The sequence below is a fragment of the Cetorhinus maximus genome, chromosome 15 (assembly GCF_964194155.1).
Source record: "Cetorhinus maximus chromosome 15, sCetMax3.hap1.1, whole genome shotgun sequence".
Classification (NCBI taxonomy): Eukaryota; Metazoa; Chordata; class Chondrichthyes; order Lamniformes; family Cetorhinidae; genus Cetorhinus; species Cetorhinus maximus.
Genome location: NC_135893.1, coordinates 17,720,487 through 17,784,588, shown reverse-complemented (window position 1 = coordinate 17,784,588; position 64,102 = coordinate 17,720,487). Strand labels below are relative to the sequence as shown.

Here is a 64,102-nt window from a genome sequence, read left to right as displayed (position 1 = left end):
AAAAAAAACCACTATCAGGTATATGATATGTTAGACTGTTCATAAAACAGATTCAATTCTCCCAGAATCAATCCAAAATGATTCTTAAATCCCAAGAGTTCACTTCCAATCTTTTCCTTTCCCAGCCTAATAACATCTAAGCCCAGAACTGTCCTTCATGGTGAAAGTATTACTGGTGATTCATCAAGCTAGGTGAATCTTCCACCCTCATTTTACATCCTCATGAATTTGGCCTTTCCAATCCAAGTGCAAGCTTCTACCCACATTGTGGCATGGTGAACCATAGCCAAACAGCCATTCTTCAGTAATAGTCATCAACCTATTCAACTGTGAAGGACATCACAGCTGAGCCCTACATCTACATATGGGCATTCCCAGGAGATAATAATCAGGGACTGGAAACTGAACCAGGGATGCTGATGTCACCATCAACAACAACAATAACTTGCATTTATATGGCTATTTTTTATTCTTTCATGGGATGTGAGCATTGCTGGTCAGGCTAGCATTTGCTGCCCATCTCTGATTGCCCTTGAGCCTTGAGAAGGTAATGGTGAGCCATCTTCTTCAGCTGCTGCAGTCCATCTGGTGTAGGCACACCCACAGTGCTGTTGGTGGGTAGGGGATGGGGGGTAAGGTGTGGCCACAGTGACAGAATGGTGATATAGTTCCAACTCAGGATGGTGTGTGGCTTGGAGGGGAGTTTAATGTAGTAAATATCTCAAGGCTCTTCCCAGACATGTTACTGAACAAAATTTGACAGTGAAATATCAGGACAGGTGAACAAAACTTTGTCATTTAAGGATGGTCTTAGAGGAGTAGAGAAAGGTAGTGAGACAGAGATGTTAAAGGAGGGAATTCCAGAGCTTAGGACGTTGGTAGCTGAAGGCATGGTCGCCAATGGTGGAGCGATTAAAACCAAAGAAGAGCAAGAGGCCAGAGGTGGAGAATCACAGAGATCTCAGGGGGTTGTGGGGCTGAAGGAGGTTACAAAGATAAGGAAAAGCAAGGCCATTGAAATCGCAGGATGAGAAATTTAAAATCAAGTTGTTGCTGGACTGGGAGCCAATGTAGGTCGGCGAACACAGGGGCGATGGGTGAATGGGACTCAGTGTGAGTTAAAATATGTTAGCACATTTTCAGATGAGCTCAAGTTTATGGAGGGCGGAGGAGGCATTAGAAGAGGATGGTTTGGGCAACTGTGTCCAAAGGTTGAAGAGAGGCCGAGAAGGATGAGGAGGGATAATTTACCATGGTCACAGTGCCGTGTGGGGCCAGAAACATAATTAAAGAGGTTTAAACATGGAGTTGCAGGAAAGGTGGGCACAGGTTTGGGACAATTTGGTCAGTTGGATTATCCTGTCTGATGCCCAAGCAAGGGGAGGGAACTTGGAACTGGGAAGCCTTCCTAGTCAACATAAAACTCAGCTACTCACTAACCTGCCCATTGAATCTGACTGCAACTTCAGAGGCAAAAGCACTAGGTGGTGCTGTTCACTTCCATTGAACACAATGTTAGACGTTTAAAAGATTTGACACCTCTTAACACAAGTTTATTAACATAGCCTTCCACAGAAGCAGAAACCCGGAGAAAGCAACTTTTCTCAGGGCCATGTGTCCTGTTTGCTTTTTGTGTGCTTGGAGGCTTTGGATAGGATTGTACCTAACTCTAAAATAAAAGCAAAACACTGCAAACGCTGGAAATCTGAAACAAAAACAGAAAATGCCAGAATAACTCAGCATCTGTGGAGAGAAAAAAAGCGGAATTAATGTTTCGAGTCCTTATGACTCTTCATTGGAGCAGAGTTAGAGTTCCTAACTCTATCGCCTCATTGGTGAAGAAATCCTTAATCATGGAGTTTAATGAGGATGTGAATTAAACCTTTGTTATTGGCTATTGAAGCTGCACAGCAGACACCAAGCAACCCCTGCTCCACCTCCCAACCCTACCCTTTCTCTTCACATGTGCTACTACACCTCCTGGTAACAGCCACTGCATCATTTTTCAATGATCCTATTATATAGTTCCAGATTCTTCCCAGCGAGTCCACACATTGTGAGATTTCCTCTTCTCCCTGGCTGACCTCACATCTTCTACTCTCTGTAAATTTAAACTCATCCAAAAACCTGCTGCAGGTACCCTAACTCGCACCAAATCCCCTTCACCCATCACCCCTGTGCGTGCTGACCTACACTGGCTCAAATGTAAAATTCTCATCTTCGTTATCAAATTCTTCCATTGCCCTGCCCCTCTCTATCTCTGCAGCCTCCCCAGGACCCACAAACCTCCGAGATCACTGCAATCCTCCAATTCTGGCTGCTGGTCCATCCCACACTTCTTTTCCACCATAGGCAGCTGTGCCTCAAATTCTGGAATTCCCTCTAACCTTTCCTCCTCCTTTAAGATACTCCTTAAAACTTTGACTCAGCACCTGTCTTAAGATCCCCTTGTGTAACTTGGTGTCACATTTTGTTTAGTCCTGTAGGATATTTTAGCACATTCACAGAATCACAGTGCAGAAGAAGCCCTTCGGCCCATCGAGTCTGCACCAACACGTGAGAAACACCTGACCTACCTACATAATCCCATATACCAGCACTTGGCCCATAGCCTTGAATGTTTTGACGTGCCAAGTGCTCATCCAGGTACTTTTTAAAGGATGTGAGGCAACCCACCTCCACCACCCTCCCAGGCAGTGCACTCCAGACCGTCACCACCCTCTGGGTAAAAATGTTTTTCCTCACATCCCCCCTAAATCTCCTGCCCCTCACCTTGAATTTATGCCCCCTTGTGACTGACCCTTCAACTAAGGTGAACAGCTGCTCCCTATCTGCCCTGTCCATGCCCCTCATAATCTTGTACACCTCGATCAGGTCGCCCCTCAGTCTTCTCTGCTCCAACGAAAACAACCCAAGTCTATCCAGCCTCTCTTCATAACTTAAATGTTTCATTCCAGGCAACATCCTGGTGAATCTCCTCTGCACCCCCTCCAGTGCAATCACATCCTTCCTATAATGTGGCGACCAGGACTGCACACAGCAATCCAGCTGTGGCTTCACCAAGGTTCTATACAACTCCAACATGACCTCCCTGCTTTTGTAATCTATGCCTCGATTGATAAAGGCAAGTGACCCATATGCCTTTTTCACCACCCCACTAACATGCCCCTCTGCCTTCAGAAATCTATGGACACACACATCAAGGTCCCTTTGTTCCTCAGAACTTCCTAGTGCCATGCCGTTCATTGAATACTTCCTTGTAAAATTGCTCCTTCCAAAGTGTATCACCTCACACTTTTCAGGGTTAAATTCCATCTGCCACTTATCTGCCCATTTGACCATCCTGTCCATATCTTCCTGTAGCCCAAGACACTCAACCTCACTATTAACCACCCGACCAATCTTTGTGTCATCCACAAACTTATTAATCCTACCCCCCACACAGTCATCTGTGTTGTTTATATAAATGACAAATAATAGGGAACCCAGCACAGATCCCTGTGGTACGCCACTGGACACTGGCTTCCAGTAACTAAAGTATCCTTCTGTCATCACCCTCTGTCTCCTACAACTAAACCAATTTTGAATCCACCTTATCAAATTACCCTGTATCCCATGTGCATTTGCCTTCTTTATAAGTCTCCCATGAGGGACCTTGTCAAAGGCTTTGCTGAAATACATATAAACTACATCAACTACACTACCCTCATCTACACACCTGGTCACCTCCTCAAAAAATTCAATCAAATTTGTTAGACATGACCTCCCTCTGACAAAGCCATGCTGACTATCCCTGATCAAACCTTGCCTCTCCAAGTGGAGATAGATTCTCTCCTTCAGAATTTTCTCCAATAGTTTCCCTACCATTGACGTGAGACTCATTGGCCTGTAGTTCCCTGGCTTATCTCTACAACCCTTCTTAAATAGCGGAACCACATTAGTTGTTCTCCAATCCTCTGGCACTTCCCCCGTGGCCAAAGAGGAATTAAAAATTTGGGTCAGAGACCCTGCGATCTCCTCCCTTGCCACCCTCAGCAGTCTGGGACACAAGTCATCTGGACCTGGAGATCTGTCCACTTTTAAGCCACCCAACACCTCCAACACCTTGTCACTCCTTATATCAATTTGCTTAAGAATCTCACAGTCTCTCTCCCTGAGTTCGATAGTTTCATCCTCATTCTCTTGGGTGAAGATGGATGTGAAGTATTCATTCAACACTCTAGCGATGTCCTCTGGCTCCACTCATAGATTGCCCCCTTGGTCCCTTATGGGACCTACTCTTATCCGCTCCCCATTGATATACTTATAGAATATCTTGGGATTTTCCCTACTTTTACCAGCCAGAGCTTTCTCATATCCCCTCTTTGCTCTCCTAATTGCTTTCTTAAGCTCCACCCTGCACTTTCTGTACTCCACTAATGCCTCCGCTGATTTGCTTCCCTTGTATCCTCTAAAAGCCTCTCTTTTCCTTCTCGTTGTAACCTGAATATCTCTGGTCATCCATGGTTCTCTGGGCTTGTTACTCCTTCCTATCACCCTAGAGGGAACATGTTGAGCCTGAACCCTCCCCATTTCCTTTTTGAACACCCCCCACTGTTCCTCTGTAGATTTCCCCACAAGTAGCTGTTCCCAGTCTACCTTGGCCAGGTCCTGCCTTACTTTACTAAAATCCGCTCTCCCCCAGTCCAAAACATTTTTTGCAACTTGTCGATTTCTTTGTCCATAACAAGGTTAAACTGTACCATGTTGTGGTCGCTATCACTAAAATGCTCCCCCACCACCACCTCAGCCACCTGTCCGGCTTCATTCCCCAGAATTAGGTCCAGCAATGCGCCGTCCTTTGTTGGACCCTCTACATATTGACCTAAAAAGTTCTTCTGTACACATTTCAAGATATCCACTCCATCCAAGTCCTTAACACTCTGTCTATCCCAATTAATGTTGGGAAAGTTGAAATCACCTAATATAATTACCCTATTATTGTTTTTACACACCTCCACAAATTGTGCACATATTTGCTCCTCAATTTCCCACTGACTATCTGGGGGTCTATAATAAACACCTAATAATGTGACTACCCCTTTGTTATTCCTAAGCTCTACCCACAAAGCTTCATTCGATGCCCCCTCCAAGATATCATCTCTCCTTACTGAAGTAACTGACTCCTTAACTAATAATGCAACGCCTCCTCCTCTTTTACCCCCTCCCATCTCGCCTGAAGATTCTATATCCCGGAATGTTGAGCTGCCAATCCTGCCCCTCCCTCAGCCATGTCTCAGTGATGGCTGCTATATCATTAATGATGCTGCGTTAATTGCAAGTCGGTGCTGTTGTTGAGCATTCAGCAGGTTAAAAGAGAGCTTTGTGTCTGTTTAGCAGTCTGACTTTGTAAGTGCAGCAGTGTGGCCAGGGCAGGTCTCAGATGTGTAGCTGTTTGTGTGAAGCTAACACTCAAACTCTCTGTGTGCACACACGCTGGGCTTGGTTCCCTCCCATTACCCATGTGCAGATGTGTGCACAGGATTTTGAATGCGGTTTGGCAGCAACTGCTTTCCGTATTCCCAAAGACAACAGCTGCTGGAATCAGAGGTGGAGCATTGACAGAGAGAAGGAGAGAGATAGAGGGAGGAACAGAGAGAAATAGAGGGAGAGAAATAGAGGGAGAGATAAAGGGAGGAACAGAGAGAAATAGAAAGATAGAAACAGAGAGGGAGGAACGGAGAGAGATAGAGAGAGAGGGAGGAACAGAGAGAAATAGAGAGATAGAAACAGAGAGGGAGGAAGAGAGAGAGAGAAATAGAGGGAGGGAGAGAGAGATAGAGAGAGGAACAGAGAGGGAGAGAGAGAAATAGAGGGAGGACCAGGGAGAGAGTGAAACAGACAGAAGAACAGGAGAGAGTGGGAAAGAGAGCAACAGCTGGGAGAGAGAGAAAGTGAGAAAGAAGCAAAAGAGAGGGGGAGTTAGATATAAAGAGGGAGTGAGATAAAGGAGAGAGTGCGGGAGGAGCGACTGAGGTAGAGAGTGAAGTAAAAAAGAGTTAGTGAAAGAAAGAGAATTAACAGAGGGAGGGAAGGAGTGAATGAAAAGAGAGAGGTGGAGATGTTGATCTAAAGGGAGCGGGGACCCATCCCGGAGAGGCTCAGTCCCGAGGTTTGTGGAAGATACAGGGGGAGTTCGGAAAGTTTCTGGAGAAATAGTTCCAGAGATTTAACAGCGAGAGACACCGGGAGAGAGGGAGGGAGAGAGACACCGGGAGAGGAGAGAGAGAGGGAGAGAGACACCGGGAGAGGAGAGAGGGAGAGAGAGACACCGGGAGAGGAGAGAGGGAGAGAGAGACACCGGGAGAGGAGAGAGGGAGAGAGAGACACCGGGAGAGGAGAGAGGGAGAGAGAGACACCGGGAGAGGAGAGAGGGAGAGAGAGACACCGGGAGAGGAGAGAGAGAGAGAGAGAGACACCGGGAGAGGAGAGAGAGAGAGAGAGACACCGGGAGAGGAGAGAGAGAGAGAGAGACACCGGGAGGGGAGAGAGAGACACCGGGAGAGGAGAGAGGGAGAGAGACACCGGGAGAGGAGAGAGGGAGAGAGACACCGGGAGAGGAGAGAGGGAGAGAGAGACACCGGGAGGGGAGGGAGAGAGAGACACCGGGAGGGGAGGGAGAGAGAGACACCGGGAGAGAGAGACCGGGAGAGGAGAGAGGGAGAGAGAGACCGGGAGACACCGGGAGAGAGAGACCGGGAGACACCGGGAGAGAGAGACCGGGAGAGGAGAGAGGGAGTGAGACACCGGGAGACACCGGGAGAGAGAGACCGGGAGAGGAGAGAGGGAGTGAGACACCGGGAGAGACCGGGAGAGGAGAGAGGGAGTGAGACACCGGGAGACACCGGGAGAGAGAGACCGGGAGAGGAGAGAGGGAGTGAGACACCGGGAGACACCGGGAGAGAGAGACCGGGAGAGGAGAGAGGGAGTGAGACACCGGGAGAGGAGAGAGAACCAGCCGCCGCCACCGGTAAAGACCGAGTGAGATCCGGACTCGACCCGAGAGTCATCAAAAAAACCAACCAAATCATCACTGACCGGGGGAGTTAGCGGGGGTTTGGGTTCGGGTTCGGGTGTTGGGTTTGGGGGGGTTTGGGTTCGGGTTCGGGTGTTGGGTTTGGGGGGGGGTTGGGTTCGGGTTCGGGTGTTGGGTTTGGGGGGGGTTTGGGTTCGGGTTCGGGTGTTGGGTTTGCGGGGGTTTGGATCGGGTGTTGGGTTTGGGGGGTTTGGGTTTGGGTCGGGTGTTGGGTTTGGGGGGGTTTGGATCGGGTGTTGGGTTTGGGGGGGTTTGGGTTCGGGTTCGGGTGTTGGGTTTGGGGGGGTTTGGGTTTGGGTCGGGTGTTGGGTTTGGGGGGGTTTGGATCGGGTGTTGGGTTTGGGGGGGTTTGGGTTTGGGTCGGGTGTTGGGTTTGGGGGGGTTTGGATCGGGTGTTGGGTTTGGGGGGGTTTGGGTTTGGGTCGGGTGTTGGGTTTGCGGGGGTTTGGATCGGGTGTTGGGTTTGGGGGGGTTTGGGTTCGGGTGTTGGGTTTGCGGGGGTTTGGGTTCGGGTGTTGGGTTTGGGGGGGTTTGGGTTTGGGTCGGGTGTTGGGTTTGGGGGGGTTTGGGTCGGGTGTTGGGTTTGGGGGGTTTGGGTTTGGGTCGGGTGTTGGGTTTGGGGGGGTTTGGGTTTGGGTCGGGTGTTGGGTTTGGGGGGGTTTGGATCGGGTGTTGGGTTTGGGGGGTTTGGGTTTGGGTCGGGTGTTGGGTTTGCGGGGGTTTGGGTTCGGGTGTTGGGTTTGGGGGGGTTTGGGTTCGGGTTCGGGTGTTGGGTTTGGGGGGGTTTGGGTTCGGGTTCGGGTGTTGGGTTTGGGGGGGTTTGGGTTTGGGTCGGGTGTTGGGTTTGGGGGGGTTTGGGTTTGGGTCGGGTGTTGGGTTTGGGGGGTTTGGGTTTGGGTCGGGTGTTGGGTTTGGGGGGGTTTGGGTCGGGTGTTGGGTTTGGGGGGTTTGGGTTTGGGTCGGGTGTTGGGTTTGGGGGGGTTTGGGTTTGGGTCGGGTGTTGGGTTTGGGGGGGTTTGGATCGGGTGTTGGGTTTGGGGGGGTTTGGGTTTGGGTCGGGTGTTGGGTTTGCGGGGGTTTGGGTTCGGGTGTTGGGTTTGGGGGGGTTTGGGTTCGGGTTCGGGTGTTGGGTTTGGGGGGGTTTGGGTTCGGGTTCGGGTGTTGGGTTTGGGGGGGTTTGGGTTTGGGTCGGGTGTTGGGTTTGGGGGGGTTTGGATCGGGTGTTGGGTTTAGGGGGGTTTGGGTTCGGGTTCGGGTGTTGGGTTTGGGGGGGTTTGGGTTTGGGTCGGGTGTTGGGTTTGGCGGGGTTTGGATCGGGTGTTGGGTTTGGGGGGGTTTGGGTCGGGTGTTGGGTTTGCGGGGGTTTGGATCGGGTGTTGGGTTTGGGGGGGTTTGGGTTCGGGTGTTGGGTTTGCGGGGGTTTGGGTTCGGGTGTTGGGTTTGGGGGGGTTTGGGTTTGGGTTGGGTGTTGGGTTTGGGGGGGTTTGGGTCGGGTGTTGGGTTTGGGGGGTTTGGGTTTGGGTCGGGTGTTGGGTTTGGGGGGGTTTGGGTTTGGGTCGGGTGTTGGGTTTGGGGGGGTTTGGATCGGGTGTTGGGTTTGGGGGGGTTTGGGTTTGGGTCGGGTGTTGGGTTTGCGGGGGTTTGGGTTCGGGTGTTGGGTTTGGGGGGGTTTGGGTTTGGGTTCGGGTGTTGGGTTTGGGGGGGTTTGGGTTCGGGTGTTGGGTTTGGGGGGGTTTGGGTTTGGGTCGGGTGTTGGGTTTGGGGGGGTTTGGGTCGGGTGTTGGGTTTGGGGAGGTTTGGGTTTGGGTCGGGTGTTGGGGGGGTTTGGATCGGGTGTTGGGTTTGGGGGGGTTTGGGTTTGGGTCGGGTGTTGGGTTTGGGGGGGTTTGGATCGGGTGTTGGGTTTGGGGGGGTTTGGGTTTGGGTCGGGTGTTGGGTTTGGGGGGGTTTGGATCGGGTGTTGGGTTTGGGGGGGTTTGGGTCGGGTGTTGGGTTTGGGGGGGTTTGGGTTTGGGTCGGGTGTTGGGTTTGGGGGGGTTTGGATCGGGTGTTGGGTTTGGGGGGGTTTGGGTTTGGGTCGGGTGTTGGGTTTGGGGGGGTTTGGGTTTGGGTCGGGTGTTGGGTTTGGGGGGGTTTGGATCGGGTGTTGGGTTTGGGGGGGTTTGGGTTCAGGTCGGGGGTTGGGTTTGGGGGGGTTTGGGTTTGGGTCGGGTGTTGGGGGGGTTTGGGTCGGGTGTTGGGTTTGGGGGGGTTTGGGTTTGGGTCGGGTGTTGGGTTTGGGGGGGTTTGGGTCGGGTGTTGGGTTTGGGGGGGTTTGGATCGGGTGTTGGGTTTGGGGGGGTTTGGGTTTGGGTCGGGTGTTGGGTTTGGGGGGGTTTGGATCAGGTGTTGGGTTTGAGGGGGTTTGGGTTTGGGTCGGGTGTTGGGTTTGGGGGGGTTTGGATCGGGTGTTGGGTTTGAGGGGGTTTGGGTTTGGGTCGGGTGTTGGGTTTGGGGGGGTTTGGATCGGGTGTTGGGTTTGGGGGGGTTTGGGTTCGGGTCGGGTGTTGGGGGGGGTTTGGATCGGGTGTTGGGTTTGAGGGGGTTTGGGTTTGGGTGTTGGGTTTGGGGGGGTTTGGATCGGGTGTTGGGTTTGGGGGGGTTTGGGTTTGGGTGTTTGGTTTGGGGGGGTTTGGATCGGGTGTTGGGTTTGGGGGGGTTTGGGTTTGGGTCGGGTGTTGGGTGGGTTTGGATCGAGTGTTGGGTTTGGGGGGGTTTGGGTTTGGGTCGGGTGTTGGATTTGGGGGGGTTTGGATCGGGTGTTGGGTTTGGGGGGTTTGGGTTTGGGTCGGGTGTTGGGTTTGGGGGGGTTTGGGTCGGGTGTTGGGGGGGTTTGGATCGGGTGTTGGGTTTGGGAGGGTTTGGGTTTGGGTCGGGTGTTGGGTTTGGGGGGGGTTTGGGTCGGGTGTTGGGTTTGGGGGGTTTGGGTTTGGGTCGGGTGTTGGGTTTGGGGGGGTTTGGATCGGGTGTTGGGTTTGGGGGGTTTGGGTTTGGGTCGGGTGTTGGGTTTGGGGGGGTTCGGTTCGGGTGTTGGGTTTGGGGGGGTTTGGGTCGGGTGTTGGGTTTGCGGGGGTTTGGGTCGGGTGTTGGGTTTGGGGGGGGTTTGGGTTTGGGTCGGGTGTTGGGGGGGTTTGGATCGGGTGTTGGGTTTGGGTTTGGGTCGGGTGTTGGGTTTGGGGGGGTTTGGATCGGGTGTATAGTTTGGGGGGGTTTGGGTTTGGGTCGGGTGTTGGGTTTGGGGGGGTTTGGATCGGGTGTTGGGTTTGGGGGGGTTTGGGTTTGGGTCGGGTGTTGGGTTTGGGGGGGGTTTGGGTCGGGTGTTGGGTTTGGGGGGTTTGGGTTTGGGTCGGGTGTTGGGTTTGGGGGGGTTTGGATCGGGTGTTGGGTTTGGGGGGTTTGGGTTTGGGTCGGGTGTTGGGTTTGGGGGGGTTCGGTTCGGGTGTTGGGTTTGGGGGGGTTTGGGTCGGGTGTTGGGTTTGCGGGGGTTTGGGTCGGGTGTTGGGTTTGGGGGGGGTTTGGGTTTGGGTCGGGTGTTGGGGGGGTTTGGATCGGGTGTTGGGTTTGGGTTTGGGTCGGGTGTTGGGTTTGGGGGGGTTTGGGTCGGGTGTTGGGTTTGCGGGGGTTTGGGTCGGGTGTTGGGTTTGGGGGGGTTTGGGTTTGGGTCGGGTGTTGGGGGGGTTTGGATCGGGTGTTGGGTTTGGGTTTGGGTCGGGTGTTGGGTTTGGGGGGGTTTGGATCAGGTGTTGGGTTTGGGGGGGTTTGGGTTTGGGTCGGGTGTTGGGTTTGGGGGGGTTCGGTTCGGGTGTTGGGTTTGGGGGGGTTTGGGTTTGGGTCGGGTGTTGGGTTTGGGGGGGTTTGGATCAGGTGTTGGGTTTGAGGGGGTTTGGGTTTGGGTCGGGTGTTGGGTTTGGGGGGGTTTGGATCGGGTGTTGGGTTTGGGTTTGGGTCGGGTGTTGGGTTTGGGGGGGTTTGGATCGGGTGTTGGGTTTGGGGGGGTTTGGGTTTGGGTCGGGTGTTGGGTTTGGGGGGGTTTGGATCGGGTGTTGGGTTTGGGGGGGTTTGGGTTTGGGTCGGGTGTTGGGTTTGGGGGGGTTCGGTTCGGGTGTTGGGTTTGGGGGTTTTGGGTTTGGGTCGGGTGTTGGGTTTGGGGGGGTTTGGTGCAGGTGTTGGGTTTGAGGGGGTTTGGGTTTGGGTCGGGTGTTGGGTTTGGGGGGGTTTGGATCGGGTGTTGGGTTTGGGTTTGGGTCGGGTGTTGGGTTTGGGGGGGTTTGGATCGGGTGTATAGTTTGGGGGGGTTTGGGTTTGGGTCGGGTGTTGGGTTTGGGGGGGTTTGGATCGGGTGTTGGGTTTGGGGGGGTTTGGGTTTGGGTCGGGTGTTGGGTTTGGGGGGGGTTTGGGTCGGGTGTTGGGTTTGGGGGGTTTGGGTTTGGGTCGGGTGTTGGGTTTGGGGGGGTTTGGATCGGGTGTTGGGTTTGGGGGGTTTGGGTTTGGGTCGGGTGTTGGGTTTGGGGGGGTTCGGTTCGGGTGTTGGGTTTGGGGGGGTTTGGGTCGGGTGTTGGGTTTGCGGGGGTTTGGGTCGGGTGTTGGGTTTGGGGGGGGTTTGGGTTTGGGTCGGGTGTTGGGGGGGTTTGGATCGGGTGTTGGGTTTGGGTTTGGGTCGGGTGTTGGGTTTGGGGGGGTTTGGGTCGGGTGTTGGGTTTGCGGGGGTTTGGGTCGGGTGTTGGGTTTGGGGGGGTTTGGGTTTGGGTCGGGTGTTGGGGGGGTTTGGATCGGGTGTTGGGTTTGGGTTTGGGTCGGGTGTTGGGTTTGGGGGGGTTTGGATCAGGTGTTGGGTTTGGGGGGGTTTGGGTTTGGGTCGGGTGTTGGGTTTGGGGGGGTTCGGTTCGGGTGTTGGGTTTGGGGGGGTTTGGGTTTGGGTCGGGTGTTGGGTTTGGGGGGGTTTGGATCAGGTGTTGGGTTTGAGGGGGTTTGGGTTTGGGTCGGGTGTTGGGTTTGGGGGGGTTTGGATCGGGTGTTGGGTTTGGGTTTGGGTCGGGTGTTGGGTTTGGGGGGGTTTGGATCGGGTGTTGGGTTTGGGGGGGTTTGGGTTTGGGTCGGGTGTTGGGTTTGGGGGGGTTTGGATCGGGTGTTGGGTTTGGGGGGGTTTGGGTTTGGGTCGGGTGTTGGGTTTGGGGGGGTTCGGTTCGGGTGTTGGGTTTGGGGGTTTTGGGTTTGGGTCGGGTGTTGGGTTTGGGGGGGTTTGGTGCAGGTGTTGGGTTTGAGGGGGTTTGGGTTTGGGTCGGGTGTTGGGTTTGGGGGGGTTTGGATCGGGTGTTGGGTTTGGGTTTGGGTCGGGTGTTGGGTTTGGGGGGGTTTGGATCGGGTGTTGGGTTTGGGGGGGATTTGGGTTTGGGTCGGGTGTTGGGTTTGGGGGGGTTTGGATCAGGTGTTGGGTTTGAGGGGGTTTGGGTTTGGGTCGGGTGTTGGGTTTGGGGGGGTTTGGATCGGGTGTTGGGTTTGAGGGGGTTTGGGTTTGGGTCGGGTGTTGGGTTTGGGGGGGTTTGGATCGGGTGTTGGGTTTGGGGGGGTTTGGGTTCGGGTTGGGTGTTGGGGGGGGTTTGGATCGGGTGTTGGGTTTGGGGGGGTTTGGGTTTGGGTTTGGGTGTTGGGTTTTGGGGGGTTTGGATCGGGTGTTGGGTTTGGGGGGGTTTGGGTTTGGGTGTTGGGTTTGGTGGGGTTTGGATCGGGTGTTGGGTTTGGGGGGGTTTGGGTTTGGGTCGGGTGTTGGGGGGGTTTGGATCGGGTGTTGGGTTTGGGGGGGTTTGGGTTTGGGTCGGGTGTTGGGTTTGGGGGGGTTTGGGTCGGGTGTTGGGTTTGGGGGGGTTTGGGTCGGGTGTTGGGTTTGGGGGGTTTGGGTTTGGGTCAGGTGTTGGGTTTGGGGGGGTTTGGATCGGGTGTTGGGTTTGGGGGGTTTGGGTTTGGGTCGGGTGTTGGGTTTGGGGGGGTTCGATTCGGGTGTTGGGTTTGGGGGGGTTTGGGTCGGGTGTTGGGTTTGCGGGGGTTTGGGTCGGGTGTTGGGTTTGGGGGGGTTTGGATTTGGGTCGGGTGTTGGGGGGGTTTGGATCGGGTGTTGGGTTTGGGTTTGGGTCGGGTGTTGGGTTTGGGGGGGTTTGGGTTCGGGTCGGGTGTTGGGGGGGGTTTGGATCGGGTGTTGGGTTTGAGGGGGTTTGGGTTTGGGTTTGGGTGTTGGGTTTGGGGGGGTTTGGATCGGGTGTTGGGTTTGGGGGGGTTTGGGTTCGGGTCGGGTGTTGGGGGGGGTTTGGATCGGGTGTTGGGTTTGAGGGGGTTTGGGTTTGGGTTTGGGTGTTGGGTTTGGGGGGGTTTGGATCGGGTGTTGGGTTTGGGGGGGTTTGGGTTTGGGTGTTGGGTTTGGGGGGGTTTGGATCGGGTGTTGGGTTTGGGGGGGTTTGGGTTTGGGTGTTGAGTTTGGTGGGGTTTGGATCGGGTGTTGGGTTTGGGGTGGTTTGGGTTTGGGTCGGGTGTTGGGGGGGTTTGGATCGGGTGTTGGGTTTGGGGGGGTTTGGGTTTGGGTCGGGTGTTGGGTTTGGGGGGGTTTGGGTCGGGTGTTGGGTTTGGGGGGTTTGGTTTTGGGTCGGGTGTTGGGTTTGGGGGGGTTTGGATCGGGTGTTGGGTTTGGGGGGTTTGGGTTTGGGTCGGGTGTTGGGTTTGGGGGGGTTTGGGTTTGGGTCGGGTGTTGGGGGGGTTTGGATCGGGTGTTGGGTTTGGGAGGGTTTGGGTCGGGTGTTGGGTTTGGGGGGGTTTGGGTCGGGTGTTGGGTTTGGGGGGTTTGGGTTTGGGTCGGGTGTTGGGTTTGGGGGGGTTTGGATCGGGTGTTGGGTTTGGGGGGTTTGGGTTTGGGTCGGGTGTTGGGTTTGGGGGGGTTCGGTTCGGGTGTTGGGTTTGGGGGGGTTTGGGTCGGGTGTTGGGTTTGCGGGGGTTTGGGTCGGGTGTTGGGTTTGGGGGGGGTTTGGGTTTGGGTCGGGTGTTGGGGGGGTTTGGATCGGGTGTTGGGTTTGGGTTTGGGTCGGGTGTTGGGTTTGGGGGGGTTTGGATCGGGTGTATAGTTTGGGGGGGTTTGGGTTTGGGTCGGGTGTTGGGTTTGGGGGGGTTTGGATCGGGTGTTGGGTTTGGGGGGGTTTGGGTTTGGGTCGGGTGTTGGGTTTGGGGGTGTTCGGTTCGGGTGTTGGGTTTGGGGGGGTTTGGGTCGGGTGTTGGGTTTGGGGGGGTTTGGGTTTGGGTCGGGTGTTGGAGGGGTTTGGATAGGGTGTTGGGTTTGGGAGGGTTTGGGTTTGGGTCGGGTGTTGGGTTTGGGGGGGTTTGGATCGGGTGTTGGGTTTGGGGGGTTTGGGTTTGGGTCGGGTGTTGGGTTTGGGGGGGGTTCAGGTCGGGTGTTGGGTTTGGAGGGGTTTGGATCGGGTGTTGGGTTTGGGGGGGTTTGGGTTTGGGTCGGGTGTTGGGGGGGTTTGGATCGGGTGTTGGGTTTGGGGGGGTTTGGGTTTGGGTCGGGTGTTGGGTTTGGGGGGGTTTGGATCGGGTGTTGGGTTTGAGGGGGTTTGGGTTTGGGTCGGGTGTTGGGGGAGTTTGGATCGGGTGTTGGGTTTGGGGGGGTTTGGGTTTGGGTCGGGTGTTGGGTTTGGGGGGGTTTGGATCGGGTGTTGGGTTTGGGGCGGTTTGGGTGTTGGGTTGGGGGGGTTTGGATCGGGTGTTGGGTTTGGGGGGGTTTGGGTTTGGGTCGGGTGTTGAGATTGGGGCCGTTCGGGTCGGGTGTTGGGTTTGGGGGAGTTTGGGTTTGGGTCGGGTGTTGGGTTTGGGTCGGGTGTTGAATTTGGGGGGTTTTGGGTTTGGGTCGGGTGTTGAGTTTGGGGTGTTTGGGGTTTGGGTCGGGTGTTGAGTTTGGGGTGTTTGGGGTTTGGGTCGGGTGTTGAGTTTGGGGGGTTATGGGTTAGTGTCGGGTGTTGAGTTTGGGGGGTTTTGGGTTTGGGTCGGGGGTTTGGGTTTGGGTCGGGGGTTTGGGTTTGGGTCGGGCGTTGGGTTTGGATCGGGCGTTGGGTTTGGATCGGGCGTTGGGTTTGGATCGGGCGTTTGGGTTTGGATCGGGACTTGAGTTGGGGGACGGGACGGCGCTAGTCAGGTGAGCTGAATTTGTATTTATCATTGACATCCCAGGTACAGTTGGAATGTAAAATGAGGGTCTCGATTCAGCCTGGCCTTTTACCTGGTGTGTCTTCAGGTTGATAATATGCTATGACAGATGGAGCTTTACTAAGAGGCTCAGAAATTCTACCATCATGCTTCATCCTTTCTGGTGATTCTTTTCCTCTAGGCTCTGAACATCCTCTCCACTGAGGAGTCCCACATCAGCTGGGAGAGCAGCATTGTGCCTTCTCCTCACCTGGACCCTTCTCCCTGCCTCTGGTGATGTGAGATTTTCTGGAGCATATTTTCACAAGGGCCCAGCTGCTCTCAGTACCTCACCCAAGTTGTCATTCCTACAGTATGAGCTTAGACTGCAACTATCAGCAAGCTCCACATACTGTCCTCAACACACATCTTCACTGTACTGAGATGAAAGTTTGTTTACGACATCTCCTGCTCTAATATTCTTTTCCACACCTCAGATCTGTGGACCTCCTCCCCTCCTGGACCTAAGTTTTCCATTCCTTCCTGGCTTTTAACCTTGTCACCTGACCAGTGTGTGATTTAACTCTCTCCCCTTTACAGCTCTTTCTCATCTTTGCTTTGTCCTGCACAGCCTTTGAATTTCCCTCGGGCTTTCTCAATTTATTTATTTTTAAAGTTTATCTTTTAAAATCTGCTAGTGAGCTGCAAAACCTTTCGTTTAAACACTTTGTACAATATATAAAGTATTTTTGTATGTGTTTATTTTAAACAGCTTAATTATTTGGATGATCCCAAACCAAGTTCAAAGGTCAATCCCAAACTGGCAATGACTGAAATCGCGATTGATCAGTCCAACCTACCTCGGGTGCAGGAAGGTGAGAGAGAGATGAACTTTTCTATATTGTGTTTTACATATTCCAAATTTGTTTGTTTACATGTGTACATAATATAATTGTAGCTCTTTCAATTGGATTTTTTTGCTCCGTGCATCAATAACTTGCATTTTTATAGCACCTTTCGCATAGTCAAATACACCAAAGTACTTTACGAAACCATAAATCAGACAAAAATTGGCACCCAGCCAGAGCAGGAGATTTTAGGAGGTGATCAAAAGCTTAGCAAAGAAGGGCCTTCAAGGAGATGAGGTCTAGGAAAGGAATTCCAGAATGTAGGACGTTGATGACATTGAGGTAACGTAGATAGTCAGATCGGGGAGGATTGACAACTGGTAAATCACCACAGGAGAGTTCAATGCAAAAAATGTAACACCCGTGTGCAACAAACATTGGGGTTATCAGAACTAACCAAAGAATTATGTGTATGATAAACTAGGGCCATATCCTGAAGGTGGCCAAGCTTCCCTCGCCTCTTGCGAAGAATTAAGTGTAACCTTATCGAATTAATAACCCATCATCCAATTAAAGGGTAAAGGGCAACACTGCTGAATAATCTTGAATTCAAGGGTTGCTTATAGTCCTTATCTACCCTTAATTAGCACATTCCTTTAGATAATATCACCACCTTCAACGCCTCTTTGTCCTTTTGTCTGTGACATCTTTTGGTTATCTCCACCTATCACTGGCCCTCTATCCAGCTCTCTTGTCCCAACCCCCCCACCTTAAACCAGCTTATATGTCACCCCTTTTCTATTTTTCCTTCTGTTGAAGAGTCATGCGGACTCGAAACGTTAACTGTGCTCCCTTCCACAGATGCTGCCAGACCTGCTGAGTTTTTCCAGGTATTTTTGTTTTTGTTTTTGCTTATAGTCCTGTTGGTTCCCCTATTTCTCAGTCAAGGATTGTAGCCAACTGTACAAACCAAACCAGAGACATTGATGGAACAATGTAGAGAGTTTGTTACTCTGTATCTAACCCCGTGCTGTACCTGTCCTGGGAGTGTTTGATGGGGACAGTGTAGAGAGTTTGTTACTCTGTATCTAACCCCATACTGTACCTGTCCTGGGAGTGTTTAATGGGGACAGTGTAGAGGGAGCCTTACTCTGTATCTAACCCCGTGCTGTACCTGCCCTGGGAGTGTTTGATGGGGACAGTGTAGAGAGTTTGTTACTCTGTATCTAACCCCATACTGTACCTGTCCTGGGAGTGTTTAATGGGGACAGTGTAGAGGGAGCCTTACTCTGTATCTAACCCCGTGCTGTACCTGCCCTGGGAGTGTTTGATGGGGACAGTGTAGAGAGTTTGTTACTCTGTATCTAACCCCATACTGTACCTGTCCTGGGAGTGTTTAATGGGGACAGTGTAGAGGGAGCTTTACTCTGTATCTAACCCCGTGCTGTACGTGCGCTGGGAGTGTTTGATGGGGACAGTGTAGAGGGAGATTTACTCTGTATCTAACCCCATGCTGTACCTGTTCTGGGAGTGTTTGATGGGGACAGTGTAGAGGGAGATTTACTCTGTATCCAACCCCGTGCTGTACCTGTCCTGGGAGTGTTTGATGGGGACAGTGTAGAGGGAGTTTTACTCTGTATCTAACCCCGTGCTGTACCTGTCCTGGGAGTGTTTGATGGGGACAGTGTAGAGGGAGCCTTACTCTGTATCTAACCCTGTGCTGTACCTGCCCTGGGAGTGTTTGATGGGGACAGTGTAGAGGGAGCTTTACTCTGTATCTAACCCTGTGCTGTACCTGCCCTGGGAGTGTTTGATGGGGACAGTGTAGAGGGAGCTTTACTCTGTATCTAACCCCGTGTTGTACCTGTCCTGGGAGTGTTCAGTGCAATTGGTTTCAGTAGTTGTCAAATTTGGAGTAAATTGAGCCAATGCTGGTGAAGATCTGGAGCAGTTGACCTGTTGTTTCTGGACGTTGTATTCCCACCAAAAACTTCCTGAGGAAGAAACCGGTCTTCAGTGCGAATAAAATATGTAATATATTTATTTTCAGTTGGAGTGTGGGGTCCAGAATAAACAGGTCCTGAGCTGCCTCCAACACCAGCCCTTTGTGCCCTGTTCCCAGAACCCGGACTGTTTATTCCACAGCAGACAGTAGATGTAAACATCAATAAACTATCGGCAAATGTTCTTCCACAGCATCAATTTTATTGATAATGTCAAAAATCTACAGTCGCCCTCAACCCTTCGTACGACCATCTGTTAACTGGATTGGAAGGAGAGGCTGATACAAGAACTCCTTCTCAAACGAAGCAGGGAGGTAGCCAGTGGGATGGGAATCCTTGACAGTCCTTGTGAATGTATCCCTGGGGTCAGCTGTTCCAATTTGCAAATGAAGCAGGCAGTTTTGTTTTTATGTCAGCACTCACTACTTTGAACTCTGGTCTCCTTGTAACTCTCTCCCCCCTTCCTTTGAAGATGATGCATTCAGTCACCTTGCCCCTCTCCCCTAAACACCTCCCCCATCCTAACCCCACAATCCCCTGGACCCCCTCCCTCTGCCTTTGCTATCCTTCTCCCCCAGCCCCCACCCTCTGACCCACCTCCCCTCACCTCTCCTAAAGTGCCTCTGTCCTGTTACTTCTTTGCTCTTCCTTTAAAATCTATCTGACTAGAAATGCAGCACCACACCTTGCCATTGTAGATAAAGTCGAGGGAAACTTTATCCACTGTTGGGTGACCGCAGGAGGGGGAATGACCTTTGAAATTAGAATTAGGCCATTCAGGGTTTAAAAACAAAAAGCTAAAAGCTACTGCGGATGCTGGAAATCCAAAACAAAATAAAAACAGAATTACCTGGAAAAACTCAGCAAGTCTGGCAGCATCGGCGGAGAAGAAATCAGTCAACGTTTCGAGCCCTCATGGCCCTTCAGCAGAACAAACACTTCTTCACACAAAGAGAAATGGAAATCTGGAAATTTCTCCAGCAAAATCTTGTCGAGGCTGAAGAGGGTCAGTTGAAAGTTTCAAAACTGAGATTGATAGACTTTTATTAGAATGCAAGAAAAGGAGCAGGAGTAGACCAGACGGTCCCTTGAGCCTGCTCTGTGTGGCTGAGCTTCTGTCTCAACTCCACATTCCTGCCTGTTGTTATGATTATTTTATGTATATGGGATGTAGGCGTCACTGGTTAGGCCAGCATTTATTGCCCATCCCTAATTGACCTTGAGAAGGTGGCGGTGAGCTGCCTTCTTGAACCGCTGCAGTCCATGTGGTGTAGGTACACCCACAGTGCTGTTAAGACTCTTTCCATTGCTCCAGGCTGTCCTCTATGAAATATCTGGGGGTACAACATTACATTAAAGGTGGTTTAGAATCATCGAATGATACAGCAGAGAAGGAGGCCATTTGGCCCATCATGCCTAAGCCAACTCTGATTGTTCTCACGTCTCTGCTCTTTTCCCCATAGCCCTGCAACATTTTTTCCCCTTCAAGCATTTATCCAATTTCAATTTGAAAGCTACAATTAAATTTATTTCCACCAACTCTAATAAATTCATGTTATTTATGGGGAGGTTTAAGGGGGTATAAAGCACACCATTCTGATCGACACGTGGGCTGTTCAGTTTCGCTAGTGTGTGCAGCTGCTGGGAGGGGACATGATGCAGGCATTGCTTTTTAATTGATTTAATTCTATATCCTTCCCTGCCTTGGCACATGCAGCCGAGTGGGTGGCGACTCATCTTGTTCCCAGGTTGCTGCTGGTCACCCCGATTGCTGACCCCCGGCACCTCCCTCAATGTGACTGAGGTGGGAAGTAGGCACAGAGGAAGCTGGGACCTCTCCCTGCTCCCACTGAATTAAGCCCATTCGATCCCCCATTTTAAAATGGCCAAAGGAGTTGGTGTTCAGCTGTTTGGTTCTCCTCTTCCTCGGTATCAGCATGCTTGGGTTTCCACCTGAGTGATGTTAAGTAACCCAGAAAACAAGTTCAAACCCCAGCATGGCGGTTTGAGAATATGAACCTGTGTTTTAAAGATATTGGGAGACTAAAAGTGACCCGTCAGACTGTAGGTAAACACTCAACTGGTTCACTGGTGTCCTTTAGAGAAAGAGACCTGCTGTCCTTACCCAGTTTGCATCCAACTGTGACTCCAGTTCCACACCCATATGTTTGGCTGTCAACTGCCCTCTGAAGTGGCCCTAGTGAGGCACTTGGTTGTATCAAACTTTCTCAGGACAACTGGGGATGGACGGTTAATGCCGGTGATGCCCAAATCATGCGAATGAATAAAATTTTTAAATATTGCTGGTTTCCAGCTTGGGGTCTGTTTTAATATCCTGATATGCCTCTTGTGGTGGACTGGTTACTGATCTTAGGCTGGAGCTGTAATATTCCAAATCATTTCCTGTTTACTCCTGTTCCAAAGCCAACATGTTTGTACCCAAAGTTTTCCCACAGCTGTGTACTCTCAGTGTCCAGCGACATGTTGCCTTCCAGTATCCACTACCCTGAAGTCAGACTAAATGGAAAGGCTGTTCTTTGCCTGTTAGTTCAGGCCCCAGAAACATTCGCATGTGAAAAATGTTTGGTGAGGGAGCTGAGCCTTGGTTTTTTTTTGTTTTTCTTTCTATCCTGACTGAATGAAAGCTCAGCATGGGGGATTTTGCACAGCTCCCATCCTCCTTAAACCTTAGTCAGGGCAGTTCCATCTGTCCTGCTGACGTGCTGGTCTCATTGGGGAAAGGCCTCAACATGCCCTTAACCTCCCCTGCTGTGAGGGGGACTACCCCCAGCTTCTGCAGTCCGACCACATAATCAAAGTACCTCGAGCCTGGTTACCCATTCTAGCAAACAAAAACCGAAAATGCTGGAAAAACTCAGCAGGCCTGGCAGCATCTGTGGAGAGAGAAAGACGGAGTTAACGTTTTGAGTCCGTATGACCCTTCAGTCTGCAGCAGAGTCATACGGACTCGAAACATTAACTCGGTCGTTCCCTCCACAGATGCTGCCAGACCTGCTGAGCTTTTCCAGCATTTTCTGTTTTTGATTCAGGTTTCCAGCATCTGCAGTATTTGGCTTTCACCATTTCTAGTAAGTCTCCTCTGCGCCCTCTCTAAGGCCCTGACATCTTTCCGGAAATGTGCTCTCCAGAATTGGACACAATACTGCAGCTGAGGACTAACTAGTGATTTGTAAAGGTTGACACTAACTTCTTTGCTTGTGCTCTTGATAAACACCATGGTCTAAATTGCTCTTCCATCTGTATCCCCCCTTTGATTTTTTAGCCTCAGCTGTAACCCTCCTCGGACCCATTGATTTAATATGTGTATACGAGGCTCTAAATTTTCAGCTTGGGGCTGCCTCGGGATGCAGGATTAACAAGAAGTGTTGGGAGAGAAAGGGAGATGTTTAAGTAACTGGTGATTCCCTGGAGCCCTAAAGCTGGGGACAGTCCACTTTTTAAAAACGGCAGTGAATACAGTGTAAAATTGGGGAAACCCCTCATGCCCACGGTTCTCTGTTTCACTTGAGTTAGAGTTTACTCATTGGAATTTTATTAATAAGTTTTCCCGTTAATGTTAAACCCGCTGCTGTCACAAGTCTGCCCCCACCTCCATTTTACAGGGACCATTTGTAGCTCTGTCTATAGCCCCATCTGTGAGGCATTAACATCTGAATGAGTTGCTGCGCTCACTCTTGACATTCCCTGCTCGGGGATCTGTTCCCAGAGTATCTCTATATCAGATGGGGCTGGGGAGGGAGGGTTGTTGCTGTTTGCAGAGGGAGGGACTGCTCCCGTCTGTTCGTTTCACAGCTGAAAGATACCTCGGCAGTGTCACTTTGACCGTTTTCTTTAGGCTGAGATGCATTCTTAAAGTCTTCCAAAGAAGACGCAAAAGGAAGTCTGAAGATTAGGTGGGAGTTTGTGGGGTGTTTGTACATTATCACTATAATTCTCAATTCTGCTGCAAACCAGACATCTACCAGCTGTCTGCTGTGTGCATGGTGTGTGTGTGTATAAGAATTTTGGGCTCGCTGTGTGGGTTGGTCATTTTGATGGGGTGATTCCCATTTCGGTTAGCTAGTTTGAACATAAAGTATTCCAGCTGAGGTTAGATAGAGAAAGGTAGGTTCATATCTCTACAGCACCTGTCAGAACTGCAGGATATCCCAAAGCCCTTCAGAGGCAAAGTAAAGCTTCCCCAATACTGCCTCAACCTCGGACACGTACATTGTACCTCACTATTGTCATATTGTTCCATTTCCTAACAGTCCTCCTCGGCGCTCTCTGTCACATTGTCAAATTGGGGACAGTTTTGTCCTAGAGACATGAACCCAACACCACCCCCTTTCCACCAAAAACAACAACAACTTGCATTTTTATAACTCCTTTAACATAGTAAATATTCCCGAGGGCCGTCAAACAAAATTCAACACCAAACCATATAGGGGGAATTTGGGGCAAGTGACCAAAAACTTGGTCAAAATGGTGGTTCTCAAGGAGAGTCTTAAAAGGGGACAGGGAGGGAGATGGGAAGCTTTAGAGAGGGAATTCAATAGCCTGGGGCCCAGGTAGCTGAAGCGTAATCAGGGGTGCTCGAGGTCACAATTGGAGGAGTGCAGAGTTCTCGAGGATTGTAGGACTGGAGGAGGTTACAGAGACGGGGAGGGACGAGTCCATAGCGGGATTTGAAAATGAGGATGAGACACCACGGGGTTTGAACTATCCCAAAGCCCCTAGTTACTCCACATTTTTCCAAAATCCTTCTCAAACCCTGCTTTGACATTGCCTTCAATCATCGCCCCTAAACTCTTCTCCCACTGTTGTTTGGTATCCTGTTGCTTTCATCTCTGAAGTGCCTTGGGATGTTTTAAACGTTAAATCTACCTCATTAATGTCAATACATAAGTACTAGAATACTACTGGTCACTACTCTTTGAGCTCTTTCAAGTGCATCTCCTTTTGATGAAGGTTGTCCAAAATTGTATGCGATATTGCATTTGACCTCACCAGTGAGGTTTATGCAGCAACATTAATAACCTGCTTTGATGTATAATTGGATTGTCTAGTACTTGACTCAGTCTGTTACTGACAGTTTCACATTGTCTGGACGCTGCATTTGAACTGTACAGTGCTCTGGCCTCTTGTACCTTAAGCACTGTGTCCAGGTCCGCTCCCCAAGTCATGGAGTTTTAAGAAAAAAGCATCAAGCTTGGGCTGTTCAACCTTGAAAGGCAGCAGCCTATTTGAGATGGTAAACATGATGGAAGAGGTAAACCGAGAACACTGAGCAGGGGCCTGGGGGTCAACCTGTGGTAAAAGACTCCTGTCAAAGCTTTTGTTTCCCGAGTGATCGATTCAGTGAATGAACGGTAGGGGGTGGAGTACTTTTTAAGTGAGTCCTGCAATTGGGTGAGTGGGCACTGGAATTCTCTGGATGAACGAGTTGGCAAGGGCCAAATCCATTCTCTCTCTAGCTTCAGATCCTGTGATTGGTCAACAAGTCCTTTTTCATTATTTGTCTCCCTAAATGCATTTGCATTTAATTGTGTCCGGGATTCTCCCACTTACTGTTCCCTTTTGTGTGGTGATGATGGGACAGGCCATGCAGACATCTGGTCATTTGAGGGCACTGAGAATGGTTTGATTTGAAACTCCCCAACCAACAGCACAGGATTCAAATTCCAGGCTTCCAAACATCGATTCCTCCCAGATCAAATACACGCTGAGGCTTAAGCCCTTTGGACCAGTGAGGTAGACCATGGACTGTCCATCGTGACAATCTTGCACTTCACTCTCAGGATGTGGATGTTGCTCGCAAGGCCAGCATTTATTCTCCATCCCCATCAGCCTTTTTTAAGGAGGAAGTGGTGGGGCTTTTTTTGTTGTTTGAAGTGGTTTGATACTGCTGAGTGACTGGCTAGGCCACTTCAGAGGGCAGTTAAGTGTCAACTACATTGATGTGGGTCTGGGGTCACGTTGGCCCAGACAAGGTAAGGACGGGCGGCTCCCTTCCCATGAGTGAACCTGTCCAGTTTTTAATCAGAATTCAAATTCTCAACCTGTCGTGGTGGGAATTGGACTTGTATTCTCTTGATCACTAGTCCAGTAGCAGAACCTCTACACACCGTAACCACATCTTTCTGACTGGGATTGCTAACTTACTGCTCCATTATAAATAGTTTGCAGCCGTGTGCTCTCACTCAGCAGGGACCAGGTCGATAACTGTCTAAATCTCATTTTCCTTAGCGTCCAATAACCATCAGGGAAATGAGGCTTTCACCCCTGCAGTCAGGGCTACATTATCCCAGGTTCCTTGGACAATTCTTAACCCTTATGCCCCAGCCCCCCTGTCCCAGGACATCATCTCCTCTTCCTCTTGACCAAAGTTATTGGACCTTTTCCAGTGTGTCCCACTCTGAGCCTGTACATGTTGCCCAAAGAGAGAAGCTAGAACTGACTGGCTAAATACACAGCACAGTTCCTTTCAGTTCACCGTGGGACTCCAGATTATGTGAGGAATTATTCAAAGTACAGGGTAGTTTAGCAAAGTTGCCTACAATGTCTGTGCATTAAACAACATTGACTGCTATAATAAATGGATGTTTTGAGTGCTGGAGGGAGTGGGTGGTGTCAGAGTGGGAGGTGGTGGTGGGGTTACAGGGTCATTGGAACGGGAGGTGCTGGGGGTGGGGGAAGAATCGAGTGGGAGCTACTGAGGCTGACCAAGAGTCTGATTGGGGCGGGGGGGAGGGTGCTGGAGGGGTGGAGACCCTATGAAAAGGGCAGGGTGAGGGGTGCTGATGGGAGGATGGAGCAGGAGCTTCTGTGGGTGCTGGGGAGTTGGCAATGGGAACTGGAGGTGTTGGGGTGGGAGGGCAGAGCAAGGAATGCTAGAGGATGTTGGAACAGAAGGTGCTGGGTTGTGGGGCATGCAGACTGGGGTGTGGGTAGGGTAGTTCCTGCTGGGGGCGGTAGAGCAGAAGGTGGCAGGAGCAGAGCTAGAGGCTGCTGTGCACATATTACTCTAGTTTTGAAGGTCTATCCTACATTTCTTTGCTCCCTGAAGATGCTGACTCGTTCTATAAAAACCAGTTCTGTGCCTGACAGCCAAGAACCACCATGTTCGTCCCTGATCTTTCCAGCAGGGACACTAAATGAAGATGTGAAAATCCAGCTGCTGAAACGTCCACTGTAGCTGAGATCAGTTAGCTCTAGATATTCTGGGCCCTTTGCCTGCTTGCTGGATGTGTACAGAATTGCAAATTTATATTCTTTTAAATAAAACCTGTTTCTTCCACTACCCTGTTTAAAAATGTAGTTAAATCTGCACCCAGCCACCAGCTCCCTCTGTCCTCACTCATACCTATAAAAACTGACCGATTTCCAAACTTTCCATCCACCCCATTTCCCTTGGCAGAGATCACCAACTCCTGAATCTCTCCATCTGGCTGGGTGCCTTTATTTCCCTCTGTTCTTTACCCATCTTTTCCGATGTGGATGTACCGTACGGTTTACACGCGGCAATTATTGCACTGCTGCGTTCCTGGAGAAAGTAATTTTGACATTGTGGTTGTCTGAAATGTATTTTCAGTGACGGGCAGTAATCTGCTGGGGGAGAACAGTTCAAATATTGCAATGGGGCTTTTTCTTCCCTCAGCCCCCACCCCCAACCACCGAGTCTGCCCCACACACCCCAGCATCGGCACCTTCCCCACCCCCCCTCCACTTCTCTTCCACTGTCCCTTACCACCCCCTCCCCCGCACACACCGTGTCCGCTCCCCCCTCCCCCACACACACCATGTCCGCTCCCCCCTCCCCCGCACACTGTGTCCACTCCCCCCCTCCCCCCTCCCCCACACTGTGTCCACTCCCCCCTCCCCCGCACACACCGTGTCCGCTCCCCCCTCCCCCGCACACACCGTGTCCGCTCCCCCCTCCCCCGCACACACCGTGTCCGCTCCCCTCTCCCCCGCACACACCGTGTCCGCTCCCCCCTCCCCCGCACACACCGTGTCCGCTCCCCCCTCCCCCGCACACACCGTGTCCGCTCCCCCCTCCCCCGCACACACCGTGTCCGCTCCCCCCTCCCCCGCACACACCGTGTCCGCTCCCCCGCACACACCGTGTCCGCTCCCCCGCACACACCGTGTCCGCTCCCCCGCACACACCGTGTCCGCTCCCCCGCACACACCGTGTCCGCTCCCCCGCACACACCGTGTCCGCTCCCCCGCACACACCGTGTCCGCTCCCCCGCACACACCGTGTCCGCTCCCCCGCACACACCGTGTCCGCTCCCCCGCACACACCGTGTCCGCTCCCCCGCACACACCGTGTCCGCTCCCCCGCACACACCGTGTCCGCTCCCCCGCACACACCGTGTCCGCTCCCCCGCACACACCGTGTCCGCTCCCCCGCACACACCGTGTCCGCTCCCCCGCACACACCGTGTCCGCTCCCCCGCACACACCGTGTCCGCTCCCCCGCACACACCGTGTCCGCTCCCCCGCACACACCGTGTCCGCTCCCCCGCACACACCGTGTCCGCTCCCCCGCACACACCGTGTCCGCTCCCCCGCACACACCGTGTCCGCTCCCCCGCACACACCGTGTCCGCTCCCCCGCACACACCGTGTCCGCTCCCCCGCACACACCGTGTCCGCTCCCCCGCACACACCGTGTCCGCTCCCCCGCACACACCGTGTCCGCTCCCCCGCACACACCGTGTCCGCTCCCCCGCACACACCGTGTCCGCTCCCCCGCACACACCGTGTCCGCTCCCCCGCACACACCGTGTCCGCTCCCCCGCACACACCGTGTCCGCTCCCCCGCACACACCGTGTCCGCTCCCCCGCACACACCGTGTCCGCTCCCCCGCACACACCGTGTCCGCTCCCCCGCACACACCGTGTCCGCTCCCCCGCACACACCGTGTCCGCTCCCCCGCACACACCGTGTCCGCTCCCCCGCACACACCGTGTCCGCTCCCCCGCACACACCGTGTCCGCTCCCCCGCACACACCGTGTCCGCTCCCCCGCACACACCGTGTCCGCTCCCCCGCACACACCGTGTCCGCTCCCCCGCACACACCGTGTCCGCTCCCCCGCACACACCGTGTCCGCTCCCCCGCACACACCGTGTCCGCTCCCCCGCACACACCGTGTCCGCTCCCCCGCACACACCGTGTCCGCTCCCCCGCACACACCGTGTCCGCTCCCCCGCACACACCGTGTCCGCTCCCCCGCACACACCGTGTCCGCTCCCCCGCACACACCGTGTCCGCTCCCCCGCACACACCGTGTCCGCTCCCCCGCACACACCGTGTCCGCTCCCCCGCACACACCGTGTCCGCTCCCCCGCACACACCGTGTCCGCTCCCCCGCACACACCGTGTCCGCTCCCCCGCACACACCGTGTCCGCTCCCCCGCACACACCGTGTCCGCTCCCCCGCACACACCGTGTCCGCTCCCCCGCACACACCGTGTCCCCTCCCCCCTCCCCCGCACACACCGTGTCCCCTCCCCCCTCCCCCGCACACACCGTGTCCCCTCCCCCTCCCCCGCACACACCGTGTCCGCTCCCCACTCCCCCGCACACCGTGTCCCCTCCCCCCTCCCCCGCACACCGTGTCCCCTCCCCCCTCCCCCGCACACCGTGTCCCCTCCCCCCTCCCCCGCACACCGTGTCCCCTCCCCCCTCCCCCGCACACACCGTGTCCCCTCCCCCCTCCCCCGCACACACCGTGTCCCCTCCCCCCTCCCCCGCACACACCGTGTCCCCTCCCCCCTCCCCCGCACACACCGTGTCCCCTCCCCCCTCCCCCGCACACACCGTGTCCCCTCCCCCCTCCCCCGCACACCGTGTCCCCTCCCCCCTCCCCCGCACACCGTGTCCGCTCCTCTCTTCCATCTTTGGTTCAACATTTTCCTCACAGTTTCCTCACATGACCTCCCGTCTCGAGCTGATCCGCCCCTCACTCCTGCAGTTAAACTTCCTCCGATTGCTCAGCTGGTATATAAAACCATTAACAACATTCCTCTTTCTCCCAACTGCCCTATTCCTGGCTCCACCATGTCCCCGCAGCCCCCCAGCCCCCACACTGTTCCTTTTGCTGGGGCCTCCCCTGGTTCTCCGCGGCCCAGTGTTGATGTGTGACCATCGCAGCCTGGCTCGGCTCGCCCCTCACCCCGGGGGCCACTCCCAATTCCCATCATTGGTCAGCGATCAGGAACCCGGCCTACTCACTTTGATCGTGGGTGGAAAGGAAGTTCCCCGTGCCCCCCCACCTCCACCCCACCATTTAGACCTGAACGCTGCCCTTGGTGCAGCCAACAGACTGTGGGGAAAACCCTGGGCCTTTCATTCCTGCGAGGCCTCCACTGTGCCTGTGTCTCAGAAGCCGCTCCGGCCTCACGTGCACAATTTCCTGGGCTTGGAGCCAGGATTCCATTGTCGGAGAAGCTCTTGACATCTCCGTGGTAACTTGTACAATCCCCCCAGCTGTTTCCTTGACCTGTGGGATGGTTGGAGGGCGGGGGGGGTTGGGGGGTGGGGGAGGAGGGTGTGTGGGGCTCCGTGCTATACAATCCCACTTGTCCGAATGACAGAAGTAGTTTTCTTAAAGTAATGACCTTTAGCCTCGCGCTCGCAGCGGCTGCCTCTTGTTTGGCAGTTGCCAAGGGCGTAGGCAGCCTCACAAGGAATTTCCTCCTGGTTTATCTTACAGCTATCTTGAAATGTGTTGCCGGTGATTTGCTAATGACCTCAGTCCTCAGTGGATTAAGACAATGCGTCACTGAGCTTTTGACACCACAGGATCAAGAGGAGGCCATTCAGCCTCTCAAGCCTGTTCCACCATCCAGTTAGATGATGGCTCCATCTGTCTGACTCGTTCCCCTATAAAACCCTTTGCCTAACAAAAATCTCTCAATCTCTGTTTTGAACTGTTCAGTTGACCCCCCTCCAGCCGAGGCCTCGGGTTGATACCCCACTCTCCGCATGGTGAGCTGTCACGGTGGGGGTTGGGGGGCTGTGGGGGGCAGCTGCAAGGGTTGGTGGGCTCAACGCCCAATGGGGGATCAATCCCAGGCCATGTGCGTGTCAGCGAAACTGAGAAAAGACTTGCATTTTTATAGCGCCTTTCACAACTTCCAGACGTCCCAAGCACTTTGCAGCCAGCGGAGTTTACTTTTGAAGTGTGGTCACTGTTGTAACGAGGAAGGAGCAGCAGTCTGTTTGCGCACAGCAAGATCCCACAGACGGCGCTGTGATAATGATCAGATAATGTTTGAGGAGTGCTGAATATTGGACTGTTCCCCCTGCTGTTTTACATCCACCTGAGGAGGCTGACAGGGCCTCAGTTCAACATCCCACCCGAACAGACGGCATGTCCGACAGTGCAGCACTCCCTCAGCGCTGCACTGGGAATCTCTGCTAGGATTGCGGGTTCCTTCTGGGGTATTTATTGTTTGAACCTGCTGAGCGATGGGGCCTCGAGGATGGTTTGGCTGAGCATTGCTCACCATGTTTGCTGCTGTCACATCGGTTGCCAGCTGTTTGATGCCTAGACAATTACAGCTGAAAGGAGCTCTTAACTTACCACAGCCACACTGAAAGGCTGTCAGGCCTCAGCTGCCGGGACCTCTGGGTTCTACAAGCCCGGCAAAGGGTAAAAGAGGTGCGGAGAGGGTCCCGGGTTCAGCCTCTGATCTGCGCTGAGCTATCGCACCCCGGCTGAGGCAGTGGTTGGTGTGTTTTAGTGGGGCCTCAGTGGTGTCTGAGCTGGGTGGGGAACAGAGACCAAGCCTGCTGCTGTCTCCATTAACACACAGGTTATTGGTGAAGTGAGATCGGAAACAAAACGAGAGGGAGCTGAGCCTTGGATGGTTCTGCTCCCTGTTAAACTTACGCCGAGTTAATCCTCAACAGCTTTACGCAGCCCACTGCCCTCCCGCGTTTTTTAATGGTGCCAAACATGTGGGAGAGGTGAGGCACATACCCACCTTAGGGCAAAACTTAACTAGACTTCTCCTTCTAAGGCAAGAAATAAAATTAATACCGCCCACCCCTCATACCCACAACACCCTCCCTGACATGCACAATTGCTCTGTAACTTATCTTCTGACCTAACATTTTGCTCTTTTAAAAGTAAATCCTTTACTTTCACGTTTTAGTGGTTAAGGTGTTATTGGTACACGGGGAAAGGGAAAACCAGCTCAGGGTCAGATTTTCACAGGGCCAGGAAGACTCTGTGGACCTTTAAAAATGGCGGCCAGAAGCCGGATGCAGAAATCCCGTTCCCCTTCCTGACGCCCAGTTTTTGCCGGTAGGGGGAAGGGGGCGGGGTGTGGGTCACACAGGAGGCAAACCAGAACACAGCAGGGCTGTTTTGAACTTTGTGCTGAATTCAGGCAGACCCCATTTTGGCGTTTGCGAGGGCTTAATCCACACTGTGGGAGTCTCAATGATAGAGTAGATATAAACACTCCCTTGAAAGGTGATAAGGTCTGTATAACCAGAAACTGAACTGGACTAGCCATATAAATACTGTAGCTACAAGAGCAGGTCAGAGGCTAGGAATCCTGCGATGAGTAACTCGCCTCCTGACTCCCCAAAGCCTGTCCACTATCTACAAGGCACAAGTCAGGAATGTGATGGAATACTCCCCACTTGCCTGGATGAGCGCAGCTCCTACAACACTGAAGAAGCTGGACACCATCCAGGACAAAGCGGTCTGCTTGATTGGCATCACATCCACAAACATTCACTCCCTCCACCACCGACGCACAGTAGCAGCAGTGTGTACCATCTACAAGATGCAGTGCAGGAATTCACCAAGGCTCCTTAGACAGCACCTTCCAAACCCACACCCAATACCACCTAGAAGGACAAGGGCAGCAGATAGATGGGAACACCACCACCTGGAAGTTCCCCTCCAAGTCACTCACCATCCTGACTTGGAAATATATCAGCCATTCCTTCAGTGTCGCTGAGTCAAAATCCTGGAACTCCCTCCCTAACAGCACTGTGGGTGTACCTACACCACATGGACTGCAGCGGTTCAAGAAGGCAGCTCACCACCAACTAGGCAACTAGGGATGACCAATAAATGCGGGCCCAGACAGCGACACCCACATCCCGTGAATGAATAAAGAAAACTTGCCTGCCCGCTTTGCCACTTACGCTCTGCTTCTGGTGTCAGTGGGCCCAGCTCCATCCTATACCCACCATCCCCAACCCCAGAGGGGAAAGATCGTGCGTTTTGGGGCACTTTTTAACCGAGGTGGGTGCAGCGAGTCAGGAAATTCTCTGACTCCGGCTACTCACCTGTAGCAAAAATCCAGCCCTCAGGTGCCAGCTTTAAAACTGCCAACTAGTGTAGGGACAAAGGAATTAGATTCCTGAGGCATTGGGACCGATTCTGGGGAAGATGGGATCTGTACAAGCTGGACGGGTTGCACCCCAGCAGGACCGGGACCAATATCCTCACAAGGGGTGTTTGGTAGCACTGTGGGGGAGGATTTAAACTAGACTGGCAGGGGGGGTGGGAACCTGAACAGGGAGACACAGGAGAGGGAAACACAGTTAGGAATGAAAGACCGAGAAGTAGAAAGCAAAAGTGGAAGGTAGAGGAAACGAGGGCTAGCAGCAAATAGGGCCATAGTATAAAAAATGATGTGTAAAAAGACAAGTCTAAAGGCACTGTATCTGAATGCACAGAGCATTCACAATAAGGCAGACGCATTAACAACACAAATAGGTGTAAACAGGTGTAATATGATTACAGAGGCTGCATGGTGACCAAGGTAGGGAACTGAATATCCGAGGGTATTCGATATTTAGGATGGACAGGCGAGAAGGATAAAAGCAAAAAACTGCGGATGCTGGAAATCCAAAACAAAAACAAAAAGTACCTGGAAAAACTCAGCAGGTCTGACAGCATCTGCGGAGAGGAACACAGTTAACGTTTCGAGTCCATATGACTCTTCAACAGAACAAAAAAGGAAAAGGAGGTGGGGTGGTGGTGGTGTTAGTCAAGGATGAAATTAGTGCAATAGTGAGAGGATATTGGCTCAGAAAGATCTAGATGTAGAATCAGTCTGGGTGGAGCTGGGAAGTAACATGGGGTGGAAAACATTAGTGGGAGTTGTCTATAGGCCTCCAAACAGCAGTGATAAGGTTGGGGACAGCATTAAACAGGAAATTTAGAGATGTATGTAACAAGGGTGCTACAGTAATCATGGGTGACTTTAATCTACATATAGATTGGGCAAACCAAATTAACAATAATACTGTGGTGGATGAATTCCTGGAGTGTATACGAGATGGTTTTTTAGACCAGTATGTCGAGGAACCAACTAGGGAACAGGCTATCCTAGATTTGGTATTGTGCAATGAGAAGGGTTTAATTAATAATCTTGTTGTGCAGGGTTCTTTAGGGAACATTGACCATAACATGATAGAATTCTTCACTAGGATGGAAAGTGAAATAGTCTGATCTGAAACTAGGGCCCTAAATCTTAAAGGAAACTACGAAGGTATGAAGTGTGAGTTGGCTAAGATAGATTGGGGAACTCCATTAAAAGGTATGACGGTGGATAGACAATGGCTAATATTTAAGGAATGAATGTATGCATTGCAACAGTTATACATTCCTTTCTGGCGCAAAATCACAATGGGAAAAGCGGCCCAACCATAGCTTACAAAAGAAATTAAGGATAATATTAGATCCACAGGGGAGTCATATAAAGTTGCTGGAAAAAGAAGTAAGTCTGAGGATTGGGAGCAGTTTAGGATTCAGCAAAGGAGGACCAAGAGATTGATTAAGACGGGAAAAATAGAGTATGAGAGTAAACTTGCAAGAAACATAAAAGTGGACTGTAAAAGCTTCTATAAGTATGTGAAAAGAAAAAGATTAGTGAAGACAAGTGTGGGTCCCTTACAGTCTGAAACGGGAGAATTTATAATAGAAAACGAGGAAATGGCAGAGCAATTAAACAACTACTTTAGTTCTCTCTTCATGGAGGAAGACGCAAATAATTTCTCAGAAATACTAGAGAACCACGGGTCTAGTGAGAAGGGGGAATTGAAGGAAATTAGTATTACTAAAACAATGGTGCTGGAGAAATTAATGGGACTGAAAGCCGATAAATCCCCAGGACCTGATAATCTACATCCCAGGGTACTGAAGGAGGTGGTCATGGAAATTGTGGATGTGTTGGTTGTCATCTTCCAAAATTCTATAGATTCTGGAACAGTCCCGGCAGATTGGAGGGTGGACAATGTAACCCCAGTATTTAAAAAAGGAGGGATGGGGGGAAAAAAAGCAACTTACAGACCGGTTAGCCTAACCTCAGTAATAAGGAAAAAGCTAGAGTCTATTATAAAAGATGTGATAACAGGACACTTAGAAAATATCAACGGGATTAGGCAAAGTCAACATGGATTTATGAAAGGGAAATTATGATTGACAAATCTACTGGAGTTCTTTGAGGATGTAACTAGCAGAATAGATAAGGGAGAACCAGTGGATGTGGTGTATTTGGATTTTCAGAAAGCTTTTGATAAAGTCCCACATAAGAGGTTAGTGTGTAAAATTAAAGCACATGGGATTGGGGGCAATATACCGGTATGGGTTGAGAATTGTTTAGCAGACAGGAAACAGAGTAGGAATAAATGGGTCTTTTTCGGAATGGTAGGCAGTGACTAGTGGGTTACTGCAGGGATCAGTGCTTGGGGCCCCAACAATTCACAATATCAATGATTTGGATGAGGGAACCAAATGTAATATTTCCAAGTTTGCTGATGACACGAAACTTGGTGGGAATGTGAACAAAGAAGAGGGTGTTAAGAGGCTTCAAGGCAATTTAGACAGGTTGTGAGTGGCAAATACATGGCAGATGCAGTATAATGTGGATAAGCGTGAAGTTATCCACTTTGGTTGGAAAAACAGAATGGCAGAGTATTGTTTAAATAGTAGATTGGGAAATGTTGATGTACAAAGGGACCTGGGTGTCCTTGTATACCAATCACTGAAAGCAAGCATGCAGGTGCAGCAAGCAGTTAAGAAAGCAAATGGTATGTTGGCCTTCATTGCGAAAGGACTTGAGTACAGGAGCAAGGATGTCTTACCGCAGCTATACAGGGTCTTGGTGAGACCACAACAGGAGTATTGTGTGCAGCTTTGGTCTCCTTACCCAAGAAAGGATATACTTGCTATAGAGGGAGTGCAGCGAAGGATCACCAGACTGATTCCTGGGATGGCAGGATTGTTGTATGAGGAGAGATTGGGGTGTCTAGGCCTGGATTCACTGGAGTTTAGAAGAATGAGAGGAGATCTCATTGAAACATATAAAATTCTGACAGGGCTGGACTGACTGGATGCAGGGTGGGGATCTAGAACAAGGGGTCACAGTCTCAGGATGCGGGGTTAACCATTTAGGACTGAGATGAGGAGAAACTTCTTCACTCAGAGGGTGATGAACCTGTGGAATTCTCTACCATGGAAGACTCTGGAGGCCAAGTCACTGAATATATTTAAGAAGAAAATAGATTTCTGGACTCTAAAGATGTTAAGAGGTACGCGGAGAGAGCGGGAGTACAGCGTTGAGATAGAGGATCAGCCATGATCATATTGAATGGTGGGACAGGCTCGAAGGGCTGAATGGCCTATTCCTGCTATTTTCTATGTCTCTAACTCCGTTAGAGAGTGCTGCCTTCTCCACTCAGCCAAGCCTCTGCTCACCTATATTGTGACTTTTGCCATTGTGTAGTGGGTCTGTGCCCGGGTCCCAGGTTTGCTTGCTCAGCTGGGGCACATGTGGGGCTGGGAGCAGGGAGTGCTGCCGCTGTCCCAGGGGAGGATGGATCAAGCAGGGTTCCCACTCCTCATCACTGTCCAGCGACCCCTATCCAGCTGCTCTGAACTTGGCTGAAGGGTCAGGACTGGGGTCGTTTGCGATGCTGCACATGGTGGATTAACCCTGCTGACACGTGCTGTCACTCTGGACAGGGTGCTTGGAGCACCTGATGGCAGACAGTGCCCATGAAAATGTACCCTAGGGGATGGTACTGGAAGGGGAATAATTTCAGTGTTCCTAACCCATAGCTCCGCTGGCTTATCACTCAGCTTCACCAGGAGGAGCTGGCTAACAGAGCATTATCACTTCAGCTCCCACTTGCACCTCCCCGAGTGAAGCTATTGGGACTGAGCGGCTGCAGCAGAGCAGAGACTTTATCAGAAAACTCTCCGTGTCGGGCAAGGAAGGGGAGGAAATGCTCTTTATTTCTGCTGCTGCTCCGGGGAGTGTATGTTTATATATTGTCACAAACCAAGTTATCTGATGGCTGTGAACAGCTTTTCTCAAAGTCTGGACCTGACTAAAAATAGAAGTTTCAGTCAAGCCTTGTGTAAGGGTTAAACAGTTAGATTTTTTGGTGACATCATTCACAATAAATCAGTGTGTCTGCTGTTAATGATGGGAGTCCTGTATTATGTAACTGTACTAATGCCAAATATGGGAACGTTTATACCCAGGAACCCCGATGCTAAGAGTTTAGAGTCACAGCATTTTACAGAACACAAGGCCATTCGGCCCTTCTGTGGCTTTTTGAAATTGTTGTAATGTAGGTCAAAGTGGCAGTCAAGTTGTGCACAGGAAGCTCCCACTAGCAGCAAGATGATACATGATCAGATAACCTGTTTCTGTGATGTAGGTTGAAGGATAAGTATTGGCCAGGGAACTGGGGTGAACCCCCCCTGCCTTCCTTCGATTCTAGGCCACGGAAACCCTCGATGTCCACCTGATCGAGCAGACAGGGCCTTGGGTTAATGTCTCATCCGGAAGGCGGCACCTCCAGTAGTGCAGCACTCCCTCGGTACTCCGCTGGCGTGTCAGCCTCGATTTTATGTATTCGGGTTCTTGAGTGGGCTTGAACACACAGCCCTGTGGGTCTGATGGGAGTCTACCGACTGAATTCACCCGAAGCTGGAACAGTGTTTATCCTGGCCCAGCCCTTTCATTCCACAATGTGTAACTCACCGGTGACTTTCTTAATGATTTAATTACACCCTGTGGGGAAAGTGCTGATATTTGTGGCTGTGATTTCAGCTGTCTGGGCCTAAGCTCTGGAGCTGCAGCTCCCTACAGCTCTCCTCCTGTAAGGTGCTCCATAAAAAGCTACCTCCTCAACCGAGCTCCAGTTCAGCTGTCCTAGTATCTATGAAGTTTGGAGTCATGTTTTTGTTTGATAATTGCTCCTGTGAAGCAGCTTGTGACATTTTCATTAAATCAAAGCTGCTGTACTCTGGGGAAGTTATCACCAACTTGGAGACTAATCACAGTTCTGGGGGAATGTTGCCTTTTTAAAACCGAAGACATTCACTTTTTAAGCTGCACAGAAGGCAGACGGTGTGGAGGCTCAGGGTGTTGTAGAGTTCTGGGGGGCGCCTCTTGAGCAAGAGCTCGATTGGGACTGTGGCTTTGAGAGTCTGATATTGGCGCCTGTTTGACGGGTACGTTTAGCAATGATGTCTCGCCTTACCTGAGCCTTTCCTTTCTCCTTTTCTGCTGTAGTGTGCCGTGGGTTTGCTGTCTTGGAGGATGGGGCGTTGGCACACAACCTTCAGGAACAAGAGAGTGAGTAGAAACAGCTCCAGGGGCTGCAACACCTGTGGCTCTGAGTGTCTCCTGGGTTCAGCACGCAGACAGGCGGACAAATTGTTCACATCCGTTTTGCTCCTTGTCAAGCCCCTTCAGGAGGATGTGATGTCAGCGTAGGGTCGAGCTGAGACACTGAGACAGTTGGTGAGGACTCCCAACCTTTGCAAATCGGGGCTCCCACCCCAGTCGGAGGGAGTGCGAGCTTCACACTGCACTTGGTGCCCTGGGGCTAGGACAGGGCACAGAATTGGCAGAGGCTCCTGCTCCTCGCTGCCCTCCTGCATGAAGCCTAGAACTCTAAAAGGAGCTAAAAATGTTTCAAAGGTGAGGGGGAGGAGTGGGGGGGATTGGAAACGGGGTGAAAATTGAGGGAATTATTGGGGTGGAGGGTGTTTGAGGTGGGGGATGATGGTGGGGGATCAGAGGGTCAGGGCAGGAGGGCAGAGGTCAGGGGAGAGTTCCAGAAGGCAGCCCAAAGCTGGTACCTTTTTTGTAGGGGGGTGGAGAGCAGAGTTGACAGGTGGATTAGCTCTGAGGCTCGAGCAGGGGGAAGAGAGCTGGGATGTAGGGATAGGAACGGAGGGATAATGTGTAGCCACAGACAGATTAGTTAAACCAGCACATTTAATTGGGGGTGAGGGAGATGCAGGACTGAGGGCAGGAGGTGAAAGCTGTAACAGCTGCTACAGTGGGATGCCCAGTATCACTGGCAGAGCTCGGACATGGCGAGATGCCCCTGGAACCTGTATCCCAGTGAGAGTCGGGATCTGAGAGCAGAGAGAAACGCAGTTTCCTGGGGTTCTGGTTTGGTGCTCCCTGGTAAAAGTTAAACCAAGTTGCTATTTATAAAATGGAGTGAGTTCTGTGTTGCTGTTAAACCATGACCTTGGTGTTCCCCAGTTGAACAGCATTATGCCTCAAACATCGAGAAGAACAAACTTGTCCGTCAGGATGTGTGTGTGGCCAAGAAGCTGCAGGACGAGGAGGAACTGGAGGCCAAACACTACAGCCGGGAACACCAGCAACAGATGTACGTATGCCGGAGGAGGGGGGTCTGAACCTGAGGAGGGGGTGGTGGGGGGGGCTGAACCTGAGTGGGGGGGGGTCTGAACCTGAGGGGGGTGGGGGTGGGGGGGCTGAACCTGAGGAGGAGGTGCTCTGCGCTCACAGTCACCAGCCAATCACTGGACGAGTGCAGGTGAGTGTCCTGGGCCGGGGGAAGTGGCTGTCGGGTGTCGGGTGTTCCACCAGAGAGGCACAACCGGTCAGTGCTGGACATTGCTGGTGACCAGGAGTCCAGCCCAGGCAAGGTGCGATGAGATGGAAGTCCACTGCTGGCAGACAGGGCAAGCCCAAGAGACTGAGCAGGTCCTGGGGGAGGGGTAGGATCTCTGTTCCAGTGGGTGCCGCACACAATATAGTTTATTGTTCCGTAGTTAGCAGCATTGTCCAGGAACCAAGGGAGGGCCATATGGGTCAAGACTGGGAACTGAGCCCAGTGAGTCAGTTAAAGAGGCAGCTCATCAAAGGGAGAACTTTCTGTTCTGAATACTGACATCGTTAAATCATTTTATATATTTTTATTTAAAGCAAATTGTCACCTGAATTTTATTTGCTGTTTTATACAAATTTCAGTTTTATAGCTGGCAGAGAGCTCCCTCATTCGTCTACCACCTCCCTCCCAGACCTGCCCCCTACCCTTACCATTAACCTTCCTCTCACCCAGCCCACCCCCTCCACACAGCCCGAACCTCCACTTTGCTCCGTTGCCCTGGTTCAGCCCCCTCCTCCTCAGGGGATTGCTCCCTCAGACCTGCTGTTTGTCAAATTCTTAAGTCCTCTGGCCTTTAATAACTGGAGCTTGTCTCTACGAGGAGTGTGTAGGCAGCACTGGTTAAAGCTTGTCTCAACCAGGCAGCAGTTTAAATTGGTGATAAGTTGACACACGTCAGACACACGAGCAGTGAAACTGGGTGTGGACTGTTCTTCCTGCCCTGAAGCACTTCCAGCTCCTGCTTCAATACACTCAAACCCCTGTCACTTGGTGCAAGGTATAAGGATGTTCCCTGCATCTAGTTTTCATACCATCTGAACGTAGTGTTCAGTGTGACCCTGCGTTAACGCTATCAATGTTGCTCCTCCACTCGCTTTTCCTCTTGTTCCTCCCAAACTCCAAATCTTCTGTCTTTTCCCACACTTCCTCCTCCCGTCACCATCTGAACTGTCAAAATCAAAACTCCTGGCAGCTTGTTCTGCCAAACCTCCCCCAAAAACACCTTCTGCCACAGCTCCGTCTTTTCTCCCCATCTCCTTGTTAATTTAACCAGGCTCTTTTTGTGTGGGACTGCAGCAGTGTAGTACACTCACCCCTAGGTCAGAAAGTCAGTATTCCAGGCCCCACCCCACTGACCTGAGCCCATTATCCAGGCTGATATTCCCAGTGCAGTACCGAGGGTGTGCTGCATTGTAGGGGGTGCTGTCTTTCGGATGACATGTGAAAGACAATCCATCTGCCCCCTCAGGTGGAAGTTAAAGATCCCGCGACACTATTTTCAAGAAGAGCAAGGGAGTTTTTCTGGTTGTTATCAGGTTGTTGGTGAGGTCTTGCTCTGTGTAAATTGGCTGTCACATTTCCTCCCTCACAACAGTAACCAGACTTCAAGTATTTCATTGGCTGTAAAGCACTTTGGGACATCCTGAGTGTGTGAAAGGTTCTATGTAAATGTAAGTCTTCTCTTTCTTGAACTAACCACATTGTCTCCATGTCTAGTGAGGAGCTTGATTCTCAATATGCCAAAGTTGTCCAAGAGGAGATTGAGAAGCGTGCGGCGGAGAGCCTGCAACGAGAGGAGCAGGATAAGGTAGGCTTTGTCTTCAGACTGTGGGGAGCGTTTGCAGAAAGCACAGCGAGGCTACACTTCAGCGCAGTCCCACTGGTCGTGTACTTCAACTCCAACGTGTTAGTTTTTAAAAAGCTGGTGTCTGTCCTGGTGGAGCAGTTTACTGTTTATTTCCCCCTCCCTTTTAGTGTGAATTTAATGTGCACCTCGTTCTGAAGTTGCTGACTTTTTTTGGGAAAGGGTTCCATTTAGTGTCAAAATCCTTGCCCCCGAGTACTCAGTGTTGATGTTTGAGCCCAGGTCCAGCTGCAGGCCACTCAACCAGCCTGGCACACTGGCGTCTGGCTGCCTGTCCCATCCTGCTCCATAGCCCATATGTGGCCACTTCAACAGGGTTTACTGAACAGTTATCGAGGAGGCACCCTGGTCTCTCTGCCCTGGGCCTGGTGTCTCTGCCCTGGGCCCGGGCACTCACTGGCTGCCCTGGGGCCTGGGCCTGTTGAAGTTTGGGGTGCTTTTGTTGTTTTATTTTCTCTCTCTCCCGCACTTTTGTAACCCGACTATCATGGCAACAAGTGGATGGAATGTGGTGAGAGCTTGCTGTTCTTTTGGCTGCTTACCTTAGGGTGGTAACTGATTAAAACTTGTCTCCTTCAATCGCAAACCATCCCCAGCATCCCCATAAAACCAGGATGAGCAACCTCTGATGTAGTGACTTGTTCTTACAGAATTAAATCATTAACTCTGCTAATCAACAGGCCAGTGGCTGGATAGACAACCTGACGCTGTCTGTCCAGCTTTGGCTCAAATCCCCTCTTGTGTTAACCGGTGCCAAACTGACTGGAGGGAAACCTGTTCCCTGATCCTCCTCTCTCGGAGAGTTGGCGAAGGAGGGAATCCCTGTCCAGATAAATCCGTGCTAATTGTTTAGGCCTGAACCAGACAGTTTGGAGCTGGGCAGGGGAACTGAGGCAGAGTGGTATTTGCAGCTGTCAGATTGGGCAGGCTGATGTGTTTAATTGTGAAATGGGCTCTCTGCCATAGGCAGAAGCCTTCTGTGCGCTGAGACACTGTTCAGATGAAACTTTAGATCAGTGATTTCTGTTTCTTCTAAATTATGGATGAAGCTCCGGCTTGTTTTGCAGGTGGGGGTGGGGTGGAGTTGTTCCCCTTGAGAGCTTAGCAGTGACTATTGTGTAAAACTCCTCAGCTACTCTTTCTGCCCAGGCCCCCGATACTAACTTCTGGCTGGGCTGAGTGAGTTAAGAGAGACAATTTTAACTCTTTTGATGGGCCTGCCTGATTGTCTGTGAAAGAAGTTATTAAAACTCAGGGGTGGTCCGCTTAGCAGGCTAGCTCAGTTGGCTAGAAGGCTAGTGTGTGATGCAGAATGATGCCAATACTGCGGGTTCAATCCCAGCACCAGCTGTGGTAGTCCATGGAGGCCTCCCTCCTTGTCTTGTCCCGTGCTTATGGAGTGGAACCCTGCAAACTATACATAACCAATTGTCTGTATCTTTCTAATGAAGAGAGATATTTATGGTCCTTTGTGGTCTATGGCTAATTACCTACCTGTTAGTGCAGCCCCCCCGCCACCTACAGTGGGTGTGTCAGTGTGAGTGTGATCAGCCTGCCCTACGTGTTCTTGGTGTAAATGGTGGGGACTGCACTGTAACCCTATACGCACAGTGTCAGCAGGGAATCGAGTCTCGGAGACACGGCATCTTGCTGTGAGTTTGTGCTGCTCGGGGTTAAAGTGCGCGCAGTTCCCTTGATTGTGGGTTAGAAGCCGGATTACACAGCATTACACAGAATTTGGAGCATAATAAACTGAGGGATAGGGTACGGCACAATGGTTATTGTTCGAACTAAAAGTTCATCCTGTTTCGTATTATGTGGAAATAAGGACAATGTAGGACTCAGCTGAATTACATCTCTTTGCACTGATTCAACTACCCCCTACCCTCTACCCGCATCACCTAGAGGCTTTTCAATCCTGACAAGCCTTGGGAGATGGACTAGTGTTTTATAAAGACACTTGCTGCACAAGAGGGTCCCATAAGCAGTGGCTGGTTTATTGGCAGGTTGTGTAGGAGTGTCTCAGCCTGCACTGGTAGCTGTTTATATAGGGGGCAGTCTGATGTATCCCACCTTATTGTATTAAGCTATGTATCTGTACACACGTACCCACCCCCATGACCGCCCCAGGTGCCATTTTCTCCACACACCCATGTTTGTTTTCACTGGGAATGTTTTTAACTTGATCTGAAGAAATGGTTTTCTTCTGTTTATCCCCAGAACCGATTAGCCAGATTAATTCCAGCTCCAACAGAAAGCTGCTTTTGATTTTTAATTTTAATAGCCAGCGAGTCTGCCCATTAAAGCCACCCCTGGCTGGGTCCCAAGCTCTTTCCCCCTCCTACAGTTCACAGCCTGCCACTGCTGACTGTGTACTCAACCTTTCCAGCTTGGTAATTGGGGAAAGGGCCAAAACTGCTGACGTGTTTCCATTTGCGGGGGAGTCTGGAAGGAGGGGACCCGAGTATAAGATAGTTACTAACAGATGAAATGGGAATTTACGCGATATTCCATTACACGGTGAGCTGTGCGAATATGGAACTCGCTGCCGCTTGGAGCAGCGGGAGCAGAGAGCGTTGATGCGTTTAGGAGAGGGCTTGATGCATGCGTGAGAGAGAAGGGGTCTGTTGGGGCAAGATGACAAGAGGTTTGTGTGGAGTATGAACACTGAGATATGTATTACACAGGGTATATGGCACAGAAACAGGCCATTCAGCCCAACCAGTCCATGCCAGTGTTCATGCTCCACCCGAGCCCTCTTTCCCATATCACCATAACACTCTGTTCCCTTCTCCCTCATATTCATGACCAGTTTCCCCTTAAATGCATCGATACTATTCACTTCAACCACTCCCCGTGTTAGTGAGTTCCGCATTCTCACCACTCTTTGGTTGAAGATGTTTCTTCTGAATTCCCCATTGGATTTCTTGGTGACTATTCTATATCGATGGCCTCTAGTGATGTTCTTCCCCACAAGGGGAAACATTCTCTCTCTATCCACTCTATCTAAATCTTTCATAATTATAAATTTCTCCTATAAGGTCACCCCTCAGCTGTCTTTTTTCAAGAGAAAAGAGACCCGGCCTGTTGATCCTTTCTTGATATTTATTCCCGCACCTTCCTGGTGTCACCCTGTGAATCTACACCCTCCCCACTGTCTCTATGTCCTTTATATGACATGGCGACCAGAACTTGGGTTGTGCCAAGTGGCCTGTTTCCTGGGTTGTAGACCAGATGTAATTCTACGTCTGATCCAAGAGATTTCTGTCAGTGCGAATGTGCTGCCTTGGCTAAGCTGATCACATTCGCACCTTGAGTGAGAAGGTTGTGGGTTTGAAACCCATTCTAGGGCTTTGGGCTGACAGTGAAAGAAGGTACCTCTGGCAGCACAGCACCCTCTCAGTACTGCCGTGTGTGTGTGTGTGTGTGTGTGGGGGTGTGGGTGTGTGTGTGGTTCTGACATGGGGCTTGAAGCCACACCTTTCTGATTCTTAAGGGGAGGGAGTATCCTCTGAGCCAAATGGATGGACAGCCATCCTAACCCTGAGCTCCAATTGCGAGCAGAGAGTTCACCCTCCAGTACCCCCTCCTTACCATGTATCCTTGGATGTGAATTCTGACTTAGCTATTCATTCACAGGAGGAGGCTGTGGGCAGTGAGGCTGGGGGCCGGTGGCGGTGAGGCTGGGGGCCGGTGGCGGTGAGGCTGGGGGCCGGTGGCGGTGAGGCTGGGGGCCGGTGGCGGTGAGGCTGGGGGCCGGTGGCGGTGAGGCTGGGGGCCGGTGGCGGTGAGGCTGGGGGCCGGTGGCGGTGAGGCTGGGGGCCGGTGGCGGTGAGGCTGGGGGCCGGTGGCGGTGAGGCTGGGGGCCGGTGGCGGTGAGGTTTACAGTTATTGGTGTGGGTCCAGCCCTAACCCTCTGCCCCACACCCCAGTCCTTCTATGTAGCCGGGTCTGCTCAGTGAGATCTCACCGTTCACCATCCTGGTGCTGGGACAGCGAGTTTGACCACAAGGTGAGGGATGGGTATCGATTGATCCACTAATTGAGGATGGCACATGTCTCTGAGCGTTAGCCACTGAGCCATCTACAAGAGGCGTTATTTAAAGCTCCAGACCCTCTTGATATTTGCAGTGATACCGATATTCAGGATACTTGCAAGTGGAATTGATACAGCCTGGCTGTGTGAGGGAAACTGGATTGATATATGACTGCTCCTCTCAGCTCGACAGCAGCACTCCATTTAACATCCAATTCCATTAGTCCTCGGTGCTGATGCAGTCAATGTATCAATGCAGCTAGCTACTCGAGTCAGTCACTCAATTTAATTGTGTCCCCTCAGATTGGCTCAACTGCTAATTGACATGTGAGTGTGTCACTGGCAGCAACCTGCCAGTGTCCTTCTGGAAGAATCGAGTCCAGATGTTCCAGCCAGCTTTTCTTTTACACTGTTTCTTCTACTTGCCTTCCCCCCACCCACCAACCCCACCCTCCTCCTCCTCCCTCCTCCTCCTCCTCTCCTGAAGGTGCTGACCCTCACTTTGGCTCTTTAGATAATTTCCCTGTACACATCCAGACAGCAAGTGTCAAGGGGCTGCTTAACCAGGGGGTGCATCATGTACCATCTTGTTTCTAATCTCCCTTGATGTCTGTACAGGGGCATTCCGCAGCAGGAGGTCTGTGAGTAGTGATCAAGGGCAGGTAACACTATATACTGTCCAGATAACCAGGGGTGGAAGCCAAATCTTTTCAGCTCTGTGCTGCCCGGTGAGGGCATGTTTCTGCTGTTCTTATTGTGAGCTGGTTTTTAATTTTGGAATAGGTGTCCGAGGAAATGTAGAAAGGAGCTTGGCATGTCTGATTATTTAGGAACCAAATAAAAGGTCTTGTTGCTTTAGGTAAAAGTGATTTAAGATCTGCTGAATGGAGTCACAGTAATGGTTTGAACCTGTTGTGCTTTCTTCCTTGACTGGTGACTGTTTCTAATTATAGAACAGCTGTAAAACAAAACACAAACCTTGACTTTAAACAGCATGCCCCGACATGAGAAACCTTTCAACAGGCCAAGAGTTAGAAACCATTAACTGTTTCAAAAATCAGCATTAGTGAACATTAAAGGAGATGATGTCAGCACAGGCAGGAGGGGACACCTAGTTTTCAAGTGGTATCTTTACCGTTGTTACCTCCAGACCCGACCATTCCAAAGCTCTACAGGTCCAGCTCCCACCTTCCACCCTCTGTAAACCTGAGCTCATCCAATCATATCCTAACTCGCGCCACGTCTCGTTCACACATCAGCCCTGTGCCTGATGATCTACGTTGGCTGCAGGTCTGACAAAGCCTCAGTTTTCAAATCCTCAATCTTGTGTTCAAACCTCTCCATGGTCTAGTCGCTCCAAACTCATCCAACCCCATAACTCTTGAGATCTCTGCGCTCGTCCAATTGTGGTCTGTTGTGCATCCCTGATTTTAACTCCTCCGCTGGTGGCCGTGCCTTCAGCTGTCTAGGTCCCAAGGTCTGGAATTCCCTCCTTAAACTACTTCACTTCTCTATGCCTCCTCATCTCTTTAAGGTGCTCTGTAAAACAGAACCTCATCTGTCCTAACATCTCCTTATGGGGCTTAGTGTTAAATTTTGTTCATGTGAAGCACTCTGGGATGTTTTGCTTAGTTAAAGGTGCTCCATAAATGCAAGTATTTGTTGCGCACAGTAGATCACATCAAGAGGTACAGGTGCAGCACACGCAAATACATCAGTGTCCTCTGGGATATCAGCTTCCTATTTTCCATAAAATTCTGTAGGTTAAAAATGAGTTTTAACTTTGATCCCATTTACAATCGTAGAATGATGCTGCCCAGAAGGAGGCCTTTCAGCCCACTATACCTCTGCTTCCTCTATCCAATTAGCCCCACAGCCCTGCAGATTTCTCCTTTTTCAAGTATTTATGTGATTGCCTCTGGAATTTTTCTGCTCCATCTTCTCCCACCGCCCGTTCAGGCAGTGCATTCCGCATCCTCACAGCTCACTGTGTAAAATAAATAAATAAACCTCCCATCTCTGCTGCTTTTGCCAATTACCTTAGTTGATCTCACTTGTTCATGTGGCCCTTCATTCCTTTTGCCTCGGCTGTCTGTTTCAACGTGTGAAACCTGCTGTGACAGTTTTTAAGATTTGGGTTTACCGTGGTGTGCCAGCAGGGGGTGGTGTTGCAGTGCCCAGTCAGGCTGCTGTCTGTTCAGCAGCTGGAAGCTTGTCAGATGCCGGAGCCAGATGTTTGTGTCGGGGAACCTTTTGCCTGTGAGTGCTATCCCGGGTGCCAAGAATCCCCCGCTGCCTGTCTGTCTGAGGAATTGTTGGGCTGGAGGAGCTATCAGTCTGCACCCTGTCAACATTCCAAACACATGACACTTCCAGCTCGAGTTAACCCTCCAACGACGGATAGTGAAACAGGTTAGACCATCTAACCTGTTAAACCATCTAACACTGGATTTTCATTCCACTTAGTATCGGCTTAGACAGCAGGTTACTGGGGTGAGCAGTTTGTACATCGGTAAAAGCAAAATACTGCGGATGCTGGAAATCTGAAACCAAAACAAAAATACCCGGAAAAACTCAGCAGGTCTGACAGCATCTGCGGAGAGGAGCACAGTTAATGTTTCGAGTCCGTATGACCCTTCACCAGAACTAAAGAAATATAGAAATGTGGTGAAGTATAAGCTGTTTAAGGTGGGGGGGGGTGGTGGGACAGGTAAAGCTGGATAGAGGGCCAGTGATAGGAGGAGGCAAAGAAGAGATTGCCTTTTGTATATTGTATTTTGCATATTGGTTTAGGCCACAGTTGGTGCAATGGAGTCGGGCTGGTACAGCGATCAGGTAGAGGATCAGGTTAATTGGGTTAGACGTCAGGTTAGTGGAGTGAGGAACTAGTGAATCTGGCTAGATGACTGGCTAGTGTCGTAAGCAACTAGTGTGTCAAGTTGGAATGATCATAGGTTAGTGGAGTGGGCAGCGAAGTGTTGAGTTGTGAACTAGCCAATACTCAATGCAGAGAACGGAGGGAGAAATGAGTACTCCAGCCTTAATAATGTTGGCCTTCAGTCCTCCGTATCTCTCCCAGTAACTAAACATTAAACAGGAACATCCAATTCTGAAACTGGGTACAGGGGTAACTGCTGTCCAACTCTCCTCAACCTTGGCTGTTTGATGTTATAAACTGAGGAGGAGAGAGGATAAACTGTTCTGAGAGCATTGGAGGGTGTGATGACCCCCATGGCCCAATAGTTTGCTAATACTCGTGCACACTGAGTGGCTCTTGGGTGCGATACTGGAAGAGAAGCAGCAACCTGGGAACTAACCCCAACAAGAAGTAGATCCTGGAAGAGCCCCAGCGAGGTAATACCTTAATAGCAGCGTAACACCTTCATTCAAGAAAGGAGGGAGACCAAGCAGGAAACTTCTGGCCTGTTAGCCTAACATCTGTCTTAGGAAAATTATCCATTATTAAGGAGGTTATAGCAGGATACTTAGAATATCTTAATGGGATCAGGCAGAGTCAACAATGTTTTGCGAAAGGGAAATCATGTTTAACTAATTTATTAAGAGTTTTTTGAGGGTGTAACAAGCAAGGGTGGATAAAGGGGACCCTGTAGATGTGGTGTACTTAGATTTCCAAAAGGCATTTGATAAGCTGCCATGTCAAAGGTTCTTACACAACATAAGAACTCATGGCGTAGTGTAGGGGGTAACATCTCAGCATGGATAGAGAATTGGTTAGCTAACAGGTAGCAGAGAGTAGGGGTGAATGGGCCTTTTTCGGGTTGACAAGGTGTAACTCGTGGAGAGCCACAGGGATCAGTGCTGGGGCCTCAGCTATCTGCAATCTACATCAATGATCTGGTGGAAGGCACAGTAGTTAATTGGCCGTCGGCAACAAGGTAAGTAAGGAAGCAAGTTGTTAAGAGGAGGTAAAGAGTCTATAAAGGGATGTGGATAGGTTAAGTGAGTGGGCAAAAATTTGGCAGATGGGTTGGGGGGAGGTGGGTAGGGGATGATGGTGGTGTCGTGGTAATGTCACAACCAGTAATCCACAGGCCCGGGCTAATGTTCTGGGGGCACAGGTTCAAATCCCACCATTGGCCAGATGGTGGGATTTAAATTGGAGCAATAAACCTGGAGAATGAAGCTCGTCTCAGTCATGGTGAGCACGAAACGATCACCGATTGGCATAAAAACCCACCTGCTTCACTAATGTCCTTTAGGGCAGGGAATCTGCTGTCCTTACCTGGTCTGGTCTACTTGTGACTCCAGACCCACAGCAATGTGGTTGACTATTAACCACCCTCTCAAATGACCGAGCAAGCCCCCCTGTTCAGGGGCAATTAGGGATGGGCAACAAATGCCCACATCCCATGAAAAAAGAGAAATGTGGGAAAATGTGAACTCTGGCTGGAAGAATAAAAAAACAGCATTTTATCTAAATGGGGACAGATTGCAAAACGCATTGGTACAGAGGGATCTGGGTGTCCTGGTACATGAATTAACAAGAAGTTAATATGCAGAGATTAAGGGATTAGGAAGGCAAATGGAATGTTGGTGATTATTGCAAAGGAAAATGGAATATAAAAGTAAGGATGTTTTACTGCAGCTGCACATGTGGGCCTTGGTCAGACCACATCTGGAGCACTGTGTACAGTTTTGGCCTCCTTATTTGAAAAAGGATATAATTGCGTTAGAAGTAGTTCAGAGATTGTCCACTCGACTCATTCCAGGGATGAGGGGGTTATCCTATGAGGAAAGGTTGGGCAGGTCAGGCCTGTACCCATTGGTGTTTAGAAGGATGAGAGGGTAATCTTATTGAAACACATCAGATTCTGAGGGTGCTTCACAGGGCTGGATACCAGGAGGATAGCGAGCGGTGGGAGGCACAAGAAACAAAGGACACAGTTTTGAGAAAAAGGTCTCAGTTTTAAGTGTCATTAGTCTATGGAGTTCTCTTCCCCAGGGAGCTGTGGAGGCTAGGTTTGCTGAATTTATTCAGGGCTGAGTTAGACAGATTTTTGATAGACGAGGGAGTCGAGGGTTATTGGTGGGGGGTGGGTGGGGGTGGTGGGTAGACAGGAAAGTGAGTTCAGACCCCCCCACAATCAGATCAGCCATGGTTTTATCAAATAGTGGGGCAGGTTCGAGGGGCTGAATGGCCTAGCCCTGCTCCTATGTTCCGATGGAATAGTCATGTTCAGGAAGGTGAGAGAAAATCCAGGGTCTTGCGGTGAATGTGGAAGTTCAGCACCCCCCTGTGGGGGCAGGTGTAATTACAGGAGTGGGATTAAAGGAGAAGCTTTACGGTCTGATCATAAAAACCTGGGCTCCCACCTCCAGTCCTGAGGGATTGCTGCACCATCAGGTGTACTAACTAGAAACCGGGACCCCCTCAGGTGGGCACGACTCCCTCGGGAGCAGGGACATTCCCCTCAGTGTCCCGACAATATGTATCCCTTAACCAATGTCACAAAAACACATCACCTGCTCATCACTGCATTGCTCATTGTGGGATCCTGCTGTGTGTAAATTAGCTGCCATGTCTCCTACAGCAGTAACTACATTTCAGAAATACTTCATTCAATCTGAAACACTTTGCATGAGCTTCTGGAAGGTGCTATAGAAATGCAAGTCTTTCTCTTTCCCTTAACTTTTTCCCTCTCTTCCCCCTTCTCTCCCCGACTCACTCTGTTTCTCTCACTCTCTCCTGATCTGGCTCGCCGCCCCCCCACCTCCCCTGCTCGCCGCCCCCCCCCCTCCCCTGCTCGCCGCCCCCCACCCCTCCCCTGCTCGCCGCCCCCCCCCCCTCCCCTGCTCGCCGCCCCCCCACCTCCCCTGCTCGCCGCCCCCCCCTCCCCTGCTCGCCGCCCCCCCCTCCCCTGCTCGCCGCCCCCCCCCCCTCCCCTGCTCGCCGCCCCCCCCTCCCCTGCTCGCCCCCCCCTCCCCTGCTCGCCCCCCCTCCCCCCTGCTCGCCCCCCCTCCCTCCTGCTCGCCCCCCCTCCCTCCTGCTCGCCCCCCCCTCCCCCCTGCTTGCCCCCCCCCTCCCCCCTGCTCGCCCCCCCCCCCTCTCTGCCCCTCTCCTGTGTGATGCATAACACAGTTGAATATCATGCTGAAAGTTACTTTGTGGCCTCAGGCAAGAGGAATGCTGCTTCAGTTTTTAAAAAAAAAAACAAGGGTTAGCCAATGTTCTCCTGTAACTTATCCAAGTGTCCAATTTTGAGCCTAGATATCCATTTCATTGGGCTATTCCACCATGGGAGGAGAGCATCACATCCAAGACCCATCTGACCCTCACTCGCCTCTTGTACTTTCCAGCAACAATCATTGGCCTGACCTGAAGGGTTAAAAGATCAGCATCTTCCCCTTCCCTCCCCTCCCCTGACGAGACACTGTGGCTGGTTATTGCGCAACCCCCCCCTCCCCCCCGCTTGCCCCCTGCCTAAGAGCACCTGACTCCACACACACTGGGGATTAATTCCCGGTCTGTGCAGCTCACCAGGGAGTATCTGTCTGCCCCCAATCTCCCCACCCACTGGCCCCCCTAGGGGTATGGGACATTGCGCAGAGTTTTATTGTGGATACCTGCTCCGTTTCTAAGTACAGTCCAGGTCAGTTGTGAATGGCTGTTGGATCACCCTCTGTGACCCCGGATGGCCCACTGGGGGTAGGATATTTGTCACTGGGCATCAGTGCTGCTGCGCTACGTGCAGATTAGCAAATCCAAATACAAGGATTACTATTCAGCATTTTTCTTGTAGCTTGGAATCCAGTGGTTTCAGGGTCATGGATTGGGTCAAAGGCCTGAATCTTTGTCCCCTCTTGATGCGAGGGCACTGAGGCTAAATGGAAGGGCCCGACCTGAGAGCAAACAAATCTGCACAGACAGATGATTCAACAGCAACTCGTGTTTATATAGCGCCTTCAACACAGCCCACAGGAGTGTGACCAAACTAAACCTGGCAGCCTGTATGTAAAGAGGCTTTAACGCCTAGCGCTTGGTCAAATAGTTTTTTAAAGAGGGTCTTTGAGGAGGGGAGAGCAGACAGCTTTTCAGAGGAAGGTTTTAACAAGTGCAACAACAGACACCTGCATTTATATAGCACCTTCAACATGGTGAAACGTCTCGAGGCGCAGCGCAGGAGCGATTTAGCGGACGGAATTTGAAGCCGCGTCACAGTGGGAGATGTTAGAAAAGGACGCCAAGGGTTTGGTCAAAGAGGTGGCATTTAAGGAGCCTCTTAAAGGGCAAGAGGGAGGCAGAGAGGATCAGGGAGTGAACTCCAGAGTTCGGGCAGCTGCAGGCACAGCCACCAGGGCTGGAGGAGTGAAAATCGGGGATGGGCAAGAGGCCCGAGCTGGAGGCGGTCAGAGGGAGCGCGGAGGGGGTCAGAGGGAGCGCGGAGGGGGTCAGAGGGAGCGCGGAGGGGGTCAGAGGGAGCGCCGAGGGGCTGGAGGGGGTTAGAGGGAGGGCGGAGGGGGTTAGAGGGAGCGCTGAGGGGCCAGAGGGGGTTAGAGGGAGCGCGGAGGGGGTTAGAGGGAGGGCGGAGGGGGTTAGAGGGAGCGCGGAGGTGCCGGAGGGGGTTAGAGGGAGCGCGGAGGTGCCGGAGGGGGTTAGAGGGAGCGCGGAGGGGTTGGAGGGGGTTAGAGGGAGGGCGGAGGGGGTTAGAGGGAGCGCAGAGGGGCCGGAGGGGGTTACAGCGCTGGGGATTGTCAATGAGACCATCTTCCTAATTCCTGTAATTCCCCCCCTCAGCTCTGTGCCTGTGGGTTCCCAGGAGGGAGAGGATCAGTGTCTGTGTTTTCTGATGTTAGTAATAATCCATTTCTTAGGGACTTGGTGATATTTTGGTAAACTCTGGTGCTGATGAAAAGTGGAGGGCGTCAGACCCCACTTTAGTAAAAAGCCCCTGATACTGGGCCCCTTGAGGATCCTTGGCTGGTTTTATTGTGGCCTCATCTCTCAGTTTTGATCTTACTCAGGGTTAGCAGTGAGCTGTTTGATTTTACCGGTTTCTAAACTGCTGCTTCCTGGAACAGGCTCTGGTCAGTGTTTTGTTTCCTGTCAACACATGTGAGAGAGTTGTTGTTAAAGTTCCCCACCAACTCAGTTTGTTGTGATCACCCTGCCTGCTGTCTGCATTCTCATTCCCCTCCTACAATCAGAATTCATTTGAAATCAGCTACTATTCATGCATGTGTCCCTGTTCTGATAAACCTGCACAGTTTAATCACTTTCAATTGTTAAACCCCTTCCCTTTACCCTTCCCCACCCCCTCACCCTGAAGGTGCTGACTCTCACTGGGGTTCAGCTTCCCCTCCTCTCCTGAAGGTGCTGACTCTCACTGGGGTTCAACTCCCCTCCTCTCCTGAAGGTGCTGACTCACTGGGGTTCAGCTCCCCTCCTCTCCTGAAGGTGCTGACTCTCACTGGGGTTCAGGCCCCCCTCCTCTCCTGAAGGTGCGACTCTCACTGGGGTTCAGCTCCCCTCCTCTCCTGAAGGTGCTGACCCTCACTGGGGCTCAGCTCCCCTCCTCTCCTGAAGGTGCTGACTCTCACTGGGGTTCAGCTCCCCTCCTCTCCTGAAGGTGCTGAGTCTCACTGGGGTTCAGGTCTCCTCCTCTCCTGAAGGTGCTGACTCTCACTGGGGTTCAGCTCCCCCTCCTCTCCTGAAGGTGCTGACTCTCACTGGGGTTCAGCTCCCCTCCTCTCCTGAAGGTGCTGACCCTCACTGGGATTCAGCTCCCCCTCCTCTCCTGAAGGTGCTGACTCTCACTGGGGTTCAGCTCCCCTCCTCTCCTGAAGGTGCTGACTCTCACTGGGGTTCAGCTCCCCTCCTCTCCTGAAGGTGCTGACTCTCACTGGGGTTCAGCTCCCCCTCCTCTCCTGAAGGTGCTGACTCTCGCTGGGGTTCAGGTTAACCTGACCCTCTTGTATTGTCCACTCTCTAGCTCTGAAGCAGGAATGGGATCCCCAGCTGAATTTTGTTCTCTGCTTTGACTGACTTCCCCTCCCTACCCACCCACCTCCCCCTTTTGGGCTCCTGCATTATTTATTTATTCTGTTCACTTGGAGACTTCAATAATCGCAGGATTTTCCAATTTCTGTTTAGAAATCTGAACGGGATCTTAAGCAAAGGTTTTCCTAAGGGCTGAGATGTGACTAACCTCCTTGTGTTGGATTTGTAGGAAGTGGCCCGGAGGTTACAGGAGGAGGAAGAGCTGAGGAACCAGAGGAGAGTGGCGCTTGAGGCTGAACTGTATGGAGCGGGTGAAGAGATGCACAGGCACAGAGGTAAACTCTGCTCTGCTACCCTGTGGATAGTCCCAGTTGGAGCTTGGAGGGGATAGGTGCATCACCAGGGTGTCCTGTCATCAGACCAGCCCAATATAGAGAGGGAGCCTAAGCGAGTAGGATTTGGTTGTCACAAGGAGGATTGCACACGCTCAATCTCTCAGTTTAAACAAAGAGTCATTTCCCAGGCTGCAGTGACTGTACATCCCCCTGTCATTGCTCTGTCTGTTCATGCAGCAATCCTTCAGCACTGCACCAGAGACCTCTGCCCTCCAGCTTTTGGGTGGGGACTTGAATCCACAATCTTGTACCTTGAAAGCGAGAGAGTGCACTACCCACAGAGCGACGGCCAGCACCAGCGGTGCCGCTGGAGGGGTGACGCGAGGGCTAGTATGTCAAACCACGAGCAGGGGACACTTCTCCATTGAGGATCAATTGAATTTGCAGCATGGGCAGAGGCCATTCAGCCCATCGCGGATGAGCTGACTCTCTGAGTTATCCCCTTAGTCCATTCTCCTGCCCCCTGAGTCTTTTTCAATTTTCTTCTTTTTACCTCCTCTTTGTAAAAAGTTTTTCTGGATCCTATTTCCACCACATGTGATGATGCAATGTTCCATGTCCCACTAAAACTCCCCCTAATCTCCCTTCGGTCTTTTGTTCTTTTACCTTCTCAAAACGCCTAATAAATTCTGAGTCACTTGATCAGATTCCCTTCAGCGACAGGTATTTTGGCTTTGGCGCTCTCTCAGCTCGTTGAACATAAAGGGGACCATAAATGACTGGATGGATCTTACAAAAATGGGTTTCTTTTTAAGCTGAAGGCCAGGCTAGGGGCTTCCAGTCAGTGCTGTGCTGGAGCAACAGCCACATACATTCGTACCCCGCCCCCTTCACAGAGCAGGGCACGTTACTGAGGGAGGGATCGAGGGGAGTGACCGGATGTGATGAGGTGCCCAGTGCTGTTGGACGCCATAATAAACTTCAACTCCAACTTGCTGGGGTGAGAAATGGAGAAAGACGACCAGGATTCCTGCCCTGATTGCTCTCCGCTTTTCTCACTTGACATTGGTTGGGCTGTGATGCCCCCCAGAGTGGAATAACCAGGCCCCACTTGCACATGAAGATTAGCCCGTCAGGAGGGGCGTCCATGATCCTGTTTCGGCCACCCTCGCAGGGGTTGGTCATTTGAGGAGGGGAGAGTGTAACCGGTTTTTGATGTATGTTTTTAATATAGAGAAGAGGGTGTGGAGCAGACACGAGCAAAACCCCCTGGACAGGGAAGTTGCACAGTTGAATATCAGAGATTCTTACGAGAGTGACCAGGAGCAACTGCAGCGAGATGAAGCATTGGCCCGTCTCTTGCAGGAGGAGGAGGAAGTGAGGATGGTGCAGCTGGTACGTGAGCTCAGTTGGAGTTATTGGGTTTTGATGCTTCGATTGTGGTGCGGGACAGTTTGGGAGTGGGGGGGTCTCCAGTCATTATAGTGGGGCAGGGCTGATCCATCTAATAGCTCAATGGGTTCAAGCATCTGATTGTCCTCATGATCACTATATGTTCACTAAAACCTCCCTATCTCTGGAACCTCCTCCAGCCCTATTACCCTCCCTATCTCTGGAACCTCCTCCAGCCCTACGACCCTCCCTATCTCTGGAACCTCCTCCAGCCCTACGACCCTCCCTATCTCTGGAACCTCCACCAGCCCTACGACCCTCCCTATCTCTGGAACCTCCTCCAGCCCTACGACCCTCCCTATCTCTGGAACCTCCTCCAGCCCTACGACCCTCCCTATCTCTGGAACCTCCTCCAGCCCTACGACCCCCCCTATCTCTGGAACCTCCTCCAGCCCCTACAACTCTCCAGGGTCACCGAGCTCTTCCAATTCTGAGGTCTTGTGCATCCCTGACTTTCATCGTTCCTCAATTAATGGCTGTGCCTTCAGCTGCCTAAACTCTAAACTGTGGAATTCTCCCTCTAAACCTCCCCGACTCTGTACCTCCCTCTGCTCCTTTAAGACGTTGCTTATAACAAACCCCTTTGACCAAGCTGTTGGCCACCTGTCCGAATATCTCCTGAAATTGTTTCTCATTGTAGAATGTCATAAAGATGCTGTTGATATTTTGAGAGAGTCTAGTGAACAGCTGGAAACTGGCAAGTATTGAGGTGATCTAAACTTGGAGAAGCATCTCTGGAGGGTAAATGCAGAATATCTACTGGTCCAGGCTTACTGAATTTCCGTCCGAAAGACTTTTTCATACTCAGTCAGTGCTTAATGTAATTTTGCTTTTAAAACTGATCTGTTATTTAGATGTTAGGATGGATGGGAGACATTAGGTGTCAGGTTTGAACCGATAACATTTCGGTGAAATGCTTTAGAACATTTTACTACATTAAAAATGCCACGTACATGCAAGGTGTTGTTGGAGGGGCCGCTCATTAACCATGGCAACTCCCACATTCGCCCAATCCAATGTTAAAAGCTTTCATTATAGTTCAGTTTGGAGATGGTTCACAATATTGGCAGCTTTTCCTGCAAGTTAGGAACCCAATTAATCAGAAAAGTGCCATAAAAGTGTGAGCTTTTAATTGGAAACGTTCCTGGCCAAGGAACTGGACTTTCGAGAAGGAATGAAGTGTTTTTTTTATCTCCGTGATGACTGTGGGGTGCATTCCACTTTGAAAGCAGCTGAGTCAAAGCTGGTTAACTTTGTGCAGAAGAGAGGTGGATAGGTACGTGGCTGGGAGTAAGTACAGGCATTCAATTCTCTGAGGTGCTGCTGACTGTGACTCTGCCCTAAAGGGTTCCTTCTCAAAATATTGTGGCCTTTTCCTTTTTGCATTGTTCTACTCCTTGTCTCCTCTATAAGCCTGACCTTTTTATGTTCGAAATAAATCTCTTGCAGAAATCAAAGAGCCAAAGGAACCAGGAGGAGGACTTTCGCACAGCACAGGTGGCACAGGATGAGGTAATGTCCAGGCAATGGGTGTGATTATTCTTATGCGGTGGGTGTAACCAGGAACATTAGGCTTCTGATTGAGGTTTTTACACCAGATATTTCTCCCCTGGGCGATGTGGGCCTCGGTTACATAGTCATTGCCATTAGTGTGCTCCTCCCTTCATTACCCAATATCTAGCCAGGGAGGGGAAGGTGGGGTGTCAAACAGGGAACCCTCACCCTATTTCCAACTTGCTGGATGCAACAGATACGACCCCAAGATTTTGTTGACTTTGGTAGGTGAAGTATGTAGCCAGGTAATGCTGGGTAGCTGAGCAATGGGATGTCACCCAGACCCTGAATGTCAGGTTAATTTTGCTGATTTCTTATTCTGGCCCTAGAACGAGGCCCCGATGTCACCTCATCCAGAGATGAGAAAACAGCAATTGAAACTCCTGGGACCTCCACCTGATAGTAACATTGATCATGGCTTTACCATGAGATGTTAATAATAGTTGTTATTAGCTCAGTGGGGGGCACTCATACCTCTGATACAGGTGTCATGGATTCAACCGCAGAGACCTGAGCAGGCAATTCGATCTGACCCTCCACTGAAGGACTGAAAGAGTGCTGCACTGTTGGAGGTGCCGTCTTTTGCATGAGGCATTAAACCCAGGCCCTGTATGCCCCCTCGGGTAGATGTAAATGATCCCATGGCAGAGCAAGGGCGTTCTCTCTGGTATCCTGGCCAATATTTATCCCTCAATAACATCACAAAACAGCTTATTTGATCATGATCACATTGTTGTTTGTGAGATCTTGCTGTGTATGGATTGGCTGCCACCATTCCTACATGACAACAGTGACCAGACTTGGCTTTGAAAGAAGTACCTAATTGGCTGTAACCCATTGGTGTACACCTTGCGATTGTGAAGGGCTGCTTATAAATTGAAGGGTTTGCTCGTTTTATATAAACATCGCTGTCCATTTTGCTTTTGACTTGACAAAAGCTAAGGTCTCAGACCAAATCTGCTTCCATCAGGAAATAGCAAAATACATTCAGAGGCAAGAACTGAAAGCCCACAAACAGTCCAAGGGGCTGGACCAGAAGCTGGCCAGGAGAGAGTATTCCGAAGAAAGCAATGATTCCTCGGAGAGGCAGAAGAGACGGGTAAGGAAAAGTGCTTAAAATCAGGGATGTGAAACATTAGTTTCTGGTACAGTTCATCAGTTTGATCCAAGAATGCAATTTGTTTGATTTAATCCCACGATTAAATGTATCAAATATGGACAGTTGGAGCGATGGTGCAAAATATTGGTGCAATGGTCCATTGCCATGCATTACTTGGTTTGGCGTTTTAACAACGTTTGCCTGTGTGGCAATCATAGGATGATATAGCAAAAGAAAAGGCCATTCAGTCCATCATGCCAATCTCGGTACTGCCATTACAGAGCGGTGGAGATCCCAGCAATGCTGTAAACAAATGGCTCTGCCTGTTATAGTAAGAGATTAGGGAGCCTCTGTCTGTCTCTCTGCTGGGCTGTGATGTGTCATTTTAGCAGTTCTCTTCCTTACTCTTTCCTGAATGTGGTGATTTTCCCACTCCCTCGCTGGATGGTCTGGTAAATGACTGGTGCTTTGCTGAAGTTAAGAATCTTCGTACGTTAATCTTGGGTTAACGTACACTTCGGCCGGAGCTAACCTCGCCTGATGCCTGTGCTCAGCGTCGCTTGCAACAGCAGTCACTGGGTGTCAGTTGGGAGCGGGAAGCTGCACCAATGTTCCTCGTCTCCAGCAAAGGCTGCGTGAGGTTACTAAACTCAGCAGTGCCTGGGAGTCAAACCACAGGCACCCATGGTCTGTGTAGCTTTATTACTGAGTTAACTGGTGAGCCGTTGAATGGGCGGGTGGGGCAGGGGGGGAGGTGGGTGGGTGGGTGGGCGGGAAGGGGGCTGTTGGGCGGAGCAGGTTTTATTGATGTCATCTTTCCTTTTCAGAGTCGAGCAGACTCTGCTCAACAAGAGCGACTGAACTCTGAAGGATTTCCATCTTTGAGTGGTGAGCAGAGTCCAGAGAGAGGAGAGTCTCCCACAGAACAGCTGCAAAGAACCAGGTATGTGCTTCCAGTGAGGTCACCAGCCAGTGGGGCTGGGCTGGTGGAGAGGAGAGGAATGGCTTCAGGCAGTGGGATGGGTGTCCGTAACCCTTCCTACTTTATATCCGGACTTTCCCCTCTCTCCAGTCATGCCCTGTTTTCTGCTGAAGTTGGTGACCCCCCCACTTTGTGAGGGGTTTCCCAGGATGTTTACATCTGCGTTATCAGGAGGGGAGGGGCTATTTCCGGCTGTGGTCACTGTGAAGGAGTAGGATGCAGTGACCCCTTTATTACCCAAAATACACAACCACTCCCCCTTAACAGCACTGAGGACAGCGATAGCAGCGCCACCTGTTGACGTGGCTGTGATCTACGCGCTTGGCGAGACTGGAGTCTAAAGCTGGGACCATGTGGTCTGCATGTGGTCTGCTGTTCACTGGGCATAAACTCGGAGCTGGTGAGGGGGGGGTCCCTTTAACTTTCATCGTTCACTCTTTCCGCCTTCAGAGTAAATGAAAAACCTGCCCACCCAAATCTAGATCTTGCTAGGGATTGTCCAAAGAGTCAAAGTTTCCATAAGTCTGTAGAGTAACAGGAGTGAGTTATTGCTGTGGTAGGTGTATCATTAAATAATGATTTTTTTTTAAAAACACACTGTGAAAGAGATTGATTTTTTTTTGCTATAGGTGTCCATTCCCCAGAAACATTGCAGAGGAGCTGGATCCAACCTTCAAAACCAAAAACACTGAGCACTCCTCTGACCTATTTCCTGCTGTTCCACCAGGTAACACTTCACGTTCATCATATGGGGCAATAGCGTTATGTAATAAGACGCCCTGAGTCCCTCGATTCGATTCCAGCCTCTAATCTGCTGCCATAAACCCGTTATTCTCTGTGCCGTATCGCTGTCTGCCTGTTGGGTGGTAATGTGTTACTCTCCCTCCTGTTGCAGCTTTGCCTCACCCCCGTGCTGTACCACCAGACGGTTTCTATGACTACCTGGACGATTGCTCCGAGCCAACGTGTGTCCCGCCGACCAGGCGACAGGAGGAGAAGCTGGTGAGGCAGAAATCGAAGGAGAAGAAGGAAGGATGCAAGCAGCAATGAGGGTGTCTGGGCTGTGGAAAGGATGGAATGTGTTGGCCAGTCTAGGAACCCTCTGTTTTTATATATACACACCCACACACGCACGCGCTCACGTATTCTTCATCATGTAAGCTTCAGGTTTCCAGAGCAGACTTTGCTTGAAGCCCTCGTGAAATATTCGACCTGTGTTGTACACTATCGAACCTGGTGCCCCTTCACCCATAGGCCCCGGCTCTGCTATGAGACTGGTCTGGAACACAAGGCAGCTGGGTTGTGCCTCCAGTTCTGAATTTGGTTGATGCGATCTTTCCTGCAGTTTGCTGCAGCTTCACGTCGGCAGTGAAGGAGGTGGAGGGAGGGAGTGCTCTCCGTGCAGTAACCAGCTTCAGGCCTCCATCGAACCACCTCCTGGCTTGAAGCAACTGGAAAATGATCACTTCATTGCTGAAACTGGGTGGGTTTGAATTTAAGGACATTCTCCTCGCTCCCTTTTCTCCTGGACTCCCCAGGACTCGGGCAAAGAGTCAATCAGGCTCCACACAGCTGGCCAGGTGTGCGAACTGCCTGTCACAGCTGTTTCCCGTGTGGTGGTGTTTCTGTAAGCCCTGTGTTACAGGATGCAAGAGATGTCTGTGTTGGGGGATGTCACCTCCAGCACTGAACCTTCCTGGGTGGGGAGGTTGTAAACGGACAGTCTTAGCCCCCCAGCCTCTTAAGCTTGCCACCAGGAGCCTCCCAAGAGCAACACTAGATTCCGATCTTCCCACTGACCAGCGGGGAAATGTACTGCATGGCCCGAGCTAGCCCACCACTGTTAAACATCATGTTGCAAAGGAGAGCTGCAGGAATTGAAAGCCTCCACCTCTCCAGTCAGGATCTGTGTTCAGTGTTAAATGCCCCATCACAACCTCCGCCCACTGAGGGCTTTGGTGATTTTACCCATTCCGGATAGTCACAGCTTTGATCCTTCGTCTATGCTCAAAGAGCTGATTTCAGTTGGGTGAGCTGGAACTGCACTCACTAACCTGGGGACACTGACAAAATCAGCCAGAGGTCCTGCTGCAGGTCACGATCCAAAGATGCCAGCTTGAGGTGACAATATGGAGCTAAGCCCCGAACGTTTCTGCAGCTTAGGTTTTAAATATTTTGTATTTAATAGATAAAATTGCAAGAATTTCCATCTTGATCATTACTTGAGACAGTTTGATGGGGACAGTGTAGAGGGAGATTTACTCTGTATCTAACCCCGTGCAATACCTGTCCTGGGAGTGTTTGATGGGGACGGTATAGAGGGAGATTTACTCTGTATCTAACCCCGTGCTGTACCTGCCCTGGGAGTGTTTGATGGGGACAGTGTAGAGAGAGCTTTACTCTGTATCTAACCCCGTGCTGTACCTGCCCTGGGAGTGTTTGATGGGGACAGTGTAGAGGGAGCTTTATCCTGTATCTAACCCCGTGCTGTACCTGTCCTGGGAGTGTTTGATGTGGACAGTGTGGAGGGAGCTTTACTCTGTATCTAACCCCGTGCTGTACCTGTCCTGGGAGTGTTTGATGGGGACAGTGTAGAGGGAGTTTTACTCTGTATCTAACCCCGTGCTGTACCTGTCCTGGGAGTGTTTGATGGGGACAGCGTAGAGGGAGTTTTACTCTGTATCTAACCCCGTGCTGTACCTGTCCTGGGAGTGTTTGATGGGGACAGTGTACAGGGAGCTTTACTCTGTATCTAACCCCGTGCTGTCCCTGTCCTGGGAGTGTTTGGGGACAGTGTGGAGGGAGTTTTGTAGAGATACTGAATTCTTAGTCTTCCACTGGCAGTCTGTGATTTTAGATTTATTACAAATTCCTTTCTGGGGGTGGGGTGGGGGGGGGTAAGAAAAAGTAAATTGGCAGGTTTGTGTTGGGATTTGAGGGAATTACCCCTCCAACGATTTGGTGCTTTTTGTTAGTGCTGTCAAGAATGTTTATAAGAGTGTAAATGATACACACATTTGCAGAGGAATAACCCTCTGATTTAGGATGCCTTGCTACTTGTGGTGGCTGAGACAGTGTCTCGCAGCCTGTGATAGTTTTAAGGGCTTTTTTTAACTCCCGCTCCCTGCCCCCTGGAGGATGGGCGGTGATTTGCCTGGATGCTGGGACTCAGCACAGCTGGAGTCAGATACCCGGTGCAGGGCAGTGACTCTGGTTAGCTTGTTCAGCCACCCTCCGCTTCTGAGACTTCAATCTGTCACAGAGGCAGTCCTACATTAGTGAGGAGGGGGCTGTTGGAGGTTGAAACACAGAACCAGGTGGCAGACCACTTGAATTCTCCTCTCTCCTATTTTAAAGTCTCTCCCCAGGTGCCTCCTGTCTCTGATTTTGAATGGGGAGTAAAGCCATAATTTCCTGATCCACCTCTCTCCTGCTCTGTCCCTGCGATTTGCCTGATTCATTGCCATGGCTGGATCTGGTCTGTGGCACTACACTTGGAATTCCCCAATTTGTTGTTGTTCTTTTTAAAGTGGGCATGTCACTTTATGATGCTCTTGTCAGTTGCTTTAGACCCAACCCAGTTAATGCAGAAGCTTTCTAATTAAACACACTCTTTAGATCCTGGGTCGTATTTGCTAAAAGTTAGTTGCTAAATGAAAACAAGTGTCTCAACAGGAAATAATAATTAGAAGCATACAGAACAGAAGCTGCTAAGCAGTCAGCAGAGGCATGTTTCTGACCCTAATGCTCAGCAATCTGATCTTGGAAAGTTGACATTCCCCTGGGGCCCTCCTTCATCTCCAGGCACCCCCCCCCACCCCCACCCCGATCACACCCTGCAATCTTTGCAAAGTTTCCAATTTTACGCTTGCTTCTCCTTGACTGTCCGTCTGAGCCTAGGGGCCTGCTGATTGTTGGTGGTGTGGGAATGTCTTTGGGACTCTGCACTGGTGGATGTAGCAAATCGCAGCAGCGAGGAGCAGGTGAGAACTGCGACAAAGAAGGGGGAATTTCAGACAAGGTGGCGCTGGTGAATGTTCAAGGGCAGATGCACGTGGACACAAGGGGACTTCTGGGGAAAGTTTGGTGTTGTTTAATTAGAGCTGAAACAAGCTTCTAGTTTGTGTTTTTCTTTTTAAGGAGCCAACTTTTATCCAGTTTTGTCTCAAACCGGGGATAAATTGGAAAGCCCCCAATCTGCTGAGGCCTGGCACGTTAGTCATCTCTGTCAGAATTCTTCCCAAACTCTCCAGAGATTCAGAACCACAGAGCAGACCCCTTGAACTTGTCCTTTTGGTGTTATAAAATCTCCCCCTCATACCTGCGCTCCGAGATTTGAAGGGTAACGAGTACAATAACAAGGTTTTACGAAATTCCATTTCCTTCTCCTCTCCTACTCGATAACCTCTGGCCTGGTGAGCTCACTGCACAATCTGAACCAGAGCAATTCTTTTCCTTGTTGACCCTTAAAGCGGAGTGACACCCCATCCTGCAGGGGGGGGGCAGGGATGTGCACCCAGTGACACCCCATCCTGCAGGGGGGGGCAGGGCAGCAAGATATCCCCCTCCTTGGGTAAATTTACCCCTATTTAAGAATACCAGTGGCTTCAGAACTATCCATGCAAGTACAGTTGCCAAGGTAAGGGGTCAAATTTGTGATTTTTGGTTGGGAAGCAAGTGCTTTGTCCAATGTAGCTCTGGCCAATGAACAATTAATATCTGGGGATAGCAATAAACAAAGGCCATGAGCCACTGGTAACCATTGCGGACCACACAAGACATTCCTTGACCCCGTGCCTCAGAGGCACTCGGTGATATCGCATTCATTGTCATTCCAGTCACAGTCACCAGCTTCAGTATTTCCTGTGGGGAATTCCCTACTCTGATGAGCACGTGCAGGGTGGCTAATACATTGAACCAACACAATGACAAACTCCAATGACGTAACCCACGAACCTGTTAGTCCCTTTCACTGTCTTCCATCCACATTCGCCTGACACTGTCACAAGCTGCAAAAGGCAGTTGTTTTCATCCCAATGTTTTGTTTTGTGTTACTTTTAAAACTTCTGTTAAAAGGAGGTTGTTTATTTAGATATAAATTTTTAAATGTCCTCGGTTGGTTTCCATCCCACAAACTTGGCCCTCACCCTGCCTCCAGGACAATATCCAATCCCTGGCTACAGGCTCCAGCTTTGGAAGGCGGCTCAGTCATCAGCTGATCCCAGACTAGGGTCTCAGTCTTGAGGGAACTAAAGGTCAAATCTGGCCCATTTTTTCCCAACATGACCAGTTACCTGTGAGGATGAGACCCTGCCTGCCCAATTACACTCAAATAACCACAAGAACGCTTCCTCTCGGCCCCTACCCTAGAGGAGGGGAGCAGAAAATTCACTTGTTTGTTTCAAACGGTCCATTGAAAGATTTAGCAACTGTTTCCCACTGCCCCCTTCCCCAAAAAAGTGAGTCATCCTGTCATGAGGATTCCATGTGTCGTCATGTCTGCTCTTCCCTTTGAAGAAGGGTTTATTTAATTTTCGTTCACTTTGAGTCAGATGGTAACTGATTGCCTTAGCTCGAACCAGCGGTTTTGTATTTTTTTTTGACTATGTATTACTCTGTCCAAAAGAATAAAATACTACACATCAAAGCTTAAACTCTGGAGTGTCTGAGTTTCAGAACTGATTTATAAACTCTGCCTTGTGTGATTTGCAACCTGGTCTCTCTCTCTCTTTGCAGAACCAGAGCACATGTAGCAGAATGGATAGCAAGCTGGCTACAAAACAGAAAACTGGGTGGGGGTAGAGATAGTTACTCTGACTGGTAAATGGTAGAACTGGTTTTCCATAAGGATCAATGCAGAGCAGGGTTCACTATTTGCATAAATGTTTTTGACTTGAGAATTAGAAATACAATTTCAAAATTTGTAAATGGCACCAAATTGGGGGTGTGGTGAATACAGGGGAGAACTATGATTAAT

The 64,102-nt window shown here is 51.0% G+C and overlaps 1 protein-coding gene across 2 annotated transcripts; it reads left to right on the top strand.

Annotated features, from left to right (window-relative positions):
• The first annotated feature begins 6,924 nt into the window (after nt 1-6,924).
• On the top strand, nt 6,925-60,343 carry LOC144690433 (uncharacterized). Of its 2 annotated transcripts, none has more exons than XM_078557938.1 (12): nt 6,925-7,009; nt 16,047-16,149; nt 36,704-36,766; nt 37,691-37,820; nt 39,561-39,651; nt 52,933-53,038; nt 54,273-54,415; nt 55,940-56,002; nt 57,015-57,143; nt 57,971-58,086; nt 58,755-58,852; nt 59,021-60,343. In XM_078557938.1, the coding sequence occupies exons 2-12, from the start codon at nt 16,101-16,103 to the stop codon at nt 59,173-59,175; spliced, it is 1,143 nt and encodes a 380-aa protein (XP_078414064.1). In that variant the 5' UTR covers nt 6,925-7,009; nt 16,047-16,100; the 3' UTR covers nt 59,176-60,343. The 2 variants fall into 2 exon arrangements, with proteins under 2 accessions (XP_078414064.1, XP_078414063.1); XM_078557937.1 differs by having other exon boundaries at nt 54,273-54,433.
• Nucleotides 60,344-64,102: the final 3,759 nt, after the last annotated feature.

Excerpts from the sequence above, each read along its gene's own strand:
- LOC144690433 (XM_078557937.1), top strand. The coding sequence starts at position 16,101 with ATGACTGAAATCGCGATTGATCAGTCCAACCTACCTCGGGTGCAGGAA. Across the intron at positions 37,821-39,560 it reads CGGGAACACCAGCAACAGAT|TGAGGAGCTTGATTCTCAAT; the intron begins GTACGTATGCCG and ends CTCCATGTCTAG. Across the intron at positions 57,144-57,970 it reads CGGAGAGGCAGAAGAGACGG|AGTCGAGCAGACTCTGCTCA; the intron begins GTAAGGAAAAGT and ends TTTCCTTTTCAG.